The following is a 72,089-nucleotide window of genomic DNA, read 5'->3' on the forward strand; positions in this document are numbered from 1 at the left end:
GGACAGTATGATTTTAACTTGTAGGATACAAAATCTTTGATGCAAAGGGAGAACTGAATATTTGAGACTACACACCAGATAAAAGACAACAAAGTCGTTGCCAAGATCAGCAGTGAACTCATTCATTTTCAAGTCATGTCTAATTGAATCTTGGAGCTGCAAGAATTGAAGTACGACTAGTTGTCAGGTTAGTGAACAGTGAGAAATAGTTGTAGAAAGGGAAATTGCTAGCACGTGAGTAATGACAGTTCGATTTTATAGATTTCACAAAGCATGTATATGAATCACGTCGCAACCAAATCAGGTCTACAGTTTTCATCGGCCAAAAACATTTCAACGCTTAAATCATGCAACAGAAATAGCACTTATATCATTCCCTAAGGTAGCACCTTCTAGACCTGGTCAAGCTATTCAACCTTCTACAGAGTTAGTTAACAATTAAGAGTACTGTTAAGTACACATTTCGCTCCTATTATTTAGACATGGTTTATTGATTTTTTATTACATAAAAAGGACATGGTATTTGTTTTACTTTATTGTTCAGCTTGATTGTTTAACTGCTTAAATTAATTCAGCAGTATTTATCATTAGATTCAGTCTTGCAACGACATTTTCAATTTACAGTTATGTAGGAATTAAGTTTTGTTAACTCCACCCATGATGATCGGTCATGGCCGGTCGCAAGCCCGGATAAAGGAAGAGGGTTGCGTTAGGTTGCCAGTCAGCGTCAAACTATGGCAAATATTCAATGAATGAATCCATTAAACTATTGTGCTAATGCTAGGTTGTTCCCCGGAAGGAACGCGTTGCAGGGTCCGACTGTAACGTCTCGGCAAGGACCGCTACATCTCCAGAACTCGGATGTAATGATAAATATGCAAGAGTTCGCATTACAGGGTCCGACTGTAACGTCTCAGCAAGGACCGCTACATCTCCATGAGAACTTGGGTGTAGTGTTAAATAGGCAAAAGTTCTCACACCATAGGTTAGATAAGAACAAATATGATAGGAAAACTAATAATCTAAGATTTGGAACATGGAATATAGGAACTCTCACTGGTAAATCAATGGAGGTAGTAGATATGATGATTAGGAGAAAAATTAGTATTTTGTGTGTACAAGGGACAAAATGGATAGGCGAGAAGGCAAAGATGATAGAGAACTCGGGTTTTAAGTTATGGTACACTGGAAAGAGTAAAGCAAGAAATGGAGTAGGTATCATTGTAGATAATTTGTTAAAGGATGAAGTTGTAGGAGTAGTTAGAAAAGGGGATAGAATATAGCCCTTAAGATAATAGTGGCGAAAGAAACTATGAACATAATTAGCGTATATGCACCACAAGTAGGATTAGATGAAGCTACCAAATCAAGATTTTGGGAGGACTTAGATGAAATATTACAAAATATTCCACCAAGTGAAATGATTTTAATAGGAGGTGATCTAAATGGGCATGTCGGAGTGAAAAATGAGGAATATAAGAGAGTACATGGGAGTTATGGGTTTGGAACTAGGAATGAGGAAGGGAAAACTATATTAGATTTTACGATAGCATATGACCTTATATTAGTTAATACGTTTTTTAAGAAAAGGGAAGAACACTTAGTCACATTCAAAAGTGAGAATAATAAATCGCAAATTGACTTTCTTATGGTTAAGAAAAAGGATAGAAAGATTTGTAAAGATTGCAAAGTCATCCCTCGAAAAAACTTAACTACCCAACATAGGTAGTAATGTTAGATATACGCCTCAAACATAGTATCAATAGAAAGAAAATATATACAATTCCTAGAATTAAGTGGTGGAAGTTAAAGGATGGGAAGCAACATATATTTAAGGAGAAGGTAGAAGTACAAGCATTAGGTGAAATATATGATGACTCTAATACAACATGGGATAAGATGGTATCAAAGTTGAAAATAGTAGCTAAGGGTGTATTCGGTGAGTCAAAGGGACATGTACCACTAAGTAAAGAATCTTGGTGGTGGAATGAGAAAGTACAAGAGAAAGTGAAGGAAAAAATGAATAGTTTTTAAGAAATTATATATTTGTAAGAACAAGGAAAACCTAAAAAAATATACAATAGCCAAGAAAGAAGCTAAGAAAGTAGTGAGTGAAGTAAAAAAATGAAACTTTTGAATGATTATATCAAAAATTGGATACAAAAGAAGGGGAAAGAGATATTTATAGAATAATTAAAGTGAGAGAAAGGAAAACAAGAGATCTTAGTCAAATAAAATGTATTAAGGATGAATGTAATAGGGTATTAGTAAATGATTGAGAAATAAAAGAGTGGTGGAAGAGGTATTTTCATCAACTTTTTAATGAAGGTTTAGGTGACTAACTTAACTTAATTAGGTCAAATGAGTGTAGAAATTTTAATTTTTATCGTAGAATTCAAACTTCAGAAGTAAAACAAATTTTAAATGAGATGCACAATAGAAAAGTCGTTGGACCAGATGATATTCTGATAGAGGTATGGAAGTGCTTAGGGAAACAAGATATTGAATGGCTTACAAAATTATTTAACATGATATTGAAAACGAAAAGAATGCCTGATCAATGGAGGATAAGTACTTTAGTTTCCTTATATAAGAACAAGGGAGACATACAAAATTGTGCAAACTATAGGGGTATTAAATTAATGAGTCATACTATGAAACTTTGGGGAAAAGTAATGAAAAGATTAAGGAAGGAGACCACATGACGGAGAATCAATTTGATTCTTGGAAGGTCGACAATAAAAGCTATACATCTTGGACAATTAATTGAAAAATATCGGGAAAAACAAGATCTACATGGTATTCATCGACTTAGAAAAAGCTTATGATAGAGTCCCAAGAGAAATTATATGGAGAATTTTAGAACAGAGAGGTATTAGCATAGCATATATCGAACTAATTAAGGATATGTATGAGGATGTAATGACCAGAGTAAAGACTTCAGGCAGAGTAATCGAAGCATTTCAATAAAGATAGGGTTACATCAAGGATCATCTTAAGTCCCTATTTCTTTTACACTAATTATGGATGAACTCACTAGACACATTCAAGATACACGATATGTATATTATTTGTAAATGATATTGTTTTCGTATATGAGACACGTGAAAGAGTAAATACTAAACTCGAATCTGGGTGGAAAACGCTAAAGGTGAAAGGTTTTAAACTTAGTAGAGTAAAGACATAAAATATAAAATTTAAGTTTAGCAATATTAGAAGCAATGAGACAATTCTTAAGATAAGAGATGACAATTGTCTGTAACTGAGAGTTTTAAGTATTTATGATCATTTTTGTAAAAGAATGAAGGGATTGAGAGAGATGTCTTATATAGAATATAAGTGGGATGGGTGAAATGGATTGGAGCGTCATTTGTTTTATGTGATCGTAAAGTACCTCTAAGATAGTAAGACTTAAAGGAAAATTCTATAAAACCACAGTTAGACCTGCTATGTTATATGGAGCTGAATGTTGAGCTATGATGCGACCACATGAGTAGAAGATGAGAGTCGTAGAGATGAGGATGTTAAGGTGGATGTGCGGACATACAAGGATAACATGATAATAAATGAGAGCATTAGAGAGAAAGTCGGAGTTGCATCTATTGAGGACAAACTCCGAGAGACACGTTTAAGATGGTACGGACATGTACTTAGACGACCAATAAATGCTCAAGTTAGGCGATGTGAAACTATGATAAACATGAATATCAAACGAGGAAGAGGAAGACCAAAAAAGACTTGGTTAGCAACAATAAAACAAGATAAAATTTATTTAAATATAGATGATGATATAATAGGAGATAGAGCTCAATGGCATAAAAGGATTCATACAGCCAACCCCACCTAGTGGGAAAAGGCTTGGTTGTTGTTGTTGTAGGAATTAAGTTTTGTTACAGAAATTCTAATTCCAATTCACTACCTCCTTTTGTCTGGCCTCAAACACTTCCTGAGGAAAATTCAATTCTACCACAATAGGTTAGCCTGTAGTTGTTATGCAAGTACTCAAATTACCTAAGATAATTTCCTAAGCATTCACTCTTACCACAAAGTGCTTCATGGGTCAGGAAATTTATTCACTCTAGCCGAATGTACCAGCAAATATTCCAACTAAAAATAATAAAACCAATTATAACTGTGGTGAAAGTACATTAAATTGAAGATGTAATAAAAAGTCTTAGAAACTAATATGAAGCAGAAATAGCAGCAAGAGAACTCTCAATCAGTTGCCCCATCTCTCAAAATTTTGGATATTTGTCCAATTCAACTCATAATATGAAAATTCCTTGCAGAAGATGCCTCTAAAAGGTGCCAAGACAAACAAAAATTAGCATACATATTAGACACTAGGAAACCATCATATATTGTGAAAATATTAATATTTTTACAAACAAGCTCATAAGAATATTGTCTTAGTAAGAAAGAAGTTAAACTCTAAAAACTTACCAATTTGCACACCTTTCTAAACAAAGATTAACAATTGAAGGATATAATTTAATAATCAAGAAAAATAACATGAACAGTATGATAAAAGTAACTCATGCAGATCACCTACCAATGTAACTAAAAATATGAGAACAATAGAAAAGATTAGCACCTCATGGTGACATTTTTTGACAAGTGACATAAAGACTTTGAGCTGTTTATATGCTTCAGGTATGGCTGATTTTGAGAAAGAAGCCCTTAAAAAGAATGAATCAGCTAGGATAACTTCTGAGGCATGGTGACCAGTACTCCTGATAAACTGGAAAGCCTAGCATCAAAATACACAAATCAAAGATAACAAATTCACTGAACGTCAATTGCACCCATAAGCTTCAGATCAAGTAGATTAGACATAATAATTTAAGTACCTACTTAGCTAAAATTATGTAGACATAATGGGTGGATTCTAATACCTTGCTCACAGTTTCCTTGAAAGGAATTTGATTCTTGTGCTCTTCTTTTTGTCTATTTCTTTTGAGAACTTTCTTTGTTGTCATCTATAAAACACAAAGTAAAGTGGTTACAAAGGTGTTTTACAACTAAAAAATTAGTATGCATCTTCACCGTATCCTGGCAGTCAGGAAAGCAAAGTTATAGTGAATATTGGTAAGCCACCTGTATTGTACCTTGGTTGATTGAAATGCCTGCTCGAGTTGGCGTATTTGAATCCACTGTTCAGTAACTATATTCTCCAACTGGCCACAGAATCACAAATCTCAAATTTGTTTCATGTAAGACAGGCTTCTGACTCGAGTAAAATTCAGTCTCGGAAGATGTATGGATTTTTTTGAGAGGTTTGACGGTAGCTTAAAATCTCTTGTAGAGGAACCAAGTGTTCTAGTAGCTAGGTCAAACTTTTTACTACTTTGGCTGTTGAACTTGTTGATTTAATATTCTTTGGTTAAGAAACAAATCAATAAGCTTTGAGATTGAGATCTAAATGGGAAGGATCAAACAGTTAATGAAGCAATCCTTGCTTGTAACACATCTTTATATCTACTTGATCATTGTTTTTAACTATCATTTAAGAACAAACTTGCATGACAATAGATTTGACCTTTTGAACTTCAGAAGCTGCAGTCTCCATCTTTTCTTTTGCTTCGTCCGCATGTGATTCTAAACTCCGAATGCTATCCGTGTTCATCATTGACTGCTCAAATAACAACTGGATCTATAAAAAAATCAAGTTCACTTATTAAATCAAAATGTAGCTCAAAGACAACAGTGTAGAACTGAATCACCAGTCCTTGGGGGAAAAGAGTAAAATAAAATTAGAAATCCAATATGAGGAGAGGCAGACTACCTCTTTTTCCAGAGCCCGAACCCGATCTTCAGTGTCCAATGAGTCACTACTTGAACCCTGTAAGAAGTAACAATACACATCAAAGTAAGAAGGAAGAAAACACACGAGTTCTATCTTCAGTCCATTTGCCAAATAGGCAGGCAATCAGCTCCTGCATTTTAGTGTGTGATACAAATGACAGTGTCTTAACAGAAGTATATTTTGTGTCACCTTAACCACTACAGATGGAATCAAAATTATAGGCAGTATCACAATATATTCCAGTCATTCTGGGGATAAGTTTTATGAGTTAATGATCACTGAGGACTCAACTGCCATGTGAAACTGCACTGTAAATTGCTACTTTCTAGTGATGATGTCATTGCCACATTCAAGAATGTTGCCTACTAGCTTTTCATTGTAATATATATTGTTACAGTGAGAACGATCGATCTTATAATCACAACTGCCTTCAAGTCATGTTGAAAGCATACTCTGCCACTTTTATCACAATAATAACTAAAATTTGACAGTGATCGTGAACGAATACAAATTAGCTAGATTCCTAAATCAGAACAAGAAACAACAAAAATAAAATTTGATGCTCAAATAAAAAATGTGGATACTTCATACTAGAAAGATTGATATATATATATATATATATATAATACTTGAAATTTTTTATGTATTATATAAAGTTGGACATAATGCAATAAGCTTATAAAGAGGCTATAGGACAACATACTTTCAAATGCTCACCTTAACTTCATATATGGCATTCTCCATTAGTCTGACCTTTTTTTCCATCTCTTCAAGAAGCTTATCTCTTTGTTCTAGATGAAAGGTTGTGGAACTCAAGGCTTTGGTACTGTCCTCTAGAATAAATTCTGCAATAATTAACTGTTACTAATTTATCCAAATGTTGAAAAAATATATCCAAAGATAATGACCCTCACTTTGTGATAACAGATACCATTTGAAACCACTATACATCATTATGATAAACTTAAGTAAACAAGCATTCTCAGAATGTACATAAGTCGCATCATTGATATGCCTTAATTTATTTTGAGTAAAGATGGGAGTGAGATAACAGGCCCAAAAGCAATTTTATTTAAAGCTCTGAGGTAGAACATTACATCGAGCACCAGAAACAATCATAATCCTTGGGATATACTCCATAATGCCCCTACCATATCACCATGTCATACTCCACACAGCCCCAAAATATATAGTTTCCTTTCAGCCACAGACATAACCCAGCATAAGAGCTGGAAGCCTGGTTCATCCCTAGATCAGTGAGTATAGAGCTCTTCTTGCCTCCAAGTACCTTTAAGTCTCCAAAGCCTATTTATCCATCTTCGAAGTAAATTGTCTCTGTTTCAATATAACCTCTGAAATTGAAGAAATGTTTTCTCTGTTTCAGTTTCCTCAGAAAATTTTCTCACATCTTGCCTTCTAGATATCCAAGAACCACCCTTGTATAGCTACATTCCCGAATGATATGTTTCACTTAAATAGAGATTTAATTATACTATTTTCATGATATTGTAGCATGATACCATGGTCATTCATCGCACCAAGATTGGCAACATTGAAGGCTCAACGAGTTACTCCAAGCAATGTAAGAATCCTGCTAGAGACAACATACTATGCTAAAAGAATTCCTTTGTTTCTATCTTCATGTGATAAAAACCTCATCAAGTATCATGCAATTTGTTATCATGATAAACAACTGGGGCTGGAAAATGCTCAATAAAAAGGAAGGCCCCCTCCTAACACTGTTTCGTATAAGGCAACGCCCCTCCCTAATACAACTTGAATCCTTGAATTAAAGAACAGTAAATTGTGTTACAGATACAGTCCTTCCTACCAAGTATGACTTTCAACTCGATGAATAAATATTATTAGGTTTCCTTTACCTCTCAGTTTACTCAGGGCAAGTGGATATTGACCCTTTCTAATATCCAGAAGGAGCAGGTTGGCAATATAGTGGTGCTTGTGAATGTCGAAGATTTCACAAGAAATCCCCAAACAATATGAGCCTTTCCGAGTAAGAATCCTAACATTGCATAAAAACTTATAAACACCGGAAAGAAACAACCATGCCATTCAAGTCAAATAATTATACTTGTATAATAAGCATATATTTTAAAAAAAAAATTAAAAAAAAAGAACAATCTAGCCTCAAATTGGTCAACCTAATCGAGCGGTCTTGAGCCTCAAATCCTCCATTTCCGCGATCACGGCGCTCCTTTCCGAGGGATAGGTATCGGAGAGGGAGAAGATGGAGGCGAGCAGGACGACGACGGAGATGACGAGGACAACCGATCGGGCCGCTCTGAGCCGTCCTCGCACAATCCCTCCTCGAAGAAGACGGGAGCAGAGATTGAAAATCCGAAGAGGGGCAAGGATCGCGACGAGAAAGAGAAGACCTCTGTCCAAGGTAGGCAAGGCCATCGGCGGCGAGAGATCGTAAACGAGACACTCGAGACTCGGGAGAAGTTCCGGCGAGGAGGAGGCGACCGAGATTTATGAGCAAGCGTATGTTTAATATCTAAGCTTAATTGAAATGAAATGAAAATTTCTAATTTTAATATCTATTTTTTCATAAAAGGAAAATAAGGAAAAGAAAAGTTCTAAAGATAAATAATTGCTCTAATTAAAATGGCCAAAACTTTTAAATTTTAAAGTGTAAAATAAAAGTAAAAAATAATCTGAGGGGCAGAGTGACAATTTTAATATAAACAAATTCTAATGATTTTTTTAAAAGGGCAGAGTGACAATTTTAACATAAACAAATTCTAACAATTTTTTAAAACAATTATTTAATAAATGAATAACCTTCAAATATTAGACTAGATAGAAATCTTTCCCAATATAATTCAGAATCCCAAATAATCCGCAACAACCAATTCCGAATTGGACTCAACTGATTAGTAAATCGATCCTTATAAATAAGTAAATAACTACTTCGATTGAACGGAAGACACAAAACACAGATCAGAGCGAAACAGAGGAGCGATCGCTAACACCAATGGAGAACGTGTGGGAAGCAAACTTACTGGAGCAGATGGAGTTGATTGCTGTTCTTCGCCGCTCCTTCCCGATCGTCGCCATAGACACCGAATTCTCTGGCTTCATCTGCTTCACACCTCGCCGCGCCGCCGAGGAGTGCAGATACCGCGACCTCAAGTATAATGTCGACAACCTCTGTATAATCCAGCTAGGAATCGCCCTTTTCGACGACGCCGGCAACCACCCCGGAATGGCATGGCAGATCAATTTCTCGGACTTCGACCCCGACGTCGACCCTTGCTCCCCGGCGTCCATCGACCTGCTGAAGAACAGCGGTATCGACGTCCAAAGAAACCGGCGCGAGGGTATTTCTTCCGTTCGCTACGCCGCTCTGCTACGGGAGAAACTGTTCGATCACCACGGCGGTGCGTTCGTCACGTTCCACGGCTCGTACGATGTGGGCTATTTGATGAAGTTGCTCGCCGGCGGAAGGCCTCTGCCGGAGACATCAGGAGAGTTTATAATGGCGGCGAGTGGCATCTTTAACGGAAGACTCTACGACGTCAAGTACATGGCGCGGTTTTGCCCGGGGCTACTCGGCGGAGAGGTTGGCTTGATGAAGCTCGCGAGTATGCTGAACGTGGAGGCCGATGGCGTGGCACATCAGGCGGGATTTGACAGTTTGGTCACCGGACTGACCTTCCAGGAGATGCATAAGAGGTGGGCAGTCATGGACGGTCGAGACTCCATGATTCTGTATGGCTTGGAGAATGTTTGCCGTGAAATCAAGAGCGCTTCTTCGCTCGGCGCTCTTCGGCGCCCATGGACTTTAGCACCTGGGCGCTTCATGATTGCGCCGCCGACGGTGCGCCCACTTTTGCCTTTCCCGTCTCCATACTTTGGCAGCCATGGCCCTGTTCCTCTGTTGCCGCCGGCGACACCGCTTATCGGATGGTTCGCGCCGGTTCCGCTTCAGCACTCTTTTCCTGTGTTGTCGTTCTGTAGACTGTAGATCATGTCGGTTCTGCAGAGTAGAAATGGATTTTTATGATTTGGAGAGCTGAATTGATTTTATTTCCTATCTCATGTTTGTGTTTTTGTTATTAATTTTTTTGTTACAAGGCAAATGAGTGATAATTAAAAGAAACTAAATAAATCAGTTTACAAGCTTCAGTAAAAAAACAAAAAAATAAATGAGGATGATGATGATGTATTTAAATGAAAAAATACATTAGAAAGCTTTATGATTACTAATTTAATAATTAGACACTGTTAATTAGGAAAATATTTTTGTAATCAATTCATTGCACATTGTTGGTTTAGTCTACCTTGAAGTTTGATAATTAACAGACAGTTGAATTAAAAGTCTAAAGACACTTATAGGCCTATGATATGCGGAGATGATAAGAGTCATGTGGTAGGCTTAGGACTCGATCAGTGCAAAGTCATGTTGATTAGATTTGAGATTGAGTTCAAGTCAAGTCGGCAGACTTTAAAGTTGATGGCTTAACTACAATTCAACTTTAATCGAGTCTGATGAAAGTCTTAGATAGTAGGATTGGTGAGTGGGAGGCTTCCAACTTATTTGATTGCTGTGCAGGATATCAGTGGCGTTTTTATTTTTTATTATTTTTTTATTTTTTATTTTTATTTTTTATTTGGGATTAAAAAAATTAATTAAAATATTTTTTTTTACTCATTACCAATAGGGTTTAAATTTTTTTATTAGATTAGAGTATTCAAACTAAAAAATTTTAAAATTTTATGTTTAGAGTTTTGATTTTCTAATTAAATTATAGTGTCTTGTTAACAGAAATAATTAAAAATGAAAAAAAATATGTGATATAGTAATGTGTTTATGGAGTATAGTAATGTATTTAAGATTTATATTATAAAAACAGATTTTACATTTAGGGTTCAATTTTTCTAATTAAATTATAGTATTTAGTTAGGAAATTAAAAAATTAAATATTTATGGAGTATAATAGTATATTTATAGGGTTTAATAATTATTTAAGATTTATATTAGAGAAAATATTAATTTTAAAAATAAAAATAAGAAAAAAAATACAGATATTCTCTCGCACTGTTATACATCATGCGATAATAATAAATTAGTATTATTATTATATATAACCCACCTCCAACTTTGACACCAAACAGAAAAGAAAAAATTAAAAATAAGTATTGATGGTCGTATTTTAACATCAGTTAACATTATCATAATTACCCCGGTTCATATTTGGTATCACGTGTAATGAATAACTCCAGAGAAATGATGTAAAAATTCTAGAAAATTGATGGGGCTAACGGTTAAATTGATATGACGGTCAAAAGTTACGAGAGGTATCTCTAGAATTTGCCCCATTCATCGCATAATCAATCCACTCTAAGCTAACATTGACGCATGTTGGGTCCCAGAGCTTAGTGTCTCACTTCTCCTAAACACAACTCTCAATTTATTCTCGATCAATTTCTTAGTTGGTCGGACCCCCAGGACCTAGTCTCTTCTCCTGGACAAAGCTCCTAATCTACTCCCAGTCAGTCCCAACGTCGATCGGCCTCTCAAGAATCAGTTTACTTCTTCTCAGCACAGCTCTAAGTTTATTTCCGGTCGGCTTCTTAGCCAGTCGAGTCCTAAGGTTTAGTCTCTCATTTCTCCTCGGTACAGCTCTCGGTCTACTCCCAGTCAATTTCTAATTAGTCGATCAAGTACTTAGAGCTCAGTCCCCCGCTTCTCTTGGCCACAGTTCTCAATCTGTTTCCGGTCGATTTCTTAGCCGATCGAATCCTCAGGGCCCAATCTTCACTTCTCCTTGGCCTAGCTCTCAGTATATCCCCGGTCAGTCTAAGCATCGGTCAGTCTATTATCAGGAGACAACCTCATCAGAGAATCGCAACTACTCATCAGAAAATAATAACTATTCGTCAGAAAATATTTTGATTCTCTACCGTATGCATGCATGAAATGAAACATTTCTCTACTCAATGGGAGTCCGTTGTACATCTTCTATTACCGGATATATCTTGATACCCAACATTCTCTGATGTCTCATAATTGCTGAGGTTATGAGGGATAGTAAAAAACGAAGGTCCTCTCCATTGATTAAGTATGCGTACATGCACGTGTCTACTACAGTATTGTCCATTTTCCTTTTGCACTTCTCGCTTTGTGCTGCTTCTAACTTAAGCGTTGGAATATCTATGCAAGAGATTTTTTCTTAGTTCTCGCCCTAACTCTCATTTATGATCTCTTTGCGCATGTGTATACCCGTGGGTACCATCGACAACCCTCACCCGTTAGAAGATGAAAAGCCTATAATGCTCTTTCAAGTCTAGATACAGGTCCTCTTTTCGTCAACATCCTTACTTTCGTCACCGACACACACCATCCAATTCAATTTTTAGACGGAATCAAATTTAACATTGTCTGTGAAAACTTTTTCGCCTGATCTGAAAAATTAAGATCGATGATACTAATAAAATTAATGTCACCATGACTCTTGAAAAATATGAGATATTCAAGGTTGCCAATATACGGTGCATCATAAAAGCAGACCGCGGAAAACATATTCTTTATGAAAAAAATTATTTAGTGCATTTATGGAAAAATGCACTCACAGTTCAATCAAATAAAGGATTTTTCTGGATTAAAAATAATAAAAATAAATAAATAAATGATTTTAATTTTCAACTGATAGATTAGTTAGTTCAATTAGGTTGTTTAAATTTGACTGAATGTGTGAGTTAATTAATAATTATTTTTTGCCATTTAAGGTAGGTCGGCGAGTCCAATACAGCGGAACAACTTAGCTAATCTACTTTTTAAATATTATTAAGAATTTTAAATATATTTTTGAATATTAATTTTGTATTATATATTTTTTTAAAAAAATGGTTACCTTTCAGTTAATCAGTTCGAATTGGTATATCAAACGGGTGGATCTAACTGGCCTAGTATCTGCCTGTTTGATTCCAAAAAAATAATCTAATTTTTATTATTATATCTAAATAATAAACAAATACTTTACTTTTCAAAAGAATATGCACAAAATATTCAGAAGTTAGAAGGATACCAAGTATATTGCATCTAATAAAATCACACAAAATATTCACCCATTAAATATTGTTAGATCAGATAGAAATTGTAATAAATGTAACAATTTTCCTAATAATAATAATCCCAATTCCTGATAAATTAGGACTGTGATATTCCACACCAACTAATTATTAATTTGACTCAACTAATTCCTGGAGCAGTTGGAGTCGATCGCTTTTCTTCGCCACTCCGAGTTCTCCGGCTTACTCCACTCCACGCCTCGCCACGCCGCCGAGGAGCGCAGATACCGCGACCTCAAGTACAATGTCGACAACCTCTGCATGATCCAGCTAGGAATCGCCCTTTTCGACGACGCCGGCAACCACCCCGGAATGGCATGGCAGATCAATTTCTCGGACTTCGACCCCGACGTCGACCCCTGCTCGCCGGCGTCCATCGATCTGCTGAAGAACAGCGGTATCGACGTCCAAAGAAACCGGCGCGAGGGTATTTCTTCCGTTCGCTACGCCGCTCTGCTACGGGAGAAACTGTTCGGTCACCACGGTGGTGCGTTCGTCACGTTCCACGGCTCGTACGATGTGGGCTATTTGATAAAGTTGCTTGCCGGCGGAATGCCGCTGCCGGAGACACCAGGAGAGTTTATAATGGCGGCGAGTGGCATCTTTAACGGAAGACTCGACGACGTCAAGTACATGGCGCGGTTCTGCCCGGGGCTACTCGGCGGAGAGGTTGGCTTGATGAAGCTCGCGAGTATGCTGAACGTGAGGCCGTTGGCGTGTCACATCAGGCGGGATTTGACAGTTTGGTCACCGGACTGACCTTCCAGGAGATGCATAAGAGGTGGGTAGTCATGGACGGTCGAAACTCCGTGATTCTGTATGGCTTGGAGAATGTTTGCCGTGAAATCAAGAGCGCTTCTTCGCTCGGTCCTCTTCGGCGCCCATGGACTTTAGCACCTGGGCGCTTCATGATTGCGCCGCCGACGGTGCGCCTACCTTTGGCTTTCCCGTCTCCATACTTTGGCGGCCATGACCCTGTTCCTCTGTTGCCGCCGGTGACACCGCTTATCGGATGGTTCGCGCCGATTCCGCTTCAACACTCTTTTGCTCGTCCCTGTGTTGTCATTCTGTAGACTGTAGATCATGTCGGTTCTGCAGAGTAGAAATTGATTTTTATGATTTGGAAAGCTCAATTGATTTTATTTCCTAACTCATGTTTGTGTTTTTGTTAATAATTTTTTTGTTATAAGGCTAATGAGTAATAATTAAAAGAAACTAAAAAAATCAGTTTACAAGCTTCAGGAAAAAAAAAACAAAAAAATAAATGAGGATGATGATGATGTATTTAAATGAAAAATACATTAGAAAACTTTATGATTACTAATTAAATAATTAGACAATTTTAATTAGGAAATTATTTTTGTAATCAATTCATTGTACTCATTGCACATTGTTGGTTTAGTCTACCTTGAAGTTAGATAATTAACAAACAGTTAAATTAAAAGTCTAAAGACACTTATAGGCCTATGATACGCCGAGATGATATGATATGCGGAGATGATAAGAGTCATGTGGCAGGCTTAGGACTCGATCAGTGTAAAGTCATGTTGATCAGATTTGAGATAGTGTTCAAATCAAGTTGACAGACTTTAAAGTGGGTGACTTAACTACAATTCAATTTGAATCGAGTCAGATGGGAATCTGAGCTAGTAGGACAGGTGAGCGGAGGCTTCCAACTTGTTTGATTCTGCACAACTATGCGTAGAATATCAATGACGTTTTTATTTTTTTTATTTGGATTAAAAAAATTAATTAAAATATTTATTGTTACTCATTACTAATAGGATTTAGATATTCTAATTAGATTAGAGTATTCAAGTTTATAAATTTTAATATTTCACCACTAAAATTCAAATTAGAGTGTCTAGTTAACAGAAAAAAAAATAAAAAAATAGATATTTATGAGATATAGTAATACTTTATGGATATGTATTTAGGATTTATATTAAATTTTTTTTAAGATTTTATCTTAGTTCACTTCCCAAATTGAATTATAATATTTAGTTAAAAGAGAAATGAAAAAATTCTAAGATTTACGGGATATAGTAATATATTTAGGGGTTTAGTAATTATTTAAGATTTACATTAGAGAAAATATTAATTTTTAAAATAAAAATAAATAAGAAACAGATGGAGATATACTGCCTGCATAGTTACACACCATGACATGCACGTAGTAATAATAATAATAAACATTTTAATTATTATTATTATTATATATAACCACCTCCGACTTAACACAATGTAGAAAAGAAAAAATTAAATATAAGTACGGATAGTCGTATTTTAACATCAACATTATCATACTTAATCCAATTCATATTTGATACTGCGTGTAGTGAATAATCCTGAAGAGAGGATGGGGTTAACAGTCAAATTGATATGGTAGTCAAAAGTTAAGAGAGGATAGTTGTGAGCTAGAGGTGTCTCTAGAACTTAGTCCTCTACACTGCATAATCAATCCACTCTCAATTAACATTAGTGCATGTCGGGTCCTAGAGCTTAGTCATTTACTTTTCTTGAACATAGCTCTTAGTCTACTCTCGATCGATTTCATAGCTAGTCAGACCCTCAGGACCTAGTCTTTTCTCCTAGGCAAGGCTCCTAATTAATCTACTCTCAATCAGCCCCAGCGTCGATCGGCCTCTCAAGAATCAATTTACTTCTTCTCAGCACAGCTCTCAGTTTATTTTCGATCGGCTTCTTAGCCAGTCTAGTCCTAAGGTTTAGTCTCTCATTTCTTGGGTATAGCTCCTAGTTTATTCTCGGTCAGTTTCTTAGTCGGCCAAGTACTTAGAATTCAGTTCCCCACTTCTCTTGCCCACAACTCTCAGTCTACTCCCGGTCGATTTCTTAGCCGATCAAATCCCCAAGGTCCAATCTCCACTTCTCCTTGGCATAACTCCCAGTATATCTCCGATCAGTCTAAGTATCGGTCAGTCTATTGTCAAGAGACAAACATCGTCAAGGAATTGCAACTACTTGTCAAAGAATAGTGAGTATTCGTCGTAAAATATTTTGATTCTCTACTGCATGTAATACATGCATGAAGCGAAACCTTTCTCTACTCAATGGGAGTCCGCTATATATCCTCTATTACTCGATATACCCTGATATCCAACATTCTTTGATACCTCATAATTATTGAGGTTACGAGGGACAGTAAAAAAAGGAAGGTCTTCTCCATTGGTTAGGTTCACGTACATGCACGTGTCTACTACAGTACTATTGTCCATTTTCCTTTTGCACTTCTCGCTCTATGCTGTTTTTGACTTAAGCGTCGGAATGTCTGCAACCGAGATTTTTTTCCTAGTTCTCGCCCTAACTCTCCTTTATGATCTCTTTGCGCATGTGTATACCTGTGGATACCATCGACAACCCTCACCTGTTAACAACGGTGGATGCAGGGGGCGCGAGGGGGTGCAGAAGCACCCCCTTGCTTCTAGAAACAAAAGATAAAAATATAATACATGATTAACAAATAAAGGGTACAATTATAATTTTTTAAACTTAATGGACTTTTCTCAAAAGTGTCATTAAAAATACCTTTTCCTTTTCCATTACCAAACTTTTTCCAGCCGGCAGCAAATTTCGTTTTCTTTCTTTCTCATACCCGAACCTTTTCCAACAAGCAACAACTTTGGTTTTCTTTCTTTCTCGTTCCCAATCCTTTTTCCAGCAGCTTTTCCAACAGCCGAACCTTCTTTTCCTAAGCCAACTCTTTCTTCCTCAAACTAAAAATACTAATCACACTAAGAGATCTCATTGTTTCCCCCTCTCCGGTCTCCTCAAATTGTTGCCCTCATCTTTGTCGCCTCTTCACTTCGTCGACATCTTGTGCCAGTGACGTCATTGCTGTTGGCGGTTCTCCTGTTCCGTCGACGCCGTTGTCACTGTGCTCCGCCGGTAATCCTCCATAACAACTCAACAAGCAAAATCTCTTCAATTTTAGGTGAATCTTGTTCCTTATTTCAACAGATGAACACTCGTAGGATTCAGTTACCTCCTTTTGTTTGTATGTCTAGATCTGATGCTGATAATTCAAGTATCAAAAAATAATTATTTTATTGATATACACATATTTTTATGTCTGTATCATTATCAATTTAGTACTTTTATCTTTTAATATATTTATTTAATAATAAGATTTTTTTTTAATCTCTTTTTTGAACACCTCTTTAAATTTTTATCTGGATCCGTCACTGTCTGTTAAAAGGTGAAAAGTCTATAGTGCTCCTTCGTCAACATACTTATCCTCGTCATCGGTTCACACCATCCAATTCAACTTTTGGACGAAATTAAATTTGACATTGTCTGTAAAAAATTTTCCACCTGATTTAAAATGTAAACATGGATAATACTAATAAAATTAATATCATCATGACTTTTAAAGAATATGAGATATTTAAGATTGTAACGCCTTAGAAAAGCAGATCCTCGATTAATGGGAAAAAAATATTCTTTACGAAAAAAAATAGTTAGTGCATTTATGGAAAAATGCACTCACAGTTCAATCAAGTAAAATTTCTGGATTAAAAGTAATAATAAATAAATAAATAAATGATTTCAATTGATAGATTAGTTACTTCAATTTGGCTGTTTAAATTTGATTGAACGTGTGAGTTAATTAATAATTAATAACTTAGCTAATCTACTTTTAAAATATTATTAAGAATTTTAAATATATTTTTGAATATTTATTTTGTATTATATTTTTTTTAAAAAAATGACTATCTTTTAGTCAATCAGTTCGGATTGGTATATCAAACGGATGGGTCTAGCTAGCCTCTGGATGTTTGATTCCAAGAAAATAATTTCTAATTTTTATTATTATATCTAAATAATAAACAAATATTTTACTTTTCAAAAGAATATATTTTTACAAATAAAATATTAAATAAACAGAGCTCGTAATATTTGTTAAATAAAAAAGTTATTTAAGGTATGCCACGTCAACATCACTTAAGGAAAATAATAAAAAATCAGAAGGATACGAAGTAGGGCTGAACATTCAGTTAAAATTAAATCGATCAAATCGAATAGATCGAAAATCGAATAAATTATTTTTTTTTTCAATCAATCGAACCGATCGAATTCTCTACAAAAATCGAACCAACCGAATCGATAAAAGATCGATTAATTCAATTTTTGATCAAATTAATCGAATTTTAAAACTTTATTTGATTTTAATTAAAAAAAAGATTTTATTTTATTTATTATATTTTTAAATAAAAATAAATTAATAAATATTTTTATTCGATTTAATCGAATTACAAAATTTAAAATTGAAATCGAATCGAATTCATCGAAAACCGAATCAATTTTTTTTAAAAAAATAAAAACCGAATTAACCGAACCGAATTCCTAAATTCAATCGATTCGGTTAATTTAATTTTACTGAATTTTTGTTCATCCTTAATACGAAATATATGCATCTAATAATTCCGGATAGATTGGGACTGTGATATTCCGCACCAATTAATTTCTAATTTGACTCAACTAATTAGTAAATCAATCTGTATAAATTATAACTACTTCGACACAGAATCACAGAGGAACAGAGAGCAGAGAGGAGAGAGCGATTGCTTGCAGCAATGTAGATCATCGACGTGTGGGAAGCAAATTTACTGGAGCAGTTGGAGTCTATCGCTGTTCTTCGCTCCTTCCCGATCGTCGCCATCGACACCGAATTCTCTGGCTTCCTCCGCTTCACACCTCGCCGTGCCGCCGTTAATTAGGAAATTACTTTTATAATCAATTCATCGCACTCATTGCACATTGTTGGTTTAGTCTACCTTGAAGTTAGATAATTAACAGACAATTGAATTAAAAGTCTAACTTATAGGCCTATGATATGCGGAGATGGTAAGAGCCATGTGACAGGCTTAGGATTCGATCAGTGTAAAGTCACGTTGATCAGATTTGAGATTGAGTTCAAGTCAAGTCGACAGAAATTAAAGTGGGTGGCTTAACTACAATTCAACTTGAATTGAGTCTGATGGAGGTCTGAGCTACTAGGACAGGTGAGTGGGAGCTCCAACTTGTTTGATTGTTGCATGACTGTGCGCAGAATATCAACGGCGTTTTATTTTTTATTTTTTATTTTGAATTAAAAAATTAATTAAAATATTTATTTTTACTAATTTAGATTTTGATTATAGCATTCAAGTTTAAAAAATTTTTATATTTCACATCTAAAATTCAAGTTTCCCAATTAAATTAAAGTGTCTAGTTAACAGAAAAAAAATTTAAAAAAAAAGATATTTATGAGATATAGTAATTCGTTTATGGAGTATGTATTTTTATATTAAATAAATTTTAAGATTTTATTTGACTTTCCAATTGAATTATAATATTTAATTAAAAGAAAAATGAAAAACAAATTTTAAGATTTATGGGGTATAGTGATATATTTATGGGATTTAATAATTATTTAAGATTTATATTAGAGAAAATATTAATTTTTAAAATAAAAATAATAAAAATAAATAAGAAAAAGATGGAGATATCCTGCATGCACAATTACACACCATGTCACGCACATAGTAATAATAATAATAAAAATTTTAATTGTTATTATTATATATAACCCACCTCTATCTTGATACAATATAGAAAAGAAAAAAATTAAATATAAGTACTGATAGTTGTATTTTAACATCAATTAATATTATCATAATTAATCCAGTTCATATTTGATACTGTGTGTAGTGAATAATCCTGGAGAGAGGATGGAGTTAACAGTTAAATTGATATGGTAGTCAAAAGTTAAGAGAGGATAGTTGTGAGCTAGAGGTGTCTCTAGAACTTAGCCCTCTACATTACATAATCAATCCACTCTTAGCTAATATTAGTGTCTGTCGGGTCCTAGAGCTTAGTCGTTTACTTTTCCTGAATACAGCTCTCAGTCTATTCTCGATCGATTTCATAACTAGTCGGACCCTCAGGACCTAGTATTTTGATATTTTCTCCTGGGCAAGGCTCCTAATCTACTCTCAATCAGCTCCTGCGTCGATTGCCCTCTCAAGAATCAGTTTACTTCTTCTCGGCACAACTCTCAGTTTATTTTCGATCGGCTTCTTAGCCAGTCTCTCATTTCTCCTGGGTATAGCTCCTAGTCTATTCTCGATCAATTTCTTAATCGGTCAAGTACTTAGAACTCAGTTTCTCACTTCTTGCCCACAGCTCTCAATCTGCTCCCGGTTGATTTCTTAGCCGATCAAATCCCCAAGGTCCAATCTCCACTTCTCCTTGGCATAGCTCCCAATATATTCCCGGTCAGTCTAAGCATCGATCAGTCTATTGTCAGGAGACAAACATCATCAGGGAATTGCAACTACTTGTCAGAGAATAGTGACTATTCGTCATAAAATATTTTGATTCTCTACCACATGCATGCATGAAGCGAAACCTTTCTCTACTCAATGAGAGTCCGCTGTATATCCTATATTACCCGATATACCTTGATATCCAACATTCTCTGATGCTTTATAATTGCTAAGGTTATGAGGGATAGTAAAAAAGGAATGTCTTCTCCATTGGTTAGGTTCACGTACATGCACGTGTCTACTGCAGTACTATTGTCCATTTTCCTTTTGCACTTCTCGCTCTATGCTGTTGTTGACTTAAGCGTCGGAATGTCTGCAACAGAGATTTTTTTCCTAGTTCTCGCCCTAACTCTTCTTTATGATCTCTTTGCGCATGTGTATACCCGTGGATACTATCGACAACCCTCACCTATTAAAAGGTGAAAAGTCTATAATGCTCCTTTATCAACATCCTTATCCTCGTCATCGGTTCACACCATCCAATTCAACTTTCGGACGAAATTAAATTTGACACTGTTTGTAAAAATTTTTTCACTTGATTTGAAATGTGAAGATGAATAATACTAATAAAATTAATGTCACCATGACTTTTGAAAAATATGAGATATTTAAGGTTGTCAAGAAGGGGCCGCATAAGAAAAGCTGACCCTCAAGTAATGGAAAAAATATATATTTTGAATGAAAAAAATAGTTAGTGCATTTATGGAAAAAAACACTCACAGTTCAATAAAATAAGTTTTCTAGATTAAAAATAATAATAAATAAATAAATAAATGATTTCAATTGATAGATTAGTTGCTTAAATTTGGTTGTTTAAATTTGATTGAACGTGTGAGTTAATTAATAATTAATCTTGCCATTTAAGGCAGGTCGGCGAGTCCAATCCAGTGGAATAACTTAGCTAATATACTTTTAAAATATTATTAAGAATTTTAAATATATTTTTGAATATTTATTTTATATTATATTTTTTTTAAAAAAAAGAGCCATGGATTGGTATATCAAACGAGTAGGTTTAACTAGCCTATGGATCCGTCTGTTTGATTCCAAGAAAATAATTTCTAATTTTTATTATTATATCTAAATAATTAAAAATATTTTACTTTTCAAAAGAATATATTTTTACAAATAAAATATTAAATAAACAGAGCTCGTCAAAATGAATATTTGTTAAATAAAAAAGTTATTTAAGGTATGTCACGTCAACATCACTTAAGGAAAATAATAAGAAGTTAGAAGGTTACAAAGTATACGCATCTAATAAAATCACACAAAATATTCTCAACCCATTAAATGTTGTTAGATCAGATAGAAATTTTAATAAATAACAATTTTCCTAATAATAATTTGGAATCCCAATTCTTGATTGATTAGGAATGTGATATTACGCACCAACTAATTCCTAATTTGACTCAACTAATTAGTAAATCAATATGTATAAATTATAACTACTTGGACACAGAATCATAGAGGAACAAAGAACCGAGAGGAGAGAGGGATCGCTTCAGCAATGGAGATCATCAACTTGTGGGAAGCAAATTTACTGGAGCAGTTGGAGTTGATCGCTGTTCTTCGCCGCTGCTTCCCTGTCGTCGCCATGGACACCGAGTTCTCCGGCTTCCTCCACTCCACGCCTCGCCACGCCGCCGAGGAGCGCAGATACCGCGACCTCAAGTACAATGTCGACAACCTCTGCATGATCCAGCTAGGAATCGCCCTTTTCGACTACGCCGGCAACCACCCCGGCATGGCATGGCAGATCAATTTCTCGGACTTCGACCCCGACGTCGACCCCTGCTCGCCGGCGTCCATCGACCTGCTGAAGAACAGCGGTATCGACGTCCAAAGAAACCGGCGCGAAGGTATTTCTTCCGTTCGCTACGCCGCTCTGCTCCGGGAGAAACTGTTCGGTCACCACGGTGGTGCGTTCGTCACGTTCCACGGCTCGTACGATGTGGGCTATTTGATAAAGTTGCTCGCCGGCGGAATGCCGCTGCCGGAGACACCAGGAGAGTTTATAATGGCGGCGAGTGGCATCTTTAACGGAAGACTCTACGACATCAAGTACATGGCGCGGTTCTGCGCCGGTCTCCGCGGCGGAGAGGTTAGCCTTAAGAAGCTCGCGAGTATGCTGAACGTGAAGGCCGACGGCGTGGCACATCAGGCGGGATTCGACAGTTTGATCATTGGACTGTCCTTCCGCGAGATGCATAAGAGGTGGGCAGTCATGGGCGATCGGGACTCCATGATTCTCTATGGATTGGAGAGTGTTTGCCATGAAAGCAAGAGAGCTTCTTCTTCCCGTCCTCCTCTTCGGCGACGCCCATGGACTTTGCCACCTGGGATGTTCATGATTCCGCAGCCGATGACGCGCCCACCTTGGGCTTTCCTGTCTCAATGCTTTGGCGGCGGCGGCGGCGGCCATGGCCCTGTTCCTCTGCTGCAGCAGGCGACGCCACGCGTCAGATGGTTCCAGCCGTCTCCACTCCAATGTTCTTTTCACGGTTCCTGTGTTGTCATTCTTCAGGGTAGTTTTTAGTTGTTTGCTATTAGGATTCTGTCAGTGTGGGGGCAAATACGTTCTGGAAGGATTCTGTCAGTGTGGGGCAAATACGTTCTGTTATGTAGAAATTGATTTTATGATTGGGAAAGCATAATTCTACAAATGATCCGTTTTAGTTTAATATCTACAATTGATTTTATTATTCTGTTATTGAACATTTTAGTTTAATATCTATAATTGTAAATTAGCAATTTGCAAATGACTAGCCAAGTGTGTTTTCTTAGATTTGAAAGGTATGCTGATACATAAAGGGGACCAATAAATACAATAATTTAAAATATTCAAAGAATCTATTCAATGGAAAATATCTTAACGATGACTTATAAATTTTCCAAGTATAAAAATTAAAAATAAATTTATCTTGCATACCCATAGGTGACATCTCATCTAGATACATAGTTAAAACTATTTTTTTTTTATTTCCCTCTTTTATCTATATATAATTTTCTTCTCTCTCTTACATACAAGTTGGCTTCTTTAAAGAGTAGCACCAAGGTGGAGCTGATTTTAGAGACTAGTTTCAATGTGCTTATTTTTAAAGACAAACATCAACATGTTAGTGCTGGTTTGGGAAAATCAACACCGACATAATGTTAGCTTGCGAAAACCAACACCAATATGTTGGTGTGTAGACCAACACCAATAGTGGTGCTTGGTTTTTGCAAACTAGTGTTAGAGTGTATACTAAAAGCCTAGCTTTTGGTATAAACATTAATCTAGAAATAAGAATCGCATTGGTCAAATGTCTACATTTATGATAAATGTAGTTGCCCAATTAATTTATATTGTAGATAACATGATGTGTGGTGTCACATACAGAAGATCATGTTATCGGTTCCTTATAAATTATAAACAGTAGCTCACGACCAAGATGGAAAGGAACAAACCATTGGAAGGTCGTAGTGTAATTATGTATTAGTTTATCTTAACTATATGATTACACTAGTACACTTAGAGTGTATTGAGTAGGACCATTTGAGGTCGTTCCTTTTATACTGACTTTATAAAAGAATAAATACCTCAGTTATTATGGAAGTGTGTGCTCTTAATCCTAATATAATAACAAGCACATATATTTGATATTTATTTCTTTAATTTATCAATGGGTGAGATTTAGTTCGATAAATCAATAAACCCGATAAGTTGGGAAATGGTATCACTTATAGTGTGTGTTGTTGATTATAGAAGGAAACTGTGTCCTAGAGATACTAGGTTGATAATGTCCTCAAGAGGAGCTCATAAGGATTGTCATGTTAAACCCTGCAGGTGGACTTAGTCCGACATGATAATAAGGTTGAGTGGTACTACTCTTGGACTTAGATATTAATTAAATGAGTTGTCGAACTCACTTAATTAGTGGACATTCGATATCTTAAACACAGGAGACTAACACACTCATAATAAGAAGGAGCCCAAAATGTAATTTGGGATTGGTGCGTAGTTCAATAATAGTTCTTTAGTGGAATGAATTATTATTGATGAAATTTAGTTGTGTGTTCAGGCGAACACGGATGCTTAATTTCATCGGGAGACCAAAACCAATTCCTCCTCTCATTCCCTATCGTAGCCTCTAGTATATAGAGATTTATATCCACCGTACCCACCTTCTTACCCATCTAATGGGGCGGCCAAGCTAGCTTGGAACCCAAGCTAGGGCCGCCAAGACCAAGTGGATGAGCCATGTAGGTGGTAGGCCAAAGCTTGGGTCCCAAGCTTAGGTGGCCGACCACTAGAATATTTAAAAGGATTTTTATTAAAATTATTTCTTATGTGGATATCATGATTTTAAAAGAGAGTTTAAAAATTAAAAATTTCCTTTTATAGCTTTCTACAAAAGATTAAGATAAGAGATTAATCTCTTTCCTTATTTGTAGATTAAAAGGATGATTTTAATTTTTGGTAAAAACTTTCCCTATTTGTAAATCATCTACATGTTTAAAAGAGAGTTTAAAATTTGAAATCTTTCCTTATTTGTTGATTAAAGGAGGATTTTAAATTTTAAGTAAACTTTCCTTTTTAACCATGTTCATGATTTAAAAGAGAGTTTAAAAATTAATAATTCTCTTTTATTAGTTTCTACAAAAGATTGAGAAAAGATTTGATATCTTTCCTTATTTGTAGATTAAAAGATATTTTAATTTTTAGAGATAACTTTCTTTTATCCACATGTTTAAAAGAAAGATTTTAATTTATTAAATTTCCTTTTTATAAACCAATCATGAAGGGATTAAATTATTGGAGAAATTTTATAAATTTCTGGAGATAAATTAGGAAGTTTTAATTAATTAAAACTCTCCTTGTTTGTAGCTTTGGTGTGGCCGGCCATGTAAATTGAGAAAAGGAAAATTGTTTTTAATTAAATAAATTTTTCCTTTTCATGGCAAAAGAATTAAGGAAGTTTTTAATTAAATTTCCTTATTTGCCAAGACCAAGGATTATAAAAGAGGGGTAGAGAAGGCTTCATGGGGAACAACCTCTATTATTTCTCTCCCTCTTTTCCTTGGTGTTGTGGTCGGCCAACCTCTCTTCCTCTCTTCCTCTTGGTGGTGGCCGAACCTTCTCTATTTGCTTGGAGCTCTTGTGGTGGCCGGATACTACTTGGAGAAGAAGAAGAAGAAGGAGAGAAAGCTTGTATCCCTTGGAGCTTGGTTGGTGGAAAAAGATCTTCATCTTTTGGAAGCTTTGTGCTTGGCCGAAACTTGAAGAAAGGAGAAGAAGGTGCTTTGGTGGATTCTCATCTCGGAAGATCGTTGCCCACACAACGTCCGAGGTTAGAAGAGGAATACGGTAGAAGATCAAGAGGTCTTTCTAAAAGGTATAACTAGTATTTTTCCTTTCCGCATCATACTAGTTATTTTTGGAAATAATACCAAATACAAGAGGCTTACGATTCTAGTATTTCGAATATGTTTTTCGAAGTTGTGTTTTTTTTTGTTTTATTTTTCCTTGTGATTTGATTGTTCTTTTCGGTTAACCTAAAGTTATTTTAGGAAATTAAATATTAGATTTCTATAAAAGGTTTTGTCTAGTCGGTGGTGGTTGCTCCCATATCTAAGAAGGCCATGTGCCTCGCCACGTCAGTACTGGGAACCAATTATGGAAATTAATATTTAATGGAATTAATAACTTAAGGTGATTTGGGTCGAACGTGTTAAGTTCCGCAGGCGATCCAAAATTTAATTTAAAAGAACACATGGTAGCTAGGAAAAGGTTCAGACCTTTGTACAAAATTTTTGTACAGTGGAACCTCTAGGCTTTCCGAGTAGCAACCAACAACTACCACCAACGTGTTAGTTTTCGTAAACCAACACCAATGTGCTAGTGCGTAAATCAGTATCAATGTGCTTGTGGTGCATGCAAATCAGCATCAACATGTATGTAGGAGAGAAAAGATAATTTTATTCTAATGAGAGAGTGGGATAAAAAATTTAGATTTGGTTACGTCAGATAATCCATGTGTGGGATGTCGTCCATAGTTGTGCAAGTCAGGTAATGTTGAATCAAAGGTGGTTGATCCGATCCCATGGAAGTTTCCTACCGACTGTTAGGGTAAATTGGGGAAGTGCACAAGGAGGCTCATCTTGACAACTAGCATTCTGAGGTCTGCTATCCATTGAGAATAAAAAATCTCAATAATATGTCGCAACTGAATCTCAAACTCTAGATCTCTCATCTATCACTAGAGGCTCTAACCCTACCCCCAGAGTTGTCAAATACTACCTTATTGACAACATCTGACACATATGAATTATTCCTGGCAGTTTAGGGCATAAAAATAGCAGTGATTAATGCCCTCTCCAACTATTTTCTGACCACTATACAAAAATCAGTCAACAAGAAATTTTCTTATTTTTCTTTGGAACTCAGATCAACGTATATTTTATTTGTGAAGAAACCAATGTAGCATTTTAAGGTTTAGAACATCCTTTCTTTAAAAGGTTTTATTAGTTAGAAGAACCTTTCAATCCCACTAGGACCCAACTTGATCCTCATTTCTTCATTAGTACTTTATTGAAAACAACTACTTTGGTTACAAGCCCAACTACTCCACAATCTTATGATTCCTTGGTTCCTCCTACACATGCGCACAAATAGTAAGTACTGAGGGGCCCGTGGGCCTCCTTCATATCCTTGTTCCTCAACAGACAAACAGCCTCATCAACCCACTTACTTAACATTGGCTTAATTAAAAGAATGAGCTACCACGACATAAGCCTAAAGAACTTCGGAGACCTTATTATTGGGTCTTTCTAATACTATACCTCATGACATTTCTTCTTATATCCAAAGTTTAGTAGAAATTTTAACCTTACAAACTTTCATTGAATTGTGTGAAGTCTTGAAAGCTTTCCATAAAAATCTCCCTCCTAGAATAACTATGGTCTATGAAGCTCGATTCAGGCCAAAACTCAAATGTTAGAAGCATGTCCTAGCCTGTGAAGACTCTGCCAAATATGGATGTCCTTGCCAACTTCGATACTCTTTACACAAAGTTAATCTTGATTATTAAACCTATACAATAACCTTTTATAAAGGGAGGTTAGTTCCTTCTTTCACTTTGATGGACTATGAACTTCTTTATAAAGTTTGGATACATAACCCTAACTCTCTCAAAGATTTTCCAAAAAAACTGGGAACTATTATTTCTCTTGCATTAGAAAAAACTAAACTTTCGTACCATGTAGTTTTGACAACTCTTCTCCAGAATGAATTGATATTAAAATATAACCAACCAGACATCTGATTAAAATCGATATTAATAAAGTTGAGGATATCAAGTTGAATTAGAAGATTACCTTTCAGATCTTGATATTGAATGGGAAGCTCCTCCTACTTTTGTTGATAAACTAAAACGCTGGCGTGCCTCAGTTAGGGGCGGAGCCACCCTTGGGCTAGGGTGGGCTCCATCGCCACCTATTTTTAAAAACTTACAAGCCAAATTTTTTTTTAGCCCATATGGTTTATAGTAATTTTATTTCAATCTTATTTCTCCCTATTGAATTGCCAAAAATCTTAATTAAACTTAAAATTTCCCTTATTTGCTGCTTCACCTCCCTATGTGTACTGCTCTATTTGCCGCATGAGCAGTCGACACCGCCACCTTCCTTGTACCTCCTCACGTGCGTCTAGCTACGACTTGACTAGCACAACCATGACAAGCATTCTCCTTATTAACGCGCTATATCTGTGGGGTATTACTGCAACCACAGCCGTAACCCTGCCATCACTACCTTCCTCCCTGATCATCACGGCATCACATTCATTGCTATCTGTTGATAGTTTTGTCATCACTGCTCTCCTTGCCACAAGCGATGTCGACTCCGCCTTATCATCACGACTCGACCACAACTATCGTCGCCGGAACACCAACGCCGACCATCAACCCTAGGTGATTTTAAATCTTAGCTATGCCCTTGGCCTCGGTATAAGGAACTCATTGGGCTTGGGACTATATTAAAGATCCCTACAATTATTTATTAGTAGGAGAGACATATACTGAAAAAATCTATCGATCCATGGACATGAACATCATTTTTTTTTTCTTTTTCCTTCAAAATACAACATACAATTTTGTTCTAACATTATTAGCGGAAAACTAAAAGATTATACAACAAAAGCTTAACCAGTTTAGTTCTCACAACCAGAGCATACAGAGCGGCTCTACAATGGAATCTCGACTCAATCATTCAACCTCTACGGTACCTCCACCAAACCTCTACGGTGCCTCCACTAAACATTTATAGTAGTGGTACCTAGGAGATTCTCAAACAATATTGTTACATACCAATTAGAAGGACCTTTGAACTATTTGAGGCCCATATTTGTAATATATGTGAAAAAATTATAAGTAATTAGTGATTGTCTAGAAACTATCTTTCCAAGAGAAAGTTTACTAATAAGTAGGAATATAAATAAACTAAACGTTCATGAACAAACTTGGTGTTTAGTTTGTGTATTCAACTAGTTAATATTCATGAACAATGTTTACAAACCATATTTATTAATAAAACTCTTATCAATATGCTAAATAAAAAATTTAAAAATTTTAAAAAAAAAATTTGAATTATCAAGTTCAATAACCAATCAAACAAGTTTGAATTAAGAGTTCGATAATATATAAATAATTCAAGTTCGAACAAAGCTCAAGCCAAGTTTGAATTAAGAGCTCGATAATATCTAAACGAATCAAGTTCAAGTCAAATTTCAAACAAACCCAAACTTACGAAAATAAATCAAGCTAAGCTTGAACAATCATTTCAAAAACTTAGTTCATTTTAAATTTGATTCATTATTTTATCAAATAAGTTTGAACATCCTAAAATTAGACTTAGTTTGTTTATAGCTTTATTACTCAGTTTTTTTTTTAAGATTTCCTAAAGCTTCTTTGTGGCCATTGGTTTGAGTATTTTTGTAAAGATGATTTTTAATTATTAATAATTGAGTTTTTACTCTATAAATCTATAATGCAAAGAAGTAAATAAAGCTAATATGATATCATTATGTTGCACGAATATTTGAGACCGAGTTATAAGAACCAATATCTTTTGTTTCAACGAATTATTAGGAGAAATCAAGAGCTTTAATAATTTTTTTTTTTATTGTAGTAAGTTGTAAAAAAAAAAAAAATTCGAATTAGCCGGAATGACCGATAGAAATAGAAGTTTCCCATAATTATTATTATTATTTTTAAATTACGTGGGTAGACTCTTTCTCGCTCGAATAAAGTCTGGATTCAGCTACGTGAACTATCGCAACAGATAAAATAAAAAAACCATCAGGCCATGGATCGGGGCGCGACCGCCGCCCCAAGCTCTTTCTAAACCCCACAACCTCTCCCTTATCGGCATCCACGGCCCTCCTCCGCGTCCTCCCGACCTCCGCCATTCCACCTTTCTGCTAGACGAGGAGAGAGCGAGAGTCGTCTTCTCACCGCCTGCCCGCTATGGCCTCCGATTCCGCTGCCGATGCCGCTGAAGTCGAGAGGCTCTACGAGTTCGGGGAGCGTCTCAACGAGGCCAAAGACAAGACTCTGGTGCCCCCTCTTTTCTCCACTCCATTCATGCCATTCTCCGTCCGAGAAGAAGTGTTCTTCTCTTCGCTAGGGTTTGCGTTCTCAACTGAATCTCTGTTTGTTGTGCGTTTTCGCAGCATGAGGGTGAGTATCAAGGTATCATCGCGGCGGTGAAGGGGCAGAGCGTGAAGGCGAAGCAGCTGGCCGCGCAGCTCATTCCGCGGTTTTTTAAGTTCTTCCCCAGCCTCGCTACCGATGCCATGACTGCGCAGTTTGATTTGATTGAAGAGGATGAACTCGGGGTTTGTTTCCATTATTTTCTTTGGACTTTATTCTTGAATATTGGCAAATGGAGTGTTTTTGGTTTCTATCAGTGATTAAATAGAGGCAATTGTGGGTACGGGTGCTTTTGTGGTTACGTGCTTCATAATTGACTGGAAAAATACACTGAGTTCTCGTTTGTGGTTACTCTGCGACTTACTTTTGTAGCATGCACATAATCTCCACTTGAACGCACTGAACCAAAAGTGGAGAAAATGTCTATTTGTTGTTGTTAGTAAAATAATATTTTTTCCCCTGCGGGGTTCTCCGTGTAAGGCTGGTGCTTCTTTGTATAGAATCAGTTATTAAACATACACAAAAGAAGCTTGTCTCTAATGTGATCATGTATCATGGACTTATCTTTTTTTGTAATTCATATCTAGGAGAAATTTGGTGTTATCATTGATGGCTGTGTACAATAGCTCATTGCCTATATTTTTGCAATATTTGATTTTCATGTCTAGATTTTCTAAAATCATCTGTCTTTTCTTTGTCGTATTGTAATAAGTTAATATCATTAACCCTTGACAACTTACACACACACACAAAAAAGAAAAACTTTGAAAGTTCATGTTGTTTTCTTTGTATGATACAATGACACAGATATCCTGTCTTATACTATTCTCATATTTGCCATAATGAAAAGTGGAACACATTTTTATTGATTCTCTATCTTTAACCAGCAATTGCAAAGCCTCTGTAGTTTCATCTTGTTCGTAGTGACATTTACTTTTAAGTATTTTGTTCTTCACATGCTTACTACTGTGTATATTTTAACAGATCAGAATACAAGCTATTCGAGGTCTTCCTCTTCTGTGCAAGGATACCCCTGAATATATATCCAAAATTGTGGATGTTCTTGGACAACTCTTAATATATGGTACATATTTGTATCTGATCACCAATTTGTGGCATTCAATACCTAATATTCAATTTGGACAACTCTTTATTTTTTATTTTTTTACTTTATTACTTAAGAGGAAAATGTGGAGCGAGATGCGGTGCAAAAATCCTTGATGACCCTTCTAAGGCATGATGTAAAAGGTAAAGCCACAATGCTCAAATCAATGATAATTAGTGTGTATAATCTCATCATTTTTCTAAAATTACTGACTGATTTCTAATACTATTAATTATTTCCCTTTTTCTCATTGCTTCATGTTAGTCCATGAATATGATATATATGATCCTGTGCGTGCTTGTAACGGGACAAACAATAAAATTTTTTCACATTTCTCTTCAATTCGAATTTGCTTGACCTGTTATGCAGATAGGTCCAATTATTTTCTCCTCGCCTTAATATATTCAAATAGCCATTTTCTCTTCATTTTTAGGCCAACAATACTTTACTAGACTAGGAAGGAAGCAGGGATGCACGCCACACAGTAAATTTATGAACGTAGATAGATAATCTCCTCATTTCACTGATACCATTCTTCTTGCCCTGATATAAATCAGTTTACAAAACTAAACAGAAAGCAGGGACCATCCCATCTTTCCTTCTGTGTCCTCCTTGCCCTTCACCAAGATCTAGGCTTACATGAGGAGAGGGAACTTATTAAGATAAGTTCTGGGCTTTGTAGGAAGCAGAGACATGTACAATTTTCTTTCACATATTGTTGGCCCTTAGAATTTAAAGTATATGATGGTCGCTGCAGCTTGAACCATCAAAACACCACCTGTGGACCTCATTCTGATCCAGTGCAATTGACAATCTGGTAACAGATTTGTTGAGTTTTCACAATTAAGATTTTTTTTTTCTCTCCACATTTTTCCCACTCAGATTCTTTCCTTCCTATATTCAGATTGGTGGATTTTCTTTCAGCTGAAGTCTGTAAGCAGGGACACAATACCAACCATACCACTGCCCTCTTAGAAGCCACATTGGCAAAGTTAGAACGATGATAAGTGGCCAAGAGGCCTGACTATCTGCTTATAATTATGCTGATGTTATGCCAATGCCGATTATATTTTAGTTTCTCATCATATGCTTTAGTCAAATTTGTAACTTCCGCAGGCATATTTAAGAAACTTCTGAATTTTTTTTTTCATGTCAAGTTAGTCTTTTGAGAAGGTCACACGCAGATGATATTTGAGTTGAGTTTCGGATTGATTTTGGAAGTCATGTAATATTAGGTAAAGCATGTCCTAGAGGCTAAGCAATTAATTCAAATTTTAGTGTGGTTTTTGAAATTCCATTCAATGTGATGTCTAAATGAAGAAATGAAGGTTCTGAACGAAACCAAGTCCCAAATGATTTAAGTGATCTGATATATCAGGAATTAATAAATGAGAATATAGTTCTGTTCATAACTTTTTCTGCAAGGTATTTTTTGGTTACTTAGTGCAAGATAGAAATGCTGCCAATTAAGGCTAATAAACATATAGTTGTGTTAGTGGACTTCCAGCTGTATAAAATAAGTCCTTGAATGATATTACATGGTTATTTTTGTAACAGTTGGCTTTACTGTCTGTCCTTTTTTTCTGCAAGATGAATTTATTAAGAGCCTTTTGAGAAGAAAATCTATTCTGCTTTGGTCCATTAACGTTTTTAATTATCTGATTGATGGTTCTGGGTTTTCAGCTTCTTTAACAGCTTTGTTTAAGCATATTGAGATAGGAGCAGAGAATGTTCGTGAGAAGGTTATTTGTTTTCTTAAGGACAAGGTAAACTTGTATTGACCTTTGTATCTTGCTTGTAAATATATGCTTTTTTTTATTAATTGTAAAGGTGCATCACTAGGTGTTTCCTCTCAAGGCTGAACTTCTAAGGCCTCAAGTGGAAATGGAAAGATATGTTACTGATTTGGTGAAAAAGGTAAATCTCTGTTCCTTTTTGTGGGTTTTCCCCGTGTCTTAACCAGTAACTTTTACATGATATGATTTTTTCTTATTTATTTCCAGAGCTTACAAGATGTAACTGGTGCTGAGTTTAAGTTATTTATGGATTTCCTGAGGAGTTTTAGCATTTTTGGTGATGGCGTGCCTCCAGAAAATATGCAAGAACTGATTGAGATTATTGAAGGACAGGCTGACCTAGATGCTCAATTCAATGTAAGTAGTAGACATCATAAGTGAAAATAGATTGTGCATGACAAGAATCAAAATAATTGTATATCTTTGCTGTCAAGTTAGGCTCCTTATACATTTCTCAGGGAATCAAGCACATATATATACACACATTATATAAGGGCAAACAATCTGCAATTTGCCCAATGAAGAATGCCTCATATATATGGATGACTAACGTGCAATCCATCCAGAATGAATGTATCATATATACATGTGGTGAACAACTCTCAATCAACCTAATAGGAAATACATAATATATAATATAACATAAGGGTGAAGGAATTACAATTCACTCGAGAAGGATGCATCGTATATAAGAGTGAACGAGCCTCAATCCACTCATAACGAAATAGATTGTGTATGCACATATACTTACTTTCTACAACAGTGAACGACTCGTAATTCACCCGAAATTCACCTCACAAGGATAGAGTGAATGACCTACAATCCACCCAATGAATAACACATCTCCTGTAATATGGTCGAAGCCTATGAACACACAAAAGGACTCAAGAGTCCTTGTTGAGGGCAGAGCTAATGCTCCATAATTATGAGAATTATTAGATTTCTAATTATGAGAATTATTAGATCTATTCTAGCATAAATAGTCATGCCCTCTTATAAAGCGTTGAGCTGAAGCTCCATGATGTTCAAGTCGCATTCATTTTCTAGTTAACCTAGTTTGATAATTCACATGACTCCTTTGGATCGTAGAGCGGTAGTTCTCTCTCTCATATGATTTATCTATCATTTGGCTAGTTTAGCATAATTGATTATTTAATTCAATTTATTGAAATTCTCATGGTATTTCCAATTCCTTAAGGGACTATGCTATGCTTCCATAATTTTTCTTCTAATTTAGAGTTACTTTGTGGTAGTCTAACTGATAAGCTTCGACAAAGAATAGATTAGACAGCTAGGCAACTAGAATGTAAAGGTAACAAGTAATTTAGGAGAAATTTAACAAGCAACAAGAGTAGTAACGATCATACCTAATTCCTTTTTGCTAGACTGAAAATCATAGATAATCTATAGCGTCTAGTTTATCCAATTAATACACACAAGACAATTTTCATAGAGAATCAAGCAGGAAAAATCCACATGATCGATCGAAGTGTCCAAATTGCTTCGGTTGGGGTTTTTCCTTCTATGTATCCTAACGCAAAGCAATGTGGGGTAGTGGTGTCACAGGAATGTGTAGTGTCGCAGGATTGCTGCAACAATGACATTGGCGTGCAGCGACAACAACAATCGCAATGACGATGGCGATGAAAGTGTGTAGTTGTGGCAACAACGGCGGTTTGTGGTGGTGGCAGTGGCAACGACGGGGATGGCATGCGTCGACGGCGGCATCTGCAGCAGTGGCACGAGGAAAGGGTGTTAGGGTTAGAAGGAGAATAGGAAGGCAGACACGGGCATGGGAAGAAGAAGTAGGGTTATGTTTATTATATTGTATTTTTGCAGAAAAATTCAACTATTTTCTAAAATCGCAAGCAGGCCCCTGTTGAAACTTTCAAGAGTATATAACATATATGCAGTCTACTGTTCTATCAAACTTTGTCTTCTTATGACGTTTGCATGTAAATTAACATAGCTAAAAAAATTAATGTTTTTTTCTTTATATCTCATGTTGCGCCTTGGTCTTTATGCTTTTTTACTGTATGATTTTCCCCTTCTTCCATCATACCTGTCCTGTTGTTGTGTATTTGACACTTGGCACAATTTGAAGGCCAAGTAGGGGTGAAAGAGATGAACTTTTTGTTGATTCCTTAAATATCTTTTCTAATATTTCACATAGTTTGACTTAATATTGGAAACGAAAAACTTCACCTTAGTGCTTATATGATTCTCTTTTCAAAGGGATTGTGGTGGGGGTGGCCAAAAACCCAGACCACATTTTTCCCATTTTTTTCTTCTCATGGGGCTAGGTTTTCTATTTTGGAGATTCCACTTTCAGGTTTTGATAGTAAAAAAAATTTAGAAACCCACATGATCGGAGTTTTGTTCAAAGAATAGTTATGAAGATATTCAGCTCTCTTGCTATATTACAAAATATTGTAACAGTTTTAGGAATAGAACAACACAACCTAGTTTGACCTAAGCTATTAGTTTTGACTCAATAAGGACCCAGATTTGTTTTAAAGATCATTTCAAAGTTATATATACAAATATGGAAAGTCTTTAAAAAATAGTGAAAATACAATACAAACTTTGATTTCAATTTAAGGAAATCCAAATGTGGAAACAATCTAACTTGACACTCATCCATCCTGATCATTTCCCTAAAATTTGACACAATGAAGAAGTAAATGCAAGAAGGGTTGAAACAAAGAAATAAAATAGTTAAAACTCTATGCATATGGATTTATAAAACCTATAAGATCGGTAAAAACTAAAAATGAGAAAAATTGATGGTTCTGCAATGCTCCATCTAGATCTTTTGAGCATGGCCTCCTAAACACTTGATGATTCTAAAGCAAGTACTTATGGGTGAACCTGTTGAATCTGTGTTCACATATGTAGCTAGAGATGTCACAATCCTCCTAGGTGAGATAACTAAATCATTAACCTGTTGAACCTAATTTTTTTAAAGTTCAAGTTAATAATAGCTCTTTCATTTAAGCTTATAAAAATTGCTCCATTATTCCACAGCTTATAATGTGAGACTAAACTAGCGGGTCATAATCTCACATTCTCACTCATTTAAGACATAACATCCTTTGTCAGATCCAAAGTTCAACAGTAGGCCTAAATTCTTCCTAGTCGGTGGCATGTGAGGCCAAATGTTGGCTCCTCCACAAATCCAGCACTTTTCAAATAAACCACTCCACAGCATATCATGTGGGAATTAACTAGGGTATAACAGGAGAACCTATAAGGCTCTAATAGAAACACATTTGGTTTGTCCATGATTAATTTACCAAAATAAACCCCCTGATTCTTTTGATTTCTTGAGATACACCCCTTTTTCCTTTTTTTTTTCAACTAAAATGCTCCCCTTCTTTTTTCTTTTCCATTATACCCTTCCATCTCAAAATTCTTAATCACTTGCTGATTTTGAAATCAGTTTGTGACAGGATTTTCACTTGAAATCTTATGTAAGGATTCATTGCCACCTGAAACATGCAGTTTGGTATACTCATGTCTAATGATCCTTGGACAAATCACTTTGGCCTAAACATGTTGATTTCATTACCAGCTTGCTTGGGCATGGGGAAAATTTGCAGAGAGTGGTCAGCAGGCTGATTTGCACTTGACAAATACATTTTGAGAATTGTTGCATCATAGTGGTGCCCACTTGCTTTCGTTTAAACAAGCAAAATTTTGAATCAACTTACTTGGGACAAATTGAACAGAATGGTCAACAAGATGTATTTGAAATCGACTTTGACAACATTTTCACTTTGAACCTTATGTGCAAGTTCATTTCCTTCTAAAATTTGCATTCCGGGGATACTCACATCCTAATGATGCCTAAATAATCCACTTTTGTCCAAACAGGCTGATTTCAGGATCAATCTGCAAGCTGATTTCAGAATTAACTGGTAAGAGGGAAATTTAAAATGGAAGTGTATAATGAGAAAAATGGGCCAGGGCACATTTTGGGGGAAAAAATGGAAACATGGGGTATTTTGATTAATCTGAAAACTAAGTGCCTGTTCTGGTAGATTGCCTTTGATTTTTTGTGCATATGGCTGTGTGCCACATCTTTGTGTGTGTGGCAATACTATTGTGGATGCATATGGCCCCATTCAAGACGCCAACTTAATCAAAAGCTCAATGCCCACTCATGGACACGTTAGGATCAGTTCCTCTAGGCAGCTGCTTTGTCTTATCATTGTATATTTGGCTTCAGGGTTGTGTAAAAGCATATAAATGATATGCCAACCCAAACCTTCACTCAGATCTCTTTCAAACCCTTGGTCTCATTGATCACTTAGGGTTCCTCCTTAGTGCATATGGCATTGTGCCACTCACTTTTTCCTTTGTTTGCTACTCTTGATGAGTTTAGAAAGCACATGTCTTGAGGTATGCCGAAGCACAAGCAGCTAATAAAGAAAGTTGGGAAAGATTCATAGCGACTGAACAGAATGAAAGTACTTTTGGGTAACATTCTATTTTTCAGGCTAATGCTTTTACCAAATAAATTATTGTTGAGGAGTTTGCGTTACCCAATGCTGCATCCCAAGACACAATTCTCATTTCATCGTTTATATGATCCTTAGCATTTAGCTGATCTTTTTGCTATGCCAACTGCCTTAACACCGTTTGAAACATCAAAGTTGGATTTCATGTGCATTCTATGACCACAAAGTTCTATGTCCCCAAAGAGTAGCTTCATATTGGCTTATTATTTTCCTCTCTCTCTATCTCTCTCTTTTGAATTTCTGTAGTTTGAATTTCGAGCATGTCAAAAAGAACATTCGATTATTTTTCTGTCCTTGCTTTCTTTGTAAATTTATAGAATTTACTTGTCATAATTATTTAATTTTACTTTTGGCGCTGACAACTTTGTTTATCCAGATAATTAGTTATGAAAGCTTACTGGAATCTCTGTTGCTTCAGGTTGAAGATGTTGATCATATTGACAGACTGATTTCCTGCATGTGTATGGCTCTTCCTTTTTTTGTGGTAAGTGGCAAGATTGTGTGTAAGATTATAACAATTGGCAATGAAGTGTTACATTTAACTGCTTCTATCGTGTCAGAGAGGTGCCTCAAGCAGCAAGTTCCTCAATTATGTCAACAAACACATATTACCTGTATTTGATAAGGTAACCTTTGTATGCGTGTATACATTTTACTTATTCCTGTTGCTTTACAGTCTTCTAAAGGTAAATTTGTTGCATACCTTGCCTTACTAGTCTAAATTGTTCATAAAATTTTCACCAAGGATGTTGTATAATGATCTTAATCCAAACTGTCTGGATGTTTTTGTTAACTCTCCCTATATCCTATCTCAATGTACCTGTCGTGACTGCTTCTATAGTTATAAGTGTGGTGAAAATTGCATACATCCTCACATTGACCTCTAGTACTATAATTATTCATTTTCTGTAGCATGTTTTGCTGTGCTGATGGATGTTGATCTGATCTTCTCAGCTTCCTGAAGAGAGGAAATTAGATTTGCTCAAGAATCTTGCTGAAACTTCACCTCGTGCAAGCGCTCAGGATTCACGTCAACTTCTTCCATCCATTGTAACACTATTAAAGGTACTGTGTCTTGCACCAACAGTTCGTCAAAAGCACATAGCATTATATCCCTTGCTCCCACCATGCAGTCTTGACCAGCACTTTTTTGATTATCCTGTTTTGTCAGTAGGGTGATATGGGGTTATGTATTCCTGATTCTTTCATGCCATTTTTATTGCTGCAGTCACCCTTTCTTTATTTTTATTTCTCAAAGTTATATTTGCTATTCTTCTGAAGTAATTTCTTTGTACTTTTTATTGGAATATTTATTTATTTGACAGTTGTATTCATCTGTTACTAGTTTATTTCCTTTCCTATTTATCTAGGGCGTCCCTTTTTGATGGAGATTTGTTATTCATTCTCTCTCTCTCTCTCTCTCTCTCTCTCTGCAGAAGTACATGCCTCTGAGAAAAACGGAAGAACCTAAATATAACTATCTGGAGTGCTTACTATACTCATTTCACCATTTAGCGCACAAGGTTATCAACTAGATTTTTTGTTTCAGTCTACCTTCATATGTTTTTCTTTAGTGTTAACAAATATTTTTATGTTGTCCGATATCTTGATTATGCAGACCCCAAACACTACCAATAGCCTTTGTGGGTACAAGATTGTTACTGGTCAGCCTTCAGACCGGCTGGGAGAGGACTTTTCAGAGAATTACAGAGATTTCATTGAGAGGTGAGACAAGCTTACCATTTCCTTTCCCTTTCTGAATCACCTGGAAAATGCTATCATCCAGGAGTTATATTTTCATGCTTATAAAATTGTTAAATTTGCTAAACATGTTAATACTTATGATAAATTGTTTAAAAATACAAAAAATTATAGATTAATAAATATCAAAATATAAAATTACATTAAAATTTTATATTCAAATCGACTGCCTATTTGAACAATTAATTAAGGAATAGGTTGGCATAAGGTCTCAATACTGTGATCAACGGCATCAGTGGATGCAATCCGAAACACAACACCAGCAGCTTCTTTGCTTATATTTTGGTTTGAAAGTATATTTAAAGTGTCAAAGTTGATTGACCAATCATTTATCCCCCAAAACTGGAGTTGCTAGGAAAGAAATCTTTATATATTTACATTGCTAATGCTCCTTCATAAATGGGTGAGTATATTTCACCATCATCATCATGGGTTTTATCCCTGCATTTTTCAGCTGAGTGCAGACTATGCATATCCCCTTGCCCTCTTCTCCGATTTTAAAATCACAGCATATGCTACTGTTCCTCTCAAACTGGAACAATGCATGTCGCAAAGCACATTATCAGATGATTCTCTATTGTTTATCCCTTAAATCCCATGAGAACATAGAGATCATACATAGGTCTGTATCTTTTTATTTAGTGGTGGTAATTTGGAATTTTTTTACATTGCCATTCTGGAGTTCTAATAATCCCATGAAAAACACACATCATTCATAGGGTTGAGTGGGTTGTTCAATCTAGCATTATATTTCAAGTCCTATATTTGATTTGTTGATGTGTTACAGACATTGTGATTCTAAAGCTTTGTGCAAATCATCCTTGGTGCCAAATGTTTTGCTCAGTGTGATTTCACTTGCCAATTCAAAAACTCTTCTGTTGCATGATCATCTGTCTTCATTGAGTTTGATGCACACTGAAACTACTTCCGCCTCCTTTCAGTTTGAGGGGTGTTAAATGGAAATTATCTCCTAATTTTCTACCTATGTCACATTGATTCACATCCAATTCTTTCCTTATTCGTGCTAGATTCCTTCCTGATTCAACTTGTTACCATACCATCTCAACATCTACCAAATATTTTATTTCCCTTTACGTTTCCTTCCATTATTGTCATATTGCCACCCTGATAAAATATTGGTTGTCTTGTTTCATAAGAATTGCGCCAATGTTAAATGTTTACATAAACAGTTTGGTTCTACTGGTTCTTTGTTTTTTATTGGTTTTCTTGATTTTCATTCTATGCATCAAAATGGACTGGATTGACCTTGTGTACTTTGTACTCCGGTTGAGCTGACTGGTCCATACTGACAATTAGGACGTTTGGCTTACAGAATGGAATTAACAATATATTTCTTTAGGTAGTGAAATAGATTATGAATATGCATTTATTAGTTTGATATATAGAATAACAATGCATAAAAAATATAAGAATATTTGTTCTTGGGATTCATACAAGGAATACTAATTTGGTGAGAAGAACAATTCAGTTAAATTACTATTCCGGTTTGCTTTTGTAACCTAAGAATAACTATTCCATCAACATTCATCAGCAATATATTGCTATTCCTGAATCCTGCGTTCCAAACATGTTAGGTTTCACATAAACATGTCTAGTAACAAAAAATAATACTCAATAACATTCTGAGGAAGTGCAAACGCTCCATTGACAGATTCCAAGGATAGTGAACTAGAATTCCTTTAAAATGTTACCTCAAACTCAATTGCTGGTGTAACACGCAAATTGCAAGAAAATGTGGAACCTTGCAGCCATTATTATGGTGGAATTGATTTTGCTTAAAGCTTGTGCTTCTATTTGAAAGTCATGCATTTGACATCTTACTGGTCACCTTCATGAAGCAGATTGAAATCCACGGAAGAATTTGTGAAGAATTCCATGAAGAAATTAAACCAAGCAATGAATAATCACAACAAAGCAATGTCTTCAGCAAAGACACAAGAGGCAAAGGCTAAGATAGTGAGTTTTTCTTTATCATTGCCAATTCAAAATATTTCTTCAATCAGGTTTAGGTTCACTTGAATCCACTGCATACTGTGCAGAAAATCGAGCAGCAGCAAAGTACATCAGCATTACGCATCTGCAACAATATACTGGCAATGACCCAGGTTTGCTAGGCGGTTCATCATAAGGTGTTGAACCATTCTCAACTAAATATAACATTCCAATCTTTTCTTTCAGCCATTACACGCAAAAGCACCTTCATTCATCGGAGACGAAAAAATAAACCTATCATGGAAGGGACCAGTGAAACAATCATCAGCTTCAACTGCTACAGGGTGTGTAAGAAGCTCTTCAACCTTCTCAGTGCTCTACTGTTTTTTCTCTTCTCCTTTCTAAAAACTACTTGATGCCCAGGAGTAAGAGGAATGCATCTGTCAACGGGTTAAATGCAAGCACTGGAACTAACAAAAAGGCACGTGGTGAGGGAATCGTGCAAAACAAGCTCGTCGACAGAGCATTGCAAGGTTTGTCTCAGGCTGGTGGTAGGAGAAATGGAAGAGCAGGAAGAAGTTGGGGAGGGCGAGGCAGAAAAGCAAGAGGTTTTCCTTAAGTTTCCTAGGAAATCAATCAATAGGATGGCTCCACAAGGAAATGCCTCATCACACCTTTTTTTTTATCAAGATCGATACCAGGCAAAAACATTGATGTTCATTCCGCTGTTTGTATGGTTGTAGCAGAAGACAGCACACGCTTCACTTAATGATTTTGAGACAAGTAAAAACGTGTTGTAACATTTGTTTATTCATCGTAGTTCTCTTTTATAGCGTGATTTGAAAACTCTCTGCTGTCATCTGTTTTGCTTTTGTATTCCTAGATCGCTGTGTATAGTATTGCCCATATTTTTTGCTTTGGAAATACCTTTGCATTGTGGTGATCCCTTGGTTTGATTTAATATTTGTTGTGTGGAAATAATATATCTTGTCTGTGTTCTAATGAACAATCAAAGAATAAGATGATCAAAAGTTGTTGGGCTGAAAAGTAATTTGAATGCACATCATTTTAGCTTTGCTCGGTTTTTCAAAAATCATCCTAGAACAGCATAAAAATGCATATCTTTATCGTGGAGAGCTATAATTCATCTTAATTGGAAATTAGTTCACCACAAACAAGATTGTTAGGAGTAATATATTGTGTAATTGCTATTTTATTAAAGGTGGTACAAATAATAATGGGCAAAAAAAGAATACAAAGGATCTACCACAACAACCATGTAGTGATTATGACTTCGCGCGAGTGACTTTAACCTTGGGTGAGCGGTAACCTTGGTTGTGACGTTAACGGAGTCACAGTCGTAGCACGAAGGAGTAGGCTAAGAGTCGAGCTATGGATTGTTTACTTATTTAAAACGATATCAAATTTTTAAAATAATTGTTTAAGTTTGACTTAATTTATTTTTTTATGAGTATGAATTTATTTAAAATTTAATTTAAGTTTGGTTCATTTAAATATTATCGAGCTCTCAATTTAAATTTATCTTGAACTTGGTTTAAGTTTGGCTTGAGTTTGATTCGAGCTTAATTTATTTAGATATTATCGAATTCTCAATTCAAACTTGTTTAATTGTTTAAAAATTTTAATTATTTGATTAATTATTAAATTTGATAATTCAAATTTATTTGTTTATTTTATTTTATTATATTATTTATTTAATATATTGAAAAGAATTTTATAATGAATATGATTTATGAACATTGTTTATTCACGAACCCTTACCGGCAACGCATCAAACGTAGTTATCGGGAAATTACGACCTTGCGCCACGATTTCCCCCTGAGCTGATGGCGTCGTGAGAAAGTGTTGAAAGAACGTCCCTCTTGTGGCGAGGCGACGACTATGTCGAGAGCTGATGACCATATTTGTCGCGGCGGAGAAATCGTGGCGTCGGTAGAGAAAATCATGATGAAGGTGAGAAAATATTTGATTTTAAAAAATCAAAGAGAAAACAAAATCATGAGGAAATGCTTGATTTTAAATAATCAAAAAGAGAAAAAAAAAAGCTCTGGTGATGGAAATGAAACATTAGGTTTCGTTGTCTGCGAATAAAAAAATCTATAATTATTTTTTGTTTGCATGGTAAAATAATATTTACAAAGGAAAACAGTCACAATATTCATATTAGATTCCTAAATAAAAAATTTACCTTAAATTTTACATTTTATATAAAAAAATTCTAACATCTATCTTACCCATTCTTTAAATTCATTTCTTAAATATTAAAATATTATTTTCTCTAATTCTCACTTCCACTTCCACTTCCACGTTTGTCATTTCATATACAATAATAAAAAAATATAGAAGAGAGAAAAAAAATAAAAAAAAATATATAGTAAATTATAGGAAAACTAATGTATTATTTAGTGAAAAATGGATATATAAATTTAATAAAATAGTTCTACTACTCTAAATTTTAAAATTTGAATAGGAAATATGATATGAATGCTCTTAGTGTATTTTTTTCTTCAATTATTTCAATGTATATGAAAATAATTGGGATTGGGCTAAGATTTAATCAAATGAGTCAAATTTATTCTAATGGGTTAGATTTGATCAAATGGACTAGATTTGTTCTCATAGGCTAAATTAGATCAAATAGGCTAGATTTAATCAAATGGATCTTAGTTTGGTCAAACGGTCCTGAGTTTGATCAATAAGTTTGAGATTGACTTAAATGAGCTTAGGTTAAACAATAACAAAACATAGGTACAGAAGACCCCTGTCTAATTAGATTATTTCTAATGAGAACAATGAACTAAGCTAATGCTTAAGATCGGGTTTCCTAATTGATTGGTTCAGTGTGTCATTCAACTGGAACTCCTCAAATAAAGAATATTTATTTTTCTTATTTGTTTATAAAATTTGTATGTTTGTTCCATGCATATATGTAAATTGAATTAACTAGTTTTGTTAGTTTTGTACTGACAGTATTATTTTCCAAATTTAGATGTCATGAGTGATATACATGATAATCCATCGTGATGTGCAATGAGCTGAGCTGAGGGAGGCAATTTAAGAGATAAGGTATGACCTGGTTTACTGAGTCAAAGGATATATTAGAGGGTTTGATCGATTATGTAAGTATCCTGTAGTAGTTTTGATGTAATTAACCAAGTCAAGTTAGGTCTTGTTATGGTTTGATCCTTGTGTCTAAGTGTGTAGGAGTTTAGGAGCACAGAAATTCGAGCAAAAGACGCAGCTAGCGAGAAGGACGACACGAGAGAGAGTCGACGGGCTCGGTGCGTCCGAGGGACGAGGCGCTGTGGAAGAGTACGTTGGCGAACAAGAAGGAAGCGCGCGGTGGTTCCGAGGGACGAAAAGTCGGAGCGGAAGGTTACTCTAGAAGGCCGAAAAATGGGTTCGGGTGAGGTCTATTCTGGATGACCAAAATCATCCAAGCGAGGGGAGCTAGAGCGAGAGCCTGGATCACTTGGGCACCCCCAGGGCACCTCGCCCACCGGGGGTCGTATCGACACCGTCCAAGCGCTCGGAACCCTTTCGGACGCTCAGATCAGAAAGTTTATCGAAATTCAATGTATCGCGATCCGTTGCGACATGAATAAAATTTTATCCATGTCCAGGCGCCTGGAAGGGAGGCGCCTGGAACCCTTCTAGGCGCCCAGATTAGGGCTATAAATTCAACCGTAATCCCAAAAACTAAAAATAACACTTGTAATCAATTCTGTTCCTATTTAGCTTTGCAATTCAGTGCTTCAACTGTTGTAAGAGGCTTCTCAGTCCGAAAGAGACTTTACTGAGCTTTCAACGTCTTAGATTAGTAATTTCCTTATTGCAAGCCAATTAAAATCTCTGTATGTCTCTTCTTTTAATTTGCTTACTATTTTTATACAAGTGTTTATCTTAATTAAGTTGTAAATTTCGAGAAAGTATTTGTATTTGATTTTAGGCTATTCAACCACCTCTAGCCGGCCGTAAGGGATCAACAAGTGGTATTAGAGCAAGGACACTTTAGAAGGACTAATTGACGACCGAAGCACAAGAGATGGCCGAACCAAGTATCTACCCACCGAAGTTCTAGGGGGAGTTCGTGATTTGGAAAAGAAAAATGGAGGTATTCTTCAAAATGGATTTTAATTTATTACTAATGTTAAAATATAGTTTTTAGCTCCAAAAGACAAAGAAGAATATCAATGGATCAAGAAGGAGCAAGCAGATTTCGTAGCAAATGGATGAGTTGAATTCCATTTACTGAGTGTGCTACCTCCACAAGAAGTCAACAGAATCAGCGCCTACAAATCAACAAATGAGCTTTGGGAGAAATTCCTGGAGCTACACGAAGGTACGTCCGAAGCCAAACTCAAGAGACGGGACATGTTTCGGAACAAGATCAGCAATCTTCGGCTAGAAGAAGGCGAAACTGTCGCTAGGGGTGATCACGGATCGGGTTGGTTCGGTTATTGGGGTAAAAAACTATCTGGCCCTACTAGATCAGATAATGCAAAATCGGGACCTACATCCGACCCTATATCCGGCGGTTCTTATGTTTCAGATATCCGACAGGTTGTCAGTTATTTGGATATCCGACCCTATATCAAATGAAATATAAAATATAAATATAAATATAACAAAAAAATAAAATTTTTTAAAATGTTAATAGACATGACTCATTACACGTTATAGCAGCTAATCGGAAATAACTATTACAACGTGTAGCAGCTTATCGGCAGTAGTTGCTACAACGTGTAACAGCTTATCAACATTAGTTGCTACAAGTAGGGGTGATCGGATCGGGTTGGTTCTGTTGGGACCTTAGATGGCTAGAGGGGGGTGAATAGCCTCTTTGAAAAACACTAAACACAAATTTCTTCAAGAACTTTGTTAGCACAGCGGAATTAGAAAACTAAAACAAGAAAGCACAGCACACTAACTCAGAGATTTACGAGGTTCGGGGATAACTTGCCCCTACTCCTCGGCGTGTCCGTAAGGTGGACGAATCCTCTTGATCTTTCGGTAGATCACACCCCGGAAGCTATCCGGCTAAAGGATTCTCCTTCTCGGTGGAGTAACCTCTCCACAAAGTCTTTAACAGCAGTAAGAAATTAAGCACAAGACTTACAGTAGTGGCTCAAGTGAAATGATCAAAGGAAGCTCACAGCCACAATCAGCGAAGAACAAGCACACTGCTTCAATCTTCCAGAGAGTTTTTCTCCACAGTGTTTTTCATAGCAAGAGCACAAAAAGCATTGTCACGAGAGCCTCTCCTCTCTGCTCAGTAACGGATCTCTGCCAACCTGCAGCAAATCCCTGCAACCGTCCACGACGCCGCCAATCACGCTTCTTCCTTGTCCGATTGTCTCGGCTCCCACCAATGGCATCCTCGTTTCCACTGGTACCTCGAGCTTGAACCTATCGGCACAAGTCAAGTTGATTTCGACCAAACGGCTGCCAGCAGATCGAAACGAGACGTTGCTACCAAAACTGGTTTGTCCGCAGCGAGACACAGCAAAAGCTTTTTTGTCGCCTTCTACTAATGATCCTTAATTTGAATTCACCCAACATCAAGTAATCAGTAACCTGTAACTTCGAGAAAGCTTACAGCAGATGGTTAGAAACGAAATAGGTAAAAGCAATTGCGAATCAGAAACAATAAGAGAAAGCGCATGCAAAACAAGCCATACTGTGGATGGTCAGCAGACCGATCCACGCTTCTATTTATCGTCACCGATCGGTCGGTGACCGATCAGCCTTCTCGATCGGTCCCAAGACCGATCCACCCCTTCACGTGAATCTGGTCAACGAAGCCTGATCGTCAGGACTCACCTGGATCGGTCCGTAAGACCGATCAGTATCACCGATCAGGGATCATCCGATCGGTCCCGGACCGATCAAGATCCACTCGGTGCTATCGAGTGTTATCTGATCGGTCCCCGATCGACAAGATACTCGGTGCTATCGAGTGTTGCTCGATCGGTCCCGACCGATCAAGATACAGCAGTGTTATCGAGTGTTGCCTCGATCGGTCTGCAGATCGATCAGTAAACGATCGGTAGCCACCGATCAATTCCTGATCATGGATCGGTCTGCAGACCGATCCAAAGCTGTGAGTCTCGAGTCAAGCTTCCAAGATTGCTGCCCTCACCCCTGACGGTCCAGAGAGCGTGCTACCGAACCCTCTCCGACCATACATGCCAAGCTTCCACACTTGGACTTCCCAATTGCCTGGTTTCACTCACCAGGACTTTCCAATTGCCTGGCTTCACTCACCAGGACTTTCCAACTGCCTAACATCCCAGTTAGGACTTTCCCACTGCCTGGCTTCACTCACCAGGACTTTCCAACTGCCTAACATCCCAGTTAGGACTTTCCCACTGCCTGGCTTCACTCACCAGGACTTTCCCGTGCCAAGCTCCTCGCTTGGACTTTTCCCAATCAGGTCAATCAGGTTAACCAAGTCAACCTTGATTAGTAATTAATCTGAGTTAATTTAATATCTGATTCAAACTTAAATCAGTGTCAACATCAAAACAACATCCAGGTCAGACTGTATCAACAATCTCCCCCTTTTTGTTGTTTGACAACACAATTTAAGTTTAGATCAGAAAAACTCTCATATCCATAATTTCAGGGAAATTAAGATCTCCCCCTAAGATGGATATAACTCAGTTACCTTCTCCTCTTTTTTTTTTATATTGATTCAAAGAGGTCAAATCGTCTCTAAACTTAATTATTCTCTCCCCCTTTGTCAAACACCGAAAAGGTGTAAAATAATGAATAAGACTGACAAGCACCTCCCCCTTTTAACCAATAACGCCTCAATCTTAATCCACATAAAAAAAATACGGTATATGAAAAACAATGGCATATGAAACATCATAAGTGTATCATGAATAGTGAAGCATCATAAATAGCATGAATATAAGAAACACAGCTAACATCCAGTTCAGATAAATGTATCAAAGACATAGTATCAACAAAACAATCAAAACATAGAGAATGTCAGCCAACATCCTCATCAAGAGGATCATCCGCAGCATCAGCTGGAAGAGTGGAATCCTGAAGAGGCATGCTGCTGCCTGAGGGTAGCTCGCCCGCTGAGTGTTGAGGAGGTGGATGGCCGGCCATCCATCCTAGAAATGCCTGATCGCCAATCGCTGCCTCTCAGAGTATCGGCCGATCAACCGGAGGCGCAGCCATCGAACTCGCAGCCCACCATCTCCTCGTGGCGGTCAAACCGGCTCTCCAGCTCAGCGATCTGGATCCTCCTCGCCATATGCAGCAGCAGCAGGAGGACGAGCAACTGTCGTGGAAGTGGTAGCTCACCCAGTGCCCTCCCATCCTTCCACCTAACCGCCCCGACTTGATCCGGACTTGGAAAACGCACGCTTCCCAAGTCGACAATCCTCTGACCATCTTCACTATCCTCCCCCTAGAGACGTCAATACCCATGGACTCGAGCCAACCAGTAATTATATGCCCAAAAGGCATATAGATGTTGTCGCCGCTCGGTTCGCTATGGGATATGATAGACATATAGACACTCGACATAATATCAAAATCTAGACGTCGACGTAACCCATAAAGCATCAGACAGTGATATGGTCGAATTTCTGCCAACGGTTTAGAGGTGATAGGTAGAAGACATTGTGTGACAACTTTGAAAAGGATGTAGTCAGGAGCAGAGAGTCTAAGGGCTGCAAATATAGGAAAGTCATCATCTAACTCATCTAAACCATCCAGTCTCGGATGACCAAAGAAGTACTCATAGATTGAGTCAGAAGAGACATTAAGAGGATGAGGTACGGGTTCAGGCAAAACAGGATAGATGGAGAACACCGTCCCCGAACACAAACGACAACCTAAATACTCAAAGAAGGCAATTATGTTGAGATCAACGTTTTGCTTAGCCACTCTTGTTCTATAACTACCATCAGGAGTCTGATGAAGGTTGTTATAGAATTCAGATACTAGATCAAAGTTGATGTCCCTTTCTAGAAAAACCAAAGAATCGAGCTTGTAGTAGGCAATGGTTTCTAAAATAGAGGGACAAGATTCCTGCATGAACTTCTTATCAACAGATCGACAAGGGAGTAATTTGAAAGTCCTCTCCTTAAATGATTTTTCAAATTGTTGGTTAGGGAATCTCCCCGAACTAGCCGGTTGAGGTCGGGAGGTAGCTGGAGCTTTGGACTTGGATTTGGATTTCTCGGTTGGTTCCTTAGAGGTACCCTCACTACTAGTGGGTTTCTTCCTAACCATTTGGACAATGGGAAACAAAGAGAGAGCACCGGCCATGGGCAAACCACCAAACACAAACCACAGTCACCGTAAGAAACATGATAACGTGAACTGCCAAAGACAATAACAGTAGAGATTAGAGATCGAGAGATTACCTCGGTGCCATTTTGACCTTCGGCTTTTAGAAGACGATGGGTCGAGAATACGGGAGGAAGAAAGGGGCGTCGGGGCGTCGGTCGGCTAGGGTTGTGAAAAAGAAGAAGATCGGGAAGAGAGGAGGTCACGAGGATTTAATGAGGGGTAGCGCATTATCCTGATCGGACGGCCGTCCGATCAGGATCGAAATCCTTACACAAAGGGTCTGATCGGTCCCTTGACCGATCAGAAACCCTCTGATCGGTCCTCGATCAGGGGCCTTCCCGCGAACCATAGAGAGCTGATCGGTCTCTGGACCGATGAACAGAGAGGTTGAAGAGGTTGAGACTCTCGATCGGTCCCGGACCGATCGATGTGAATCGTCGTGAGATTCTCCCGATCGGTCCTCGACCGATCATTTGTGATTGTCGCGTTGGGAACCTCCGATCGGTCCTCGGACCGATCTGAGCCAATGTAAAGCACGAAGATATTCGAGGACCCCGATCGGACCGTGGACCGATCAGAGTCTCCCGATCGGTCGTGAGACCGATCGTGTCGATAATTCAGATTTCGATATCTGAATTCGAGCAACCGATTTCGCGATCGCTTTCTCGAGAATTCTGAAAATTCGAACTTCTCAAATTCGAATACGTAACTTAAACATCTACGAACAAGAACATTTCCTAATTGCAAGCTCTGAAAGTCCTAACATTCTAGGTTTTTTTTAAGTTACAAGTTAGTTTCGGACATTTCAGAGTTTCAAAACCTGAAATATCCAACCCTGTCATGTTTAGTTTCAAATTTGTCAAAATATATCCTAAATTACTATTCTTACATTATCAACTCATCTTATCATTAAAGATACCAATCCAAAGTATCAATCAACACTTCAATCATGATTAGATAATTTCTAGACAAAAGTCCAACCAAGATTCCTTGGTTGGAATATATGAGTAAGATCTAGGAGTCAAATACACATGAATTATGTAATGACCTTCCCCATACTCAATTTATGTCTCTTCAACCTACTTATTCAAGGGATGCATAGTACATTTTGAATAAATTGGTTGTTCCTAGCATCTCACCCCATTTCTAGCAAACAAAAACAATTTGTTAAACCTTATCGTTTGTGTGAGATGTCCCCAAATTGCCCAAATCAGTTTCCCAATTACTCTTGTCATTTTAATAGTCCTTATTGATCATGGTGAAGTTCTAATGACCTAAGGAGCCAAACACATTCCCAACTCCCTCCTTAAATGACTAAATTCATTCTCCGGAAGGGGTTTTGTGAAGATATCGGCTAGGTTTGACTTTGACTCAACATATGTGAGCACAATGTCTCCCCTAACTACGTGATCTCTTATGAAGTGATGACGCACTTCAATGTGTTTGGTCCTCGAATGATGGATTGGATTTTTAGTTAGGTTGATTGTGCTAATGTTGTCGCATAGCACTTGTACACCCTTATAAGAGAGTCCATAATCCTCTAGGGTGTGTATCATCCATAACAACTGTGATACACTCTCTCCCATGGCAATATATTCAGCCTCGGTCATGGAGAGAGCAACACAATGTTGCTTCCGACTTGACCAACTAACTAAACATGAACCTAAAAATTGGCAACCTCCACTCGTACTTTTCCGATCCAATTTGCACCCAGCATAATCGGAGTCGGTATAACCTATCAAGTCAAATGATTCAGTACGAGGGTACCAAAGACCTACTCTAATTGTGCCTTTAAGGTATCTCAGAATTCTCTTAACTGCAATTAAGTGAGATTCCTTGGCACAGACTTGATACCTAGCGCACATGCCCACAGCAAAGAGTATGTCCGGTCGACTAGCTGTGAGATATAGAAGACTACCGATCATGCTTCTATATTGCGTTAGATCAACTGATTTTCCACTCTCATCATTGTCAAGACGAGTGCTCGTCGCCATAGGAGTGGATACTTCCTTAGAATCACTCATTTTGAATTTCTTAAGCATCTCTTGAGTGTATTTTGCTTGATGGACATAAATGTCATCTCTAGTTTGTTTGATTTCTAGTCCAAGGAAGAATGTCAATTCTCCCACAAGACTCATTTCAAACTCACTTTCCATGTGAGTGATAAATTCATTTAAATAGCCCTTGTTATTTGAGCCACAAATTATGTCATCGACATATACTTGGGCTACAAAAATATTTTCATCATCTCGACGAAGAAATAGTGTTGGGTCTATTTGACCCCTTACAAAACCCTTTTCTAATAGATAAGTCGACAACCTTTCGTATCAAGCTCGAGGTGCTTGTTTTAGCCCATAAAGAGCTTTCTTGAGCTTGAACACGTGGTTTGGAGCTTCGGTATTCACAAACCCCGGTGGTTGTTCAACGTAGACTTCTTCTTTAATGAAACCATTTAAGAAGGCCGATTTAACGTCCATTTGATAGAGCTTGAAACCTCTATGTGCAGCAAAAGCTAGCATTGAACGAATGGACTCCAATCGTGCCACAGAGCATAGGTCTCATCATAATCGAGGCCTTCAACTTGACTATAGCCCTTGGCTACTAGTCTTGCCTTGTTTCTTACTACCTCCCTTTTGGTTTAACTTATTTTTGAAGACCCATTTAGTTCCAATAATGGTGGTCTTCTTAGGTCTAGGAACCAAGTCCCACACTTGGCTTCTTTCAAATTGACCTAACTCATCTTGCATAGCTATGACCCAATCAGGATCATGCAATGCCTCATCAACTAGTTTAGGTTCGATTTCTGAGATCAAAGCAACCTCATTCGACTCATTTCTGAAGAATGATCTAGTCCTAACCCCTTGTTGGATGTCTCCCACAATCTGGTCTTGTGGATGACTAGAGACTATCCTAGATTGCCTTGGAGTTGGCGGTGCCTCATGAGTGGTCTCACTCGGCACAGGCAAGAGATCAGATTGAGCCCTTTCTTGCCTTTGCTCATCATCTTCAGAGTCAACTTTGACTCTTCCAATGTTTTGATCATTCAAACTTAGATTTCTAAGTTCGAATTGAATTTCTCCTACATCCCTTGATTGATCATTTGATTTAGGGATTTCTTCAAATGCTACGTCTGAGGACTCTTCAATCAATTTAGTCCTCTCATTGTAGACTCGATAGGCTTTGATGGCACGAGAGTACCCGACCAAGATCCCTTGATCAGCCTTAGCCGTGAACTTCCCAAGATGGTCCTTGGTGTTTAAGATAAACACTTTACAACCAAACACCCTAAGATGTTTAATTGTAGGCGTTTCCCAAACCAAAGTTCATGGGAGTCTTTCCTAAAACCTATGTATTAAAACTCGATTTTGCACATAGCAAGTTGTATTCACAGCTTCACCCATAAGTAGCTAGTAGTGAGTACTCATGAAGCATGCTTCGTGCAGCCTCTTGTAGGACTCGGTTCTTTCTCTCCACAACCCCATTTTTTTGTGGGGTCCTTGGAGTAGAGAACTCATGCCTATATCCCTTTTCTTGACAAAACTCTAAAAACCTATGATTTTGAAATTCCCCACCATGATCACTTCTAATGGTTTTAATTGTTGTCGATTTTTCATTTTCAGTTCTTCTACAAAAGGAAATAAAAATATCTATAGTTTGGTCCTTATGTTTCAAGAAGAAAGTCCATGTGTATCTAGTAAAATCATCAACGATTACCAAACAATATCTACTTCCATTCAATGATATTACACTACTGCAATCAAATAGGTCCATGTGCAATAAATCTAAAGCAGTAGATGTACTTACATTGCTTTTACCTTTATGGACAGCTTTTGTTTGCTTACCCTTTTGACATGCATCACATAGTTTGGTCTTGTGGAACTTGATGCTTGGTAAGCCTCGCACTAATCCTTGGTTGGCCAACTTCCGGATGTTCTTCATGTTTACATGTGCCAATCTTCTATGCCATAACCAAGACTCTTCTTCTTTCGACATGAAACACTTAATCAAAGCATTAGTAGCACTTTTAAATGATACTTGATAAATATTGTCAACCCTTGTGCCTACTAGTACCGTGTCAAGTGTGTCAATGTGTTTAACCAAACATTGACTTGAATGAAATTCAATTGTGTAACCCGTATCACACAATTGACTGACACTTAGGAGATTAAAAGTCATCCCTTGACTAGAAGGACATTCTTGATATGAAGACATTCGGATATATGAATGTCTCCAATTCCTACAACCTTAAGGCTACCATTATTACCAAAAGACACATTACCTCTACTTTTATTTTGAATGGTAGTAAACAGTGATTTGTTCCCAGTCATGTGCTTGGAGCATCCACTATCAACAAACCAAGTTGATAGATGCTCCCCCTCGACCAATGCCTACAATACACGAAAAATAGAGGTTTTAGGTACCCAAATCTTGGGACCTAATGCTTCTACAACGAAAGACCTAGGAACCCATGCCTTGGTCATACCTTTCCTAGTTCCATGAACTCTAGAAACATATGATCTACTATTTTGAGTTCTAGACATTAGAGAAATGAAACTCGACTCCTTGGGTTGATACCCTAACCCGGCTTTGTTGTAAACTGCCCTTTGGGCATTTAGAATCATGTCTAGAGTCTTAGAGCTAGTTGAGAATTTCTCAAGCATTTTCTTGAGTTTCTCAACCTCACCCTTTAAGGCCTTGTTCTCATCCTCAAGGACTTCTAGATGTAGGTCATCGACCTCATCTTCCCTAAGGGTCCTTAAGGTTTTACTTCTTCTTTCAACAATTTATTTTCTGTTTTTGACTTTTTAAGCAATGTAGATAAGTGAGTGATAGTTTTATAACACTTTTCTATATGAGAAGAGGTTACCTCTTCATCATCCGAAGATGATGAAGCCGTGGTTGAAGCGCTTGAGTCATCACTCTCGGATTCTGACTCTTCCCTTGCCATGAGTGCCAATTGCCGAGTGCTCTTTTCCATCTTCTCTTCTTCCTCCGATGAGCTTGATGAGGACTCATCCCCTGTGGCCTTGAGATCCTTCTTCTTCTTGGCTCTTTCCTCCTTCCTTTTGGCTCGCTCCTTCTTCCTCTTTAGTTTCGACACTCGCTCCGAATGTGTCCTTTCTTGCTACTCATAACATGTAACATTAGATTTATCAAAATTTTGATCATTAGTTTTACCTTTTCCTTTGTATCTTCGGCCTCTTCTCATAATCCTCCTTACGAAGTTCGCCATCTCGCTTGATGATGATCCACTTTCATCATCGGATTCGGAAGAAGAGGTGGATGAGGAAATCTCCTTTTCTTTCTTCTTTTCCTTCTTCCTTCTTCCATCCTTGCTCTTTGGTCCTGCAAATAAAGCAATACCCTTCTCTTTTTGACCTTTGTTAGCAAGCTCATGAAGTTCCATCTCACAGAAAAATTTATCTAGTTTAACAATGGAAAGATCCTTGGATACCTTGTAGGCATCTACCATGGATGACCACAAGGCATTCCTAGGAAAAGATTTAAGAGCGTACCTTACTAGGTCACGGTTTTCTACCCGCTCATCCATCGAGTGGAGACCATTGATGATCTCCTTGAATCTCCCATGAAGTTCACTCACCGTTTCATTGTCCTTCATGGTTAGATTTTGGAGCTGATTCAAGAATAGGTCCCTCTTGGCAATCCGAGAATCTCGAGTTCCCTCTTGGAGCTCGATGAGTTTGTTCCATAGGTCTCTTGCACTTGAGAACGGACCTACCTTGACGAGTTGGTCCTTGGCGATTCCACATTACAAGGTGACCATAGCCTTGGCATCGGCTTGTGCTTTGCGGAGTTGTTCGGTAGACCACTTTGACGACTCGAGTTCCTTACCTTCTTCATCCTTTGGTGGTGTGAAACCTTCCTTGACTGAGAACCACATGGCTATGTCGGTTTTGAGGTAGTACTCCATGCGGCCCTTCCAATATTGAAAATCTGCTCCTTCGAAGTAAGGTGGACGGTTGGTGCTAAATCCCTCCTTCATGGCCATTGTTTTGCTCTTCGGGTTGTTAAGCCGAAATGAAGAGCACCAGGCTCTGATACCACTTGTTGGGACCTTAGATGGCTAGAGGGGGGTGAATAGCCTCTTTGAAAAACACTAAACACAAATTTCTTCAAGAACTTTGTTAGCACAGCGGAATTAGAAAACTAAAACAAGAAAGCACAAGACTTACAGTAGTGGCTCAAGTGAAATGATCAAAGGAAGCTCACAGCCACAATCAGCGAAGAACAAGCACACTGCTTCAATCTTCTAGAGAGTTTTTTTCTCCACAGTGTCTCTCACACAAAGTCTTTAACAGCAGTAAGAAATTAAGCACAAGACTTACAGTAGTGGCTCAAGTGAAATGATCAAAGGAAGCTCACAGCCACAATCAGCGAAGAACAAGCGCACTGCTTCAATCTTCCAGAGAGTTTTTCTCCACAGTTTTTCACAGCAAGAGCACAAAAAGCATTATCACGAGAGCCTCTCCTCTCCACCTTCATATGCCTCTCTGCTCTGTAACGGATCTCTGCCAAACCTGCAGCAAATCCCTGCAACCGTCCACGACGTCGCCAATCACGCTTCTTCCTTGTCTGATTGTCTCAGCTCCCACCAATGGCATCCTCGTTTCCACTGGTACCTCTGAGCTTGAACCTATCAGCACAAGTCAAGCTGATTTCGACCAAACGGCTGCCAGCAGATCGCAAACGAGACGTTGCTACCAAAACTGGTTTGTCCGCAGCGAGACACAACAAAAGCTTTTTCGTCGCCTTCTACTAATGATCCTTAATTTGAATTCACCCAACATCAAGTAATCTGTAACCTGTAACTTCGAGAAAGCTTACAGCAGATGGTTAGAAACGAAATAGGTAAAAGCAATTGCGAATCAGAAACAATAAGAGAAAGCGCATGCAAAACAAGCCATACTGTGGATCGGTCAGCAGACCGATCCACGCTTCTATTTATCGTCACTGATCGGTCTGGTGACCGATCGTGCTTGTCTCGATCGGTCCCAAGACCGATCCACCCTTCACGCGAATCGGTCAGTGAAGCCCTGATCGGTCCGTGGACCGATCAGACTAGCTGGATCGGTCCGTAAGACCGATCAAGCATCCACCGCCATCGAGGATCATCCGATCGGTCCCCGACCGATCAAGATCCACTCGCATGTTATCGAGTGTTATCTGATCGGTCCCCGGTCGGAAGACCGATCAGGCTTTGTGCCGATCGGTCCCCTGACCGATCAAGGTCTGAGCTGTTACAGAGCTGCCGATCGGTCCGCAGATCGATCAGTAACGATCGAGATTTGACCGTATGCATCAGCACTGGATCGGTCTGCAGACCGATCCAAAGCTGTGAGTCTCGAGTCAAGCTTCCAAGCTTGCTGCCCTCACCCCTGACGGTCCAGAGAGCGTGCTACCGAACCCTCTCCGACCATACATGCCAAGCTTCCACACTTGGACTTCCCAATTGCCTGGTTTCACTCACCAGGACTTTCCAATTGCCTGGCTTCACTCACCAGGACTTTCCAACTGCCTAACATCCCAGTTAGGACTTTCCCACTGCCTGGCTTCACTCACCAGGACTTTCCAACTGCCTAACATCCCAGTTAGGACTTTCCCACTGCCTGGCTTCACTCACCAGGACTTTCCCGTGCCAAGCTCCTCGCTTGGACTTTTCCCAATCAGGTCAATCAGGTTAACCAAGTCAACCTTGATTAGTAATTAATCTGAGTTAATTTAATATCTGATTCAAACTTAAATCAGTGTCAACATCAAAACAACATCCAGGTCAGACTGTATCAACAGGTTCGGTTATTGGGATAAAAAACTATCCGACCCTACTAGATCAGATAATGCAATATTAGGACCCTACATCCGGCCCTATATCCGGCGGATCATTTTTTTTCGGTTCGGCCCCTAACTGTCGCACACATTCACTCAAGGATCAAAGAACTCATCACCAGACTCACGAATCTCAGAAAAAGGTAACCAATCGAGATTCACTAAGGTACGTGCTTAACGAATTTCCAAGGAATCTTGAATGATCAACCTTAGTAGATGCTTTTTACATCTCTAAGGATCTAGAAGTAAGTACATTAGAAGAATTATTTTCTACACTTGAAGTGCATGAAACTAGATGTGCAGATCCGAAGAAGGAGCCCAAGCACAACATTGCCTTAAGGGCAAAAATGGACAAATCAAAATCCGAAACGACTCTTAATGATGATGAAACGACCTTTATGGTAAGAAAATCGAAAAAATTTATTAAAACCAATAAGTTTAATCAAGTGCGGGGTAATAGAAGAAAAAGAAAGGTAAGATGTTACCACAGTAATAAAGAAAGACACATCAAGAACAACTGTCCAAAACTAAAGAATAAGAACAAGGACAAGGAAAAAGACAAAAAGGCGACCCAGAAAAGGCACAAGAAGTTAAAGGCGATATGAGACGAAACTTCATCAGAATAAGAAATTGAAACCTACGCTGGACTTGCACTAATGGCAAGTCACGAAGAAGGTGTCAAAAAGGTAAGTCAGGTACGATCTCTACCTCCGGATAAATTATTTAAATTTATAAAAATGTTGTCAAAAAGTTCTTGCAAATTAAAAATAGAGAATAAAAATTTATTAAAATAATGATTTTAAAAGAATCCTAACAACCTATTGTCGATAGGAGGATTTCGATAAACTAAAAATAGAAAATAAAAATTTAAAAGAACAAATGCAAAATTTGAAAAATTCTGCATGTTTAACTTTTATTTCTTCAAATTTTATAAATAATTCATGACTAAATTGATATTTTAGATATCATAAGGGCAAAGTTAGAAAGTTATAATCAAAATATATCTCTAAAAATTTTTAAATTAATTCAATAGAAAAAAACCTATTTTGGGTTTTAAAATCATGCTTGGATTAAATTTTTAAGCATGTTTTACATTTGAATTGATTAAATATTTTTTCTTACATAGAATTGACTAAATAATTTTTTTTACGTAATTTCTATTAAAAATTAATTTGATCTAAATTTTTTTGAGAAAGAAGATTTCATTACTCATCTATAGAATTTTTTTTTAATTTTTTTTTGACCTTGTGTTATTTTTTTATAAAGTTTTCAACAAAATTCCTATTTTTTAATTTAAAATTATTTAGCCAAGTTAATTTCTACAAAATTTATCTTTCTATAAGATATTATCATTTTTTCTATCTATGAAATTTTTTAACCGTTGATGAATTTATTTTATGAATTATTTATCCAAATATAAATTTTTAATATTACAAATTCTTAAAAAGTTATTTTTTAAAAATATATTTTCTCTGCAAAGCTACTTGTTATAATACATATCTAAATTTTTTTTCAAACTCAAAAACTATTTCTAAGAATTTCTTTTGAAAATTCAACTTGTGTAGAAGAAAATTTATTACTGCTTAAATCAAATTCATAATTTCATAAAAATTTTATTAAAGCCTTGGTTATGTTTGCTTTACCAATGTAAAAATTTTCAGATTAAAAATATTTTTCAAATTATTTTTTTAAAAAATAGTTTATAAGTTATAAAAATCCATATTTTCAAAATTTAAACTTAATGATTTCTTTTTTGGATGTTAGTCACCTTATTTTTATCCCTTAGATTCTTTTTACATTTTTTTTCAAGTTATTTTCATGGAATACCCCATTTTAATGTGATCAAAGGGGGAGAACTAGAGGTAAAGTCTAAGGGGAGGGTACATTTTTAATTTTTGTATATTTTTCTTAAATGTAAAATATGTACTTGCTAGTTTTCTATTATTTATTTTGGTTAACACTAACTTAACTTAGGTTGCTCACATCAAGAAGAGGAGGCTGTAAGTACCCCATGGTAGTTTCGATGTGATCAACTAAGTCAAGTTAGGTCATGTTGTGATTTGATCCTTGTGTCTAAGTGTGCAGAAGCTTAGGAGCTGTAACGACCCAACTCCTGGGTACTAGGCTGTGAGTCGGATCGCTACATTAACTACTGAAGCTACTGTGCGGAAAACTGGGTAAAATAAAATTTCACTAACTAACTCAGTTAATCTGACAACTAATACACCCATGCTGTTATAAGGAAGGATTCAAGCCCCATTCCGGTTGGTGTACATGTGCTAAGGAGGATACTTGACCTCCCATCTGAGCTAGGAACTCAGAACTAACTTCCCAGCTAGCTGCTGATCGATCCACGGATCGATCAAACTTGTCGCGATTCTGCACCCTGCTGGATCGGTCTGCCGACCGATCCAGCAAAGGCTGGATCGGTCGGCAGACCGATCCAGGCACCTGGAAACGCTGGATGCTCTCTGTTCGGTGCTGGATCGGTCAGACGACCGATCAGATAGCATACAGTAGCATACTGTATGCCTCTGGATCGGTCGGCTGACCGATCCAGGATCCTGATACTGCAACGGATCGGTCGGCAGACCGATCCAACTCTGATACAAAATCAGAGTTTCTGATTTCAGAACTTTCAGGCACTGGAACGTACCACAACTCACAAACATAGGTTCTAGATACATGAAAACACTCTAGCACGTAAATAATAACATTCTAAACATGATAATCTAAACAAAACATAGTTCACTAAGCTATAACACCTAGCAACAAGGCTAAGTCATAAAACTAGTCATGTTAAGTATCAAAACTGAAATGGAAGCGTATAGATCCCCAAGGATCTTTATTCCAAACCTCTTGCACACACACATCATCGTAGCATCGCCCTCCAGCCTCCGCTAGTCCACTTTTCTTTTACCAGTATCTGCAGTATAAGAAAAGTAGCATCTGTAAGCTTAAAGCTTAGTAAGAAACCATCTACCTCACTAAAACATGCAACGATGCGATTATGTTTTTAAATCATGCTGTTTGAAACATACTGAATATGCAAGCATGGCATGGTATCATACAAAGCATAAACTGGAACTGAAACATGGCATAGCATATAAACTGAACATGAAACTGAACTAGTCATACATATATCTAAATCTGTACATGAACTCAAATCATGTAAACTGAACCTGAACTGAACTGAAAGCTAAATTAGTGTTCTCATCACTAGTTTCAAATTTGAAAACTATACATATAATAGATAAAATACTAAACATGCTGTTGGGCCCCGACAATTTTATCGCAAGATCCCACGAGACCCGGATTGCAAGTTCGAATCCAGGTTACTAGGTTATCTCGAACCTAGGGACGATCGTGGGAGTCCAGCCATGGATATTTGATCCAAGTACAATCGAATAAAAGTAAAATATCAATCGCTTTTATTTTACTTTGCTGTTCTAGGTTATCTGAACCTAGAGCTAGGTTATCTGAACCTAGAGGCTACTGTGGGAGCCCACCCAATGGATATCTGATCCATATAGCCGTAATAACTGATAATAAACTGAATAAAATGTTTCTAATACATTTTACATGCTGTTAGGACGCCTACTAGTACATCCTTCTGAACTGGGCATTCTACCGAATGCTTGGTGTGCACTAAAAGCACACCCTAAAACTGAAAACTGTAAAATTACTGAACTAACGCCAAAACTAACAAGCGAGAGCAATTATATTGCAGGTGAGGGGTTTCTTACCTCAATCGCAAGGTTTTTCTTACGATTCTATCCGCTATGTTTTCCGGAAAACTGCTCCGTTCGACGAACCGCTTACGTCCTCGCGTTCCTCTCGCGGAGAAGAACCGACTTCGTGTTGGTGTTGTCGCCGGAAAGTGAACACACGATCCTAGGGAAGGAACCCTAGGTCTCCTTTGCTTTGTTTGCTGCGCCGAGAGAAAGAAACGGGAGAGGGAGAGGAGGCTTCGGTGAGGAGAGAAAATGCCGAACCCAAAAATAAAATAAACCAAACCCACTTAAACCTCCTATTTATATCAAGTGGTAATTCCGATCCAACTCTAATATAAATATAAACGTTTCTCCTTTCTCTCAGCACGGCCCTGCTGGGTTCAACTGGTTACTAACATTATCCCTTACACCATAGGTCTCGGGTTCGATTCCCACCTAAGCTATTTTGCGACCTATTTGTTTTTGCTACTTCCGCTACTCGGAAAATTCCGGAAAAATATCTAATAATTCCAGAAAAATCATGGAACAATTCTAAGATAAATTCGGGAATTTTTCGGGCTTTACAGGAGCACAGGAAGTTGAGCCAAAGACGTAACTAGCGAGAAGGATAACACGGGAGCGAGTAGACGGGACGAGGCGCTGCGGAAGAGTATGTTGACGGACCAGAAGGAAACGCATGGCGGTTCCGAGGGACAAGTAGCCGAAGCGTAAGGTTGCTCGAGAAGGCCGAAAAATATGTTCGGGTGAGTCCTATTCCAGATGGCTGAAATCATCCAAGCGAGCAGAGCTAGAGCGAGAGCCCGGACTGAAAAGTCAACAGAGAAGTTGACTTCGGTCTCGGTGCCCAGACTTGGTCCGAGGGCCTCGATCACTTGGATGCCCTCGGGGCGCCTCGCCCAGCTGGGGTCGTATCGACATCATCTAGGCACCCTGAACCCTTCTGGGTGCTTGGACCAGAAAGTTTATCGAAACTTAATGTGTTGCGATCCGTTGCTACCTGGATAAAATTTTATCCACGTCTAGGCACCTGGAACCCTTCCAGGTGCCCCGATTAGGGCTATAAATACAGTCTTGATCCGAGAAGCTAAAAATAACACTTGTGATCAATTCTTTTCCTGTTTGGCTTTGTAATTCAGTACTTCAACTGCTGTAAGAGGCTTCTCCGACAGAAGGAGACTTTAGTGAGCTTTCAACGTCTTGGATTAGCAATCTTTTGATTAGAAACTAAGTAAAATTTCAGTGCCTCTCTTCTTTTAATTTGCTTACTATTTTTTGTACAAGTGCTTATGTTAATTAAGCTGTAAAGTTCGAGAAAGGTATTTGTTTTTTATTTCAGGCTATTCACCCCCCTTTAGCCGGCCGCAAGGGACCAACAGATTATTCTGGAAACTTGAGTAGGAAGAATTTCCAATCTTGGACAATTAGGGCTTTAATTTGATCACTACCGGGGCTTTAATTATAAGGTGCTATGAAAGACACATCTCATATTCAGAGTTGTGTGTGGAGCTACTTCACAATATGGAGCAAGTGGATCCTGAAGAGTTTGAAGAGGATCTTGAAAAGTTTGAGGAGGATCCAAAAAAAGATTTAAATATGAACAAAATGAAGAATCTTGAAGCTGACCTATCTGAGATTGCCCCAAATGAGTCCAAGTTAAAAGGGATAGTGTTGACCACTACACTAGTGTTTGTCCAAGTGGGAGTAATGTTAGCTTATCTAGTTTATTGGAGTTCTGTTATTATCATTATGTACAACTAGTATTAGCTCATTTAGTTTATGAAAATAATATAGTAGAAACTGTTGTTATGTACACACATTGCTATATAATGAAAAAAATTATATTATGTATTAACAAACTTTAAAATGATTAGTTCATGTTTAATTTAAATGATTAATTTATTTGATGGGATGCGTGTAATAAAATTAATCAATGTTGATTAGATTAGATTATATAAATGATGTGTGGAAATGAAGTTTGATTTTGTAAACCAATTCAAATTTACATTGAGTCAATCATAAATTATATATATATAAATTACATTGAATTACTAAGTAATGTGTTTATTTTAGATTATGACTAAGAGCATCATAGCTGAACTTAATAAGGGAGAGAAACTATATAGGGATAACTATAAAATATGACATCTCAAGATACAATATGTTCTTGCGGATTAAAAAGTTCTAGATGCTATAAATCAGTTTATAGAAGAACCTGTAGATGGTTCTACAGTATAACATAAACGTGATATTGATGTTGGTGCGGTTAGCACTAACGGTCTAACTCAAGTTTTGATGAATGACAAATCAGGTTAAGTTAGGTTCGTCGTTATTTAACACTCTGATCGAGTGTGCAGGATAAGTCCAGACAAGTCGACGGGCTGACCGGATGTCTGACACGAAGTCCAGCTAGGTCGACGGGCTGACCGGATAGCTGGCGAGAAGTCCAAGCGGGTCGACGGGCTGACCGGACGCTTGGCAAGAAGTCCAGCTAGGTCGACGGGCTGACCGGATAGCTGGCAAGAAGTCCAGACTAGGGGTGTAAACGAATCGAATCGAGCCGAATATGCTGAAAATTTTAAGGCTCGAATTCGGCTCGAAATAGGTATATTCGAGTTCGAGCTCGATTCGAAGCTCGAAAATTTTAAAATGTTTGGTTCGAGTTCGGTTCGAATTAGGGTTCGGGTTCGAATTCGGCTCGAAATATTCGAACATGTTCGCGAACTATTCGAATTATTACTCGAAAATAGGTTTGAAAGGCTCGAAATTTATTTATTTAATATATATTTAACTTATATTAATAAATATTAAGGCTCGTGAGCGGCTCGCGAGCGGCTCGAACAACATAATTTAAGTTCGAGTTCGGCTCGAAAAAAAGTTCGAACATGTTCGAGTTCGGCTCGAATTCGATAAATTCGAATACGAATCGAATATTTTTCGAGCCGGCTCGAAAAGCTCGCGAGCCGGCTCGATTCGTTTGCAGCCCTAGTCCAGACGGGTCGAAGGCCTGACCGGACGCTTGGCAGGTAAGTGAGGTAAGTCACTGGAGGGGAGTGACTGCGAGGACGCGTTCCCGGGAAGGGAACATTAGGCGTCGATCCGGCTTAGATCCATTTCGGATGTCTAAGTCGAGATGTAACGACCCGCCTTCTATTGACTAGGCTGTGAGGCCGATCGCTACATTATGCTGTGCTAAATTACTATTGCGGAAATCTGGATTGATTAAAATTTTACTAAACTGATTACTGTAAAATCTGAACTTAATATTCTAGGTGTACCTAGGAGTTGTACACACGCTAGGGAAGATAATCTATGCCTCTCGGATGTCCTGCTAGCTGTAATCAGGCATTTCAATCGATCCATGAATCGATTGGGCTGTCGGATCGATCCAGTGATCGATCCAGCTTGATAACGGCACGAAGAAAAACTCTGGATCGGTCGGCTGACCGATCCACAAACTATCTTGCTTCTGTATGCGGCTGGATCGGTCTACCGACCGATCCAGGAGTACACTGATCGGTCGGCTGACCGATCAGTGAGCTTCACTAGCTTCTGTTCGCATCTGGATCGGTCAGCTGACCGATCCAGTGGCACAACCCAACTCTGATCGATCTGTAGATCGATCTGGGTTTCTGATTTCGAACCAGAACCCCTGATTTCAGCACTATTTCGTGCCTCAATCACATTACATGTTCTAAGATGGCTAGGAAACACTCTAACAACCACAACTAACATTCTAACATCATAATGAACAATGTTCTAAGCATAATAGAGTGCATGGTTAACTAATTCATAGCGATCAACATACTAAAGTGCAAATTGCTAAAGCACTAAAAAGTACTAATGTTTAAACAAAGCTTGCTAGAGTTCCCTAAGATCTTCTTTCCAAGTTCCTGCCCACACACATCTTCGTAGCATTGCCCTCCAGCCTCCGCTAGTCCATCTTTCCTTTACCTTTATCTGCAGTATAAGGAAAAGAAAGTATCTATAAGCTTTCGCTTAGTAAGAAACCATCTACCTCACTAAAACATGCATTCGATGCAATATGCTTTTAAAACATGCTGTTTGAAAGTGCACTGATTAGACTGAAACATGACATGTTATCATACATAGAAATCAAAGCTAGTCATGGCATACTATCATCTAAACATGTGTAATAAAAGCTGAACATGAACACCAAAGCATGGCATACAAAGCTAATCATAACTATCATGTGTAACAACAAGGAAAACTGAGCTGAACATGAATTAAGCTAGTCTGGAACTGAATTCAAACTCAACTAACATAACTGATCTTTGTGAGTTTTGAAAAACTATAATATAATAGATTAAAATACATAATCATACTGCTAATGGGCCTGGCAACTGTACATGCTATGCGCGCATCCTCAACTAAACCCGGGGTTGCAAATCCCGAATTTAGCAAGGTTTACTAGGTTATCTAAACCTAGGGACCGACTATGGGAGCCCAGCCCAATGGATATCTAATCCTGTACAGTGCCACTACTGAAAATAAAATACTGAATCATAGCTAATTAATTTACCTTGCTTCTACTAGGTTATCTGAACCTAGAGGCGACTGTGGGTGCCCACCCATTAGACCGTAGTCCCATATATGCTGTGGCAAGGCTAACTAAACTATTTAAATGCTTCTATTGCATTTACTGAGCTATTAAAATGCCTAAGTTGCATTTTTCTGTGCTAAATAATTTAATCGAACACTTAGTATGCACTAATTCGCATCCTTGTGCCGAAAGTCTACATATTACTAAACTAAAACATGGAATTCACACGGAAGCGACTTATACTGCAGGTGAGGGGTTTCTTACCTCCTGTTTGGATTTTCTTACGATTCTAATCGCTGGATTTCCGGAGGAGACGATCCTTTCGACGATCTTCTCGCGTCTATGCGTTCCTCTCGCGGAGGGGAGCGTCCTCGTGTCGAAGTCATCGCCGGAAAGTGTTCCTAGCCTAGGGGACGGAACCCTAGCCTTGGCTTGTGGTTGGCGCCGAGAGAAGAAGAGGAAGGGAGAGGGGTCGGCGACAACTAGGGTGAGGAGAGGAAGTTCTCGGTGGAAAGAAAAGAAATAACCCTCACTTATTTATTTTCCCATATTTATATTAAGTGGGTAATTCTGCCCAATTCAAACATAAATTTAATTGTTCCCCTTTCCTTTCAGCACGGCCCTGCTGGGTTCAATTGGTTACTAAAGCTATCTATAAGTCGTAGGACCCAATAGGTCTCGGGTTCAATTCCCGCTTAGGCCGTTTTCGTTTTCTATTTGTTTTTGCTACTTCCGCTACTCTAAAAATTCTGTAAAAATATCCTAAAATTCCAGAGAAATCATAGAATATTTATAAAATAGTTTTGAGAATTTTCGAGCGTTACAATCCCCCATACCTTATAAAAAGTTCATCCTCGAACTTAGAATAATTCTGGGTACTTCTGTCTCATGCTGGCTTCTGTCTCCCAAGTTGCCTCTTCTGCTGTGTGATTTCGCCAAATAACTTTTACTAATGGTACTTTTTTATTTCGCAATTTCCTAACTGCTCGATCTACTATCTGAGTAGGCCGACTGTCATAGCTGAGGTCTTCGCGGACTTGTACCAGCTGGGGCTCAATCACCTGGGTGGCATCTGGGATATGCTTCTTCAGCATAGAGACATGAAATACATTGTGGACAACTGACATTTCCTGAGGTAGCTCTAGCTCATATGCTACCTTGCCCACTCTTCTGCTGATAAGGTATGGTCCCACATATCTGGGACTTAGTTTGCCCTTCTTCCCAAAACGCATTACTCCCTTCATGGGAGCTACTCTAAGGAACACTGAATCCCCAACTGAGAACTCCAAAGGTCTGCGCCGTATATCAGCATAGCTTTTCTGGCGGCTCTGAGCTGTCTCTATCCTCTGGCGGATCTGCTGTATAGCTGCTGTGGTATCTACCACTAGATCTGTCTGAAGTTTTAGCTCTTTCTGTTCACCATTCTCATACCAGCAGATTGGAGATCTACACCTCCGCCCATAGAGAGCCTCATAAGGTGCCATACCGATAGTGGCCTGATAGCTGTTGTTGTATGCAAATTCTGCTAAACTCAGATATTTGCACCAACTTCCCTTGAAATCTAGGGCACATGCTCGGAGCATATCCTCGAGTACCTGATTTACTCGCTCCGTCTGTCCATCTGTCTGCGGATGGAAGGCTGTGCTAAACTTTAACTTCGTGCCCAAAGCTGTCTATACACACTCCCAGAAGTGTGATGTGAACCTGCTGTCTCTGTCTGAAATAATGGTTCGTGGGACTCCATGTAATCTAACGATCTCCTTGAGATACAACTGAGCTAGCTGTTCCATGGAGTAGGATATCCTGATAGCTAAGAAGTGGGCTGATTTAGTCAATCTGTCGACTATTACCCAGATGGTATCAAAACCATTCGTGGTTCTGGGTAATCCCACTATAAAATCCATAGAAATGTCTTCCCACTTCCATTTTGGTATCTGTATGGGCTGCAAAACTCCCCCTGGTCTCTGATGTTCTGCCTTAACCCTCTGACAAGTTAGGCAGGTGCTGACATATCGAGCGATGCCTCTCTTCATCCCAGGCCACCAAAAACGTTTCTTCATGTCCTGGTACATTTTGGTGGAGCCAGGATGCATCGCATAGGGAGTCTTGTGAGCCTCGTCTAGGATTTTCCTCTGTAGTTCCTCCTGATCCGGAACACATAGCCTGTCACCAAAATACAACACCCCGCTATATGATATTCTGAACTCTCCACCTTCTGATTCTGCTAAACCTTGCTTGATTATCTGAATTTCAGGATCCTGCTCCTGAGCTGTCTGGATGTCACCGAGCAAGGTAGACTCTAATGTCATAGTAGAGAGCTGTCCGACTATGAGCTCGAGACCGAAATCTGAGATCTCCTTCTGTAGGGGCGGTGACATGGCTGCTAGAGATAATAGGGTAGCGCTGGACTTTCTGCTGAGGGCGTCTGCTACCCTATTCGCTTTTCCTGGGTGGTAGAGGATATCTATGTCGTAGTCTTTGACCAGTTCTAGCCATCTGCGCTGTCGCATATTCAGATCCTTCTGAGTGAAGAAGTACTTCAGACTCTGATGATCTGTATACACTCTGCACTGAGCTCCATACAAGTAATGTCTCCAAATCTTGAGAGCGAACACCACTGCTGCAAGCTCAAGGTCATGAGTAGGATAGTTCTTCTCATAATCCTTAAGTTGTCTGGAGGCATAGGCGATCACCTTGCTATCTTGCATCAGCACTGCTCCTAGTCCCAACTTCGAGGCATCACTATATATGTCAAAGCTATTTGCGTTCTCTGGTAGAGTCAGAATAGGTGCACTGGTCAATCTCCTTTTCAGCTCGCTGAAACTGTTCTCACAGTCCTCTGTCCACTGAAATTTTCTGTTCTTTCTGGTAAGAGCTGTCAGTGGGGAGGCTATCCTGGAGAAGTCCTCTACGAATTTCCTGTAGTAACCTGCTAATCCCAGAAAGCTTCTGATCTCACTGGCGTTCTTGGGTCTTTTCCAGTTGCTCACAGCTTCTATCTTACTGGGGTCTACCATGATACCATCCTTTGAGATGATGTGACCCAGGAAGGACACCTGATCTAGCCAAAATTCACATTTGGTGAACTTGGCGTACAACTGATTCTGCTGAAGGGTCTGCAATACTATTTTCAGGTGCTCTACGTGTTCTTCCTGAGTTCTGGAATAGATAAGGATGTCATCGATGAACACGATAACGAACATATCTAAATATTCTCTGAATACCCTGTTCATAAGGTCCATGAAAGTAGCTGGAGCATCTGTCATGCCAAAGGGCATGACTACGAACTCGTAATGTCCGTATCTAGTCCTGAATGCTGTCTTGGGTATGTCCCCTTCTTTAACCTTTACCTGATGATAACCTGATCTGAGGTCTATTTTAGAGAACACTGCTGCTTCCTTTAGTTGATCAAACATGTCATCTATTTTGGGAAGAGGATACTTGTTCTTGATTGTGACTTGGTTCAGTGCCCGGTAGTCTATACACAGGCACATGCTCCCGTCTTTCTTCTTCACGAACAATACAGGTGCTCCCCATGGTGAGTGACTAGGACGGATGAAGCCCTTGTCAAGCAGCTCCTGTAGTTGCTCATGAAGTTCCTTCAGTTCTGCTGGAGCCATGCGGTAAGGTGCTTTGGAGATAGGATTTGTACCGGGAATGAGCTCTATCTCAAATTCGATCTCCCTGTCTGGTGCTAGGCCTGGTAACTCTTCAGGGAAGACTGCTGGGTAGTCACATACGACTCTGCTCGCTGTTGGTCCTTGTCATGACTAGTGCTGACTACGTGTGCTAAGAACCCGTACATCCCGAATCCATCAACCTCTGTGCTTCATAGGTGAGAGAAACTTCTTGGCCTTTCTCCGGGTTCTCCGACGAATTCGAACTGTGCTTCCGCTTGAGGTTGGAATATGACTTTTTGACACTCGATGGAGGCACCGTATTTGATCAAGAAGTCCATCCGAAGATGACGTCGTAGTCGGTCATATTAATCACTATCGGATCGCAAAAGAGCTCTCATGCGCTATAGTGGCATTGCTCGAGCCGGTGCGTGACGCTATGATTTCTCCCGAGGGTAACGTCGTAAGGCCGCTCGAGTACCTCCGAGGTCGCTAACTTCTCGAAATGCCCGGATATGTATGAATTGGTTGCCCGATGTCGAATAAGGCGGTTGTACTTTTTGCAAAATACTAATCGACAGTAACAAGCCGAGGCATTTGCTGCGTCCTCTCCGGTGAGTGAGTAGATCCTCGCATTGGTCGTAGCTGGAGGGGCTTAATATGCCCTGGCTGATGTGGACCATCTAAAGCGGCTGCATCGATGTAATCGAGTGGCCTCCATCTTGAATCGGTGTGGCTAAGGAAGGCGGTCTTGTTTGGACCGCTTGGCCATATGCCCTTCTTGTCCGCATTCAAAGCATCCTCGTGTGCCTTTACGACAAACTCCAGGATGGAATTTCCACAAGTAGCACACTTTGGATAACGGGCCGCTTCTTGGTGGTCCTCCTTTTGGGTAACTCCCTGGTTTGCGCTTGTTGCTGGAGTTCCCTTTCCAGTTAGAGCCATGGGAGTTATGGCCCTGCTGCTTCTGAGTGCCTGAGCCTCCTTGACCTTTAGCTTCTGAGAGGACTTGCTTCTGCTGCTTGATGCTATTCTGGTAATGTTCAGTGATTAGAGCACTGCTCACTAATTCTTCTGTGGTTTGTGGCCTATGAACGCCACCAGCCACGTTCATTGCTATTTTCGGCCTCTGCATCTTGAGCATCAACCGGATTCGTTCCCTTTCTGTGTTGACTAATTCAGGGCATAGACGAGCCAACCTGTTGAATTTCTTCACGGCTTCCTCAACTGATAGGTTGCCCTGACGAAACTCAGTGAACTCGTCGTAGTGACGGTTGGTGACCCGCACGTGAAAGAATTCCTCAAAGAATTCCTTCTCGAAGTCAGCCCATGTCATCTGGTTCACTGGGCGCTTCGCTCTGATTCTCTCCCACCACATACGTGCATCTCCTGTCAGACAGAAGGAGGCGCACTTCACCTTCTCATGTTCTGGCCAGTCCAGAAGCTCCATCGTACTTTCCCATGTTTTGAACCATGCCTGAGCATCCCATGGTTCATTGCTGCCTGAGAAATTCTCTGGCTTGACTCTCTGCCACTGGATCAGATAGGCTTCTCTCTGCGCTCCTGCTGCTGGGGCTACTGGTGCCGTAGGCTGGACTGGTGGAACCTCTAAGACCACTGGTGTTGCTAAGTTAGCCTCCGGGGTGACAGTGGGAGTGTTCTGCTGACTAGCCTTTAAGGTGGCTATTTCCTGTTGCTGTTCAGCTAACTGCTGCTGTAACTGAGCCACTAGTACTGTAAGGTCTGGGGGAGGCACTGAACTGCCTGCCTCATGCTGGGGCTCAGTGGCTGGTGCCCTTCTAGCTGGGCGTCCTCGTGCCATTTCTAAAGACATGCAGGACATACATGACTAACACAAGCATAATAGAGAAACTATTTGATCTCGTCCGGAAGTTGAGTCGGACAGAGGCCGGTCGCGGTGGACTGGGCGTTGACGGAAAGTCGCGGGCGGTGCAGGCTCCCCACGGGTGGCTGATGTGGCTGCAGGACCCTGCGCACACTCAGACGATCCCCCCTCTCACGTTAGAGACCAAAACCCAGGGAAAAAGTCCCCGGATCAGGCCCTCCGACGCTCAAGTCATGTCCTTTTTTCCCCAGAAAAAAGCAGACAGAAGAAGAAAAGGAAAACAATTGTGGAAAAAAGTGACGAGGGAGTGTGTGCGCGTACCTGCGTACGAGGGATTTCTCCCCTTTTATGCGTCCTCCTGCTAGAACCTGCCCTCCTGTCAGAAAACGTTAGACGCCCGGCTTTGTCCTCTAGTCCTGGACACCTGTCGCGCTGCTATTTGTTGTGAAAGCATCTTTCTGTTTAGGAACCTCCGCCTTCGCACTTGGGTTTTGTCCTGTAGTGAGGGACAGCTGGCAGGCTACTACTGGCTATGAGGGCATCTTTTCGTTTCAGGAACCTTCGCCTTCGCCCGCATCGTTGGTATGTAATGATTACCCCTGACGGACCGTTGAGATTCTCCGCACCCGTATTACTTAGCTCCTCCGATCCATTGTGTCCCCGCACCAGCCTGCACATGTGGTTCGCATTTCCAGGCCTCCAACTCGCAGACCTGCAGCCCTAACTGTCTAGACATAGCTACGCTGATCTTCAACCTGCATCCTGCGCTTTGTACTTCCCGGCCCTCAACCGCAGGTCTGTAGCTCGGGCTGCTTCTGATCAGCTCTGCCTCTTCCGACCCATTGGCCTATACTTCCAGTTCTTGGCCTCTACTTAGCTCTGTCGATCCCGACTTGCATCCTGCGCTTTGTACTTCCGTTGGGGAAGATCACACGCTCTTAATTAACTTTCTATAGTCATCCAAAAATGGAAGTCTGTTCTAGTGATCCGCAAACAAGCTCATCCGTTATGGAGGAAGGCACTCAGAGCCAACGCGCAAGCTTGTTTGCATCACTTACAAACCAGTAATGGAGACCATGGGATTTAC

The 72,089-nt window shown here is 38.4% G+C and overlaps 3 protein-coding genes across 5 annotated transcripts in view; 2 read left to right on the forward strand and 1 right to left on the reverse strand.

The window, feature by feature from the left end:
• The window catches only part of LOC122016893, an 8,630-nt gene extending 299 nt beyond the window's left edge, over positions 1-8,331 (reverse strand). The window contains exons 1-8 of one of the 2 annotated variants that reach the window (XM_042574323.1): positions 7,966-8,331; positions 6,524-6,651; positions 5,786-5,842; positions 5,540-5,653; positions 5,109-5,177; positions 4,896-4,979; positions 4,595-4,750; positions 76-156 (exon numbers count right to left, since the gene is read on the reverse strand). In XM_042574323.1, coding sequence (XP_042430257.1) covers positions 76-156; positions 4,595-4,750; positions 4,896-4,979; positions 5,109-5,177; positions 5,540-5,653; positions 5,786-5,842; positions 6,524-6,651; positions 7,966-8,224 — 948 coding nt within the window. In that variant the 5' untranslated portion in view covers positions 8,225-8,331. The remainder of the gene's footprint in view (positions 1-75; positions 157-4,594; positions 4,751-4,895; positions 4,980-5,108; positions 5,178-5,539; positions 5,654-5,785; positions 5,843-6,523; positions 6,652-7,965) is intronic. The other variant, XM_042574324.1, reaches the window with a different exon arrangement.
• A 13,408-nt stretch (positions 8,332-21,739) lies between these two features.
• On the forward strand, positions 21,740-22,857 carry LOC122013599 (probable CCR4-associated factor 1 homolog 11). The gene is made up of 2 exons (XM_042569856.1): positions 21,740-22,690; positions 22,783-22,857. Exons 1-2 carry the CDS (start codon positions 21,740-21,742, stop codon positions 22,855-22,857), a joined length of 1,026 nt encoding a protein of 341 aa, XP_042425790.1.
• A 6,682-nt stretch (positions 22,858-29,539) lies between these two features.
• Positions 29,540-41,905, forward strand: LOC122015175 (apoptosis inhibitor 5-like protein API5). Of its 2 annotated transcripts, none has more exons than XM_042571929.1 (16): positions 29,540-29,825; positions 29,942-30,106; positions 30,906-31,005; positions 31,104-31,169; positions 32,710-32,792; positions 32,869-32,943; positions 33,030-33,179; positions 37,764-37,829; positions 37,906-37,971; positions 38,300-38,410; positions 38,782-38,868; positions 38,964-39,070; positions 40,966-41,083; positions 41,167-41,232; positions 41,306-41,403; positions 41,483-41,905. In XM_042571929.1, exons 1-16 carry the CDS (start codon positions 29,736-29,738, stop codon positions 41,676-41,678), a joined length of 1,644 nt encoding a protein of 547 aa, XP_042427863.1. In that variant the 5' UTR covers positions 29,540-29,735; the 3' UTR covers positions 41,679-41,905. The 2 variants fall into 2 exon arrangements, with proteins under 2 accessions (XP_042427863.1, XP_042427864.1); XM_042571930.1 differs by having other exon boundaries at positions 40,969-41,083.
• The last annotated feature ends 30,184 nt before the right edge of the window (positions 41,906-72,089 follow it).

Source organism: Zingiber officinale, chromosome 8B (genome assembly GCF_018446385.1).
Source record: "Zingiber officinale cultivar Zhangliang chromosome 8B, Zo_v1.1, whole genome shotgun sequence".
Taxonomy (NCBI): Eukaryota; Viridiplantae; Streptophyta; class Magnoliopsida; order Zingiberales; family Zingiberaceae; genus Zingiber; species Zingiber officinale.

Excerpts from the sequence above, each read along its gene's own strand:
- LOC122015175 (XM_042571929.1), top strand. The coding sequence starts at position 29,736 with ATGGCCTCCGATTCCGCTGCCGATGCCGCTGAAGTCGAGAGGCTCTAC. Across the intron at positions 31,170-32,709 it reads TCTAAGGCATGATGTAAAAG|CTTCTTTAACAGCTTTGTTT; the intron begins GTAAAGCCACAA and ends CTGGGTTTTCAG. Across the intron at positions 41,404-41,482 it reads TCAGCTTCAACTGCTACAGG|GAGTAAGAGGAATGCATCTG; the intron begins GTGTGTAAGAAG and ends CTTGATGCCCAG.
- LOC122013599 (XM_042569856.1), top strand. The coding sequence starts at position 21,740 with ATGGAGATCATCAACTTGTGGGAAGCAAATTTACTGGAGCAGTTGGAG. Across the intron at positions 22,691-22,782 it reads TGCAGCAGGCGACGCCACGC|GATTCTGTCAGTGTGGGGGC; the intron begins GTCAGATGGTTC and ends GTTTGCTATTAG.